Below are 72,089 nucleotides of genomic sequence, written 5' to 3' on the forward strand. Positions count from 1 at the left end.
ATTGTACTGGGTATCTGCTCTAGATCAGGAAGCAGTAGATAAGGCCTTCTTTACACAACTGGAAGAAGCTTCACATTCACAGGCCCTGGTCCTCAAGAGTGATTTTAGCTACTTCAATACCTGCAGGTATCTGAACACCGTCCCCTCCCTCTTTTTTCTGTGAGAGTGCTCAAACGCTGGAACAGGTTGCTCAGGGAGGGTCTCGAGTCTCTATCCTTGCAGATAATCAAAACCAGACTGAAAATGGTCCAGGGCAACCTAGGTGGCACTGTTTGAGCAAGAGGATTGGACTAGTTAATCTCAAGAGCTGCTTTCCCACCTCAGCCACTCTGTGGTCTTGAAATGTTTAGTTCTATTTAATTTGATTCCTTATACATCTAAAATACAAATATAAGGCCTCACCAGTGAACATATGCATTGCAGCTTTATTCTTGACACACAGGCCCAGTGCAAACCCATTTTCTCCAACTGATTGGTCTCACTGAGATCAAATTAAGCAAAGCATATTTAGGACTCTGGCTCAGCACAGTCATTTTCCTAAACAAGCATTTTATTTCACCTTTGTTTATTGAAAAGATCTCATTTGTATTAAAAGAACTTCCATTTCATATAGGTCAACGGTTCACTGATCTGTTATTCCAATGGCAAAGTTTCTCCCAAACTGAAGGTATACTGAAAATTTAAGCAATGTAGATGAAAATAATAGGCAGTATATATCAAGTTAGAAATCTTAACAATGCTTTTTTTCTTTAAATTTCCCAGTGTGGTAACACTGGCCAACAGACATCTAGTAAATTGCTAATAAAATGTCCTGTATCACAGCTAATGCATATAAATATATATCACTGCAGAATGGTAAAATGGTAGAATTTCTATTTATATAGGATGCTCAACAGAGGCTATGTAGACAGAACAATATTTTAACATGTCTTTCAAAATGGGGAGTGTCTGTTGTTTACCATCTCTGGTGAATTTTAACATAAAAACCACTCCTTGTTATTCCTATCTTTCTGAAACATTTCACCTCTCCACTACTTATCAAAAAATTACCCTACACCTGACACCACAAGACATAAAAAACTACCTTCAACCACAGCGTTCAATTGAGAGTGTTTGGCACAAGGGGCTAGGAAAGCACTGACAGTTCACAAGCTGTGGTAAAAACAGTAATGGTTAAACACCTACTGTAGGAAAAGAGATTTCAGTAGCACAGTTTCTCATTTTCTTTGCTGGTTGGCAGAAGGCAATACACACAGAGCAGTCTGGATAGAATCACCACGGAATCATAGAGTTGTTTAGATTGGAAAAGATCAGAGATGCAAATATAACTTTGAGAGGAAAAACACTGCAGAGCACTGCATATTAAGATACCTTTAAGTAACACTTAATTTTGAGTTCGGTGCTTGCCAACAGAAAATGCCTGGTTACATGACAGTTTCACAAAAAAGATGAAGAGTCTGTGTTGCAAAACAGGATGAGAAGGCACAGTGTGGAAAACAAGACACTTTAAGCAGTCACAAAGCATAATTGACAATAAAGGTGAAATATAAAAACAAGGAGAAGGTAGTAGCAATTCCAACCCACCTATTACATTTAAGTTCTATATTGAAATTTCAGCAGTAATTTCTCAGCTGTGGCAAACAAACACAACACATAGCAAATTGGTCAGCATATTATGTTTTCATCTCATTCCTGACCATGAAAACATGCACCTTTGTGTCACACAAAATTCATTGGAGGATCAAGATCTCTTGTCATAAACTGACTGAGATGACAAACTTCTCCCAGCAGGAAGCTAGGGTTCTGGGCAAAAAGGGGATGAAAGAAGCACAAAAGGGCACAGAGGACTTCACTCTTTCTTAGGTGAGAAAATGCTAAAAAATGTATGTATGGTAATAATGGAAAAATATTCATAACTTTCTTTTATTATTCTCTGATGCATTTCTCAAAGCAAAACTATACTGTTCTTCAAAAGAGTTGCCCTAACTACTCTAGGTTACCCACCTTGTATGCTACAGACACACTTCTCAGGAAAATGAAAACTCAGGAAGTGCACTAACAGTCTATTACTGTACAACCTAAAGCATATATTGTTCCTGGGGGAAACCTATCAATGACCCCATTTGAAGACAAGATTTTCTTCCTTTCACTGCTATCTAGCATGAATACATAACTTCCTCAGAAAAAAAACCACCAAAACTCCTAGGTAGATTATTAAATCGCTTTCCAGGCACTTGCCATGGTAAAACAAATTTCCAACACTTAATATAATTGCAGCTTCTGAACTTAGACCAAATCTGGCTAGTATTTTAGAAACAAATGTCAGTTTTATTTGTTTTGGAAGATGAAAGATTAATTAGAACAACATCTATGGAATGGCAAATCTCCCTTCCTACTTATCTCTGTAATGATCCATATAGTGCCTTGGTTTTCTTCCTTTCAATTGTATATTCCTCAGCAACACTCAGAATGCACAAACATATCTAGTCATAAACTTTTATTAGAATTCTGTTGAAATACCAGAATTGCAAATAAATTATGCTAAATAATGAGGAAGTTAAATGATTCTACACTGAGCTACTGACTTCTTGGCAGCTATTTGTTTAAGTGCCTGAAGGAGTAATTATATTGCCTCTGGAAGTTTAGTTTAAACCAACCAAAACCCTAAGCCCTAAATTTTAAGAAAATAGCAAGAACTATATGCAAACTCCCAGGAAAAGGATGATAAGTAAAGCTACTGATCCATTAAGAGAATGTAATAACCATGTTTTAAATATAGTTAGAAGACTTTCAGGACTAGCAATTACAGCAACAACTTTTGTTCTTTTAGATTGTCCTCATCTCCCTGCGCCACACATTGTGTTTTTCTCTAAAAATTAAGATAATTTTAAGAGTGTGACAACCAACATTCCACAACAGGGACACACTACGTGAATATCAAGGAACAAAAATGTATGTAAGCAGGCAAAAAGTTTTTCAGGGGAACAATAAAATGCAATTATCATTGTTTTAGCATTTATAACTCATAGAGTCCAAGTGGCCTGGGAGAATACTTAATGAAAAACAGCAATAATATTAATTAATAATAAATTAACAATTAACAATAAATTAACAATTATGGAATGCAGACAATGCATTCCCAGATTACTTTTCAGTATGAAAAGTCCTGTCACAAATCCATTTTAGGACTCAATACAGAAGGATAAAAAACAAGGAGAGCAATCTCTGTACACTGACCAATTTCAGTCTCAGGTGAACATGAAATAAATAGACATATATTCTAATTAATGATAGTTCAGGTATTTCAGAGTGAAACGTGAAGAGAAAACAGAAATCACAGCTTAAAGACTAAGCTTTTCAATAGACAGATTACCAGATTTACCAGATTTCTTAGTTAATATTTTTACTCTTTTGCAAAGTACTTTTGTAGCAGATAAATAACATCAACTGAAAAATAAATCCTACCTGTTTCCTCTTTTCAGGTGGAAGCGATGGATCCCCATCCTACAAATAAATGGACATATTCTATTGGCAACTTATTTCTCAAACCAGCAACCATATTAACTCTGTGGATCAAATTTTAAAACACGTATTTTAACTAAAATGCTATCAAAATTGTTTCTAAAATACTACTGATGAATACCAGCAATACTAACTTCAACTCCAAAAGATTTCTAAGGTTGAGGATTTGTTTACATTTCTAGAACAGCAGGCCATTACAAACTGATGTTGAACTATTTTTCATAATGGTACATTAAGTTGCTGTGAAATAATAATACTGCAGTCAGTTTTTAAATAGAATTATGACTGAAAGTAATTTCTTCAGAGCATGCACTGTCTTTCTGTGTCTTATATAATAAGCACTACCTCATCAATGCAGAACAAATGAGTAATAATATGATCAGGGCTGTACAGCTGCAGGACTACTGTAAACAAGTACCTAAACATTTTTTCAGCAGTTATTATGGACTTCTTTCCATTTTTTTGAGGTTCAACTTTGTCCCCCAATTATACAGTGTTCATAAAGAACAACCTACAATCAGCTCCCGATACTTCTTTTTCAGGGACTGGTGTCGTTCCCGCAACTGGTTGGCCATAAGCTTGTACTGGTCCCTTTCCTGTTGACAGGTGTCCAGCTCTTTGGAAAGGATTAGCAAAGCCTCCTTTTTACTTTCAAGCTTCCTTTTGCACACCAGATACTGCAAAAGAGAAAAAAACCATAAATGTAACAAGCCATTTCTACCCTAGCCAGTACTGCATACAAGAGGCTCAAGTTCTCTTAAAAGAATGGAGGAAGACCCTGCACAAGATCAAAGTCTGTCTGCCACAAGTCGTCTTAGCTTATTAACAATAATCACGGGAAAGATATCTGTTGTATTGGAAGCCTGAAATAATTTGTAAGGCTACACATTCACCTGACGACTGTGAGTTAGAAAAACTTTGCAATTCGAGTTTCTCCTCTTTTTCCTCACATGCAGTAGTATGAGGAACCTTGCAATTTGACCAGCAGCCCTGGGAAGGCTGCCAGAAGGAAGAAGCACTTGCAAACTCCTTTTTCTACTTGTGTTCACAATACCCAGCTCTCAGGCAGGAACCAGCCCTTCCCACTTCATTTCCCACTGCCCTCCTCTTCCTCACTACCAGCAGTGTCCTTTGGGCTCTGAACACTGAAATGGGACCATGTTACAGGAGAAGGGGTAGCTTGAGCATTAATCAAATTTACCTTGAATCTGAAACGATTACAGTGTGACACCCTATTGACACAGGTAAAAGAAACTTAATTGCTGTGTGATACTACAGGTATGTGCTTGTTGAGGCAAAAGAATAGGAAATAATGGAAGAATGCTGCAAACACCTAAATGGGGAGGGAAGGGAGAGGTGAACCTTCCCCTCCAGCCACCGCCTTTCATGTGCAGGGCTCATGCACAAAGCAGAGCAGAACTTGCAAATCTAAGGTGTTCTGCATTAGTCTGATGTGCTTTGCTGCCTTTCCCCATTGAGAGGAAGAGAGTAACGTGTATGTCATCCTCAGTGTTACCTATCAGAATTTTCAGGTAACTTCTTTCCCTTAACGTGATGTTCAATCAGCAGATTATTCTCACCCATCACTGGACACTGTTCACGCTAAAGCATTTATTTCTATTTCTGATGTTACTGACATACAACGTGGCACTAAATACTTTCTCAATGTGCTCTGCAAGAGACCAAATACCATGGTAGTCATGAAAACAATTTATAGTTTCATTATATCCTCTGACAAGAATACTTTGTCAATATGGGCTCTTGCACAAAGCAAGAGCATCAGCACTTCCATACTTTCAAGTCAGTGCTGTTCTTTGGGACAGAAATCATTATTTGTATGTACTACTTGCTTGGAATTAACTTTGTTAACCTCAATTTCAAGTCAAAGAGAAAGGGAAAAGTGAGTTTGGTATATTAGTACAGCCAACCTTTTCCAAAAATGGTAAATGCTTAGTTGCAAAAAAGTGGGAAGGGAATGAGAAAAGCAATTCCAAGAAGGATTTGAACTCTCAAAAAGGACACTTCCACCTTGGCTTAAGTTTATTTCTGGCAATACTGAAGTTGAAATCCTGCCATAAATTTTCTGGATTATGATGCCTTGGCATCAACAAAGGCAACTGTACCTATGTACTTATGTCCTTACTGATACCTTACACAAATGTCAAATCCCCTGATAAAGCACTGAAAGGTATCAGAAGCTAAACTTTAATATTGTCAGCAAGTGAATATAGTGACATGGTAAACTGCTTCAAACTTGATAAAATAATTCCTTCCCTTACAGTGAAATAGTTACCTCTGACAATCTCTCTTCTTCTATTTCCAGTTTCATCCAATGTCTTAGTAATTCTAAAATATGCCTTCACTTCATTGTTTTCAAATACTAACAATCTGATAGAGTAATTGCAAATAAAAATAAGTAAAAGCAAACCTCACAATCACTTCAAAAAACCCCAACAGCTTAAAGCCCTGAACCAAGTAGCCTGTCCTGTTCCTTTAACCAGCAGGAAGAATGCAGCTGGCCTATCAGCCAACACCTACGCAATGTACACAGTGGGAGTGGAAAGAAGCCAAACATCTCACCTTAATACACCCACAGCGCCAGCAGGTGCCTCCGAGCATTGCCTCCATTGCTGGTGTATGAAGGAGTGTATGACAGTCAGAAGTGAACTAGAGCATATGGATAAGACTACAAAACCCAGTACTTATGAGGTAAGAAAAACAGACCTAGCAGCAAACAAATCTTGCTTCTTCCATGAGTCACAGCCCCCCACAGCAGACACATTCAGAGCATAAAAGAACGCTTCACCTTTCGCAGCAGCACTGGTGGGGCCAAGGGAATTCTCCATTATCTACTAGGCTGTGGATAACAAACTATAAACAGATTGTGAGGGCAATTGCATTCAGGGTCTAAATGAAAAGGAATAATTATGTCCTCCTTGTTCAAATTATATTTTAACTTGATGAATTATATACTGATATGTGCTATACAGACAGAAGGGGTTTGGCATCTCCCATCAATGTACTGTTTGCATTTTACTATAAAAACGACCACGTAGAAGACTTTTGGAAGCCATTTTTGCCTTTTGCATATACTGATTTTCTCAAAGAAATGCAGTAATATTGTAATCATTTTTTTCCATAGGCTTATGGTACGTAAAACAACAAAGCCAATGCATGTCTGTGGAACTTGGTTATTCAACAGAGCTATGTTTGCAGTTCCCCTTACCATTTTTGAAGGAAACCCAAATTTTACAAAGACAGACCTCGAAGAGGTTATTCAATATGTATGTTTCTAAGTATTAAAAAAAAAAAGTAGCAATAATGGCCATAAACCAACCTAATGACTGTACACCAGAAATGGAAAACAACTGAGTCCCATACACAATTTCCTTTATATGGACAACTAAGTGCAACACAATTGGTATGCTGTCAAAAGGAACGCAGGAGTGTGACAGTCTTTTTGGAGCAATGCAAGGAATAAGGCAAATTTTCTCAAATAGTCTGAAAAAAGTATTCAGTAGATGCTGCTGGCATTCATTCATACAGAGATTTCTTCTTCTGCAACTGAAGGAAAGCCTACATCTCACGTGCTGTCTATCAGTCAGACAAACTAATGAATCCTGTTATGCACTATAGTTACTATGAAGCATTCTAATGGTCTTTTATTTCTTTTTAACTAATGTTACAAAATAATCTATGAATTTAAAAAGCAAGGTTAAACAAGAACCAGCTGCTATGCTTTCTATCTAAAAGCTACAATAGACAACTTTTCATATCTATCTAGTGACTTTCACCTACCAATTTGCTGTTATCTGCAATAAAGCAAATTATAATTGCTACGAGGAAGAACATAATAATTAAAGGAATATATATGACATCCTACATTACTGCCTGGACTGCTTTACAGCCTACTTTAGTGAAATTGAGTAAAAAGAGACTGACATTACAGGAGAGTGTAACTGCTCCAAGGTGACCCTCTACACTGAACACTTACTATTTGTCCATTGCTATTTTTAGTGACAAATCTGGGTAGATCTCATTAATGACGTTGTAGACATGGTCTAATAATCTGATGAGGCTGGAACACTGTCAAGGTTTTAGACTTTCTTTTTTTAAACCAACAAACAGACTGAATACCTATCAGAATTTTGTTTTTTAATTTGTACAAATTACTGTCCTATACTTTGGTATTTAATGGCAATTAATGTCAAGGAAAATATCTAATTTTCTGAGACTAAAAGTATCACTGTGGATCATATTCTGTGTTCTCTTGATGCTCCAGGGCCTTGTGTCCTCCTAAATGATGAAGGGCTACCACACTGGGCCTTGAAACCTATCATCCACCATGCTGAGAAACCAGGAAAACTCTACTCACCACCTTTTGGACAAGAGATCCAACTGCTACCGAATTGTCTGAAGTTTTATCAAATTTCTCCTCATTATACTCTTGGAGGCAATTTTGTTGTGGAAACTGAAAAGTCTCAAAATGTATTGCAATCTCATTATTTGGGATGTTTCTTGATTGTGTTTCAGTAATGTTGCTCCCCTTGACTTCTGATTAAACTGTTCAACTCATCTGAAAGTCAAGCACTCAAACCCAGAGAAATACACAATTGCTGGCCATTTGCCTGCCATCTTATGTCCCCATCTCTGATAAAACCTGAGAAAAATGCAGTGACCTTGGTTCTATCCCACCATATCAACTCCGCTTTTCCTGCTGCTCAGCTCTTGCTTCACTAGCTGCCTCCCAGCTGCTCAAACACAAAGCAGGATGGTATCATTCACTGATGATATAAGCAGCTCCTCAGAACACCATGTCTTACCCTGATGACAATATTACACCACATCATCTTCACTGGTCATGTAGGAATCACTGTAATTTACTGGTTAAAATAACACTACTTTCTGATGTGGCCCCGCCCTTAAAAGTTTTGTATGCTGTGCATTGGATTACAATAATCTCTGTGTTTGTTCCACAACGTCCCTGTGGGTATCTTAGTCCAAACTGAAACATGGCAACATGAAAAGCAAGCACTTGTTTCTTTTGCCCAAAAACCCAGCATGCAGGTCTTCACAGCACCTCTCTCACAGCTACTGAGAGTTCTGGAGTGCAGTAAGTCACAGCGTCAACTCTTTTAGCATTTCCATTTCCTTTTCCAAATGCTACGACTCAAGTTTCTTTGATGTCAAACAAGCAGTTATTGACCAGGTCTTCATCCTACAGCTTTACACCACCTTTTAAATACCCTAAGCACGGGTCATTCAGTGACATAAATGTTACATAAAAACCCAGAGTCCAAGCAAAAAATTACCTGGTGTCCCAAGAGAGTACTTCACATTTTATATATATCCATCCATCACCAATACATGAACTCACCTAAAGAATGGGTAAAATTTATGTGGGTTCTTGCTCTTAAAGCCTGTTCTTTTGCACCCAGTTTGTGAAATGATCAGTGGAAACAATGACTCTTTCTGGTCCTTCAGTATTTGCTAAGTTGGCTTTGTCCCAGTATTCCTTCCTACGCCATCCTATTCAGAGTTAGCTTAAAGAATGTTCAAGGTACATGTGGTACAAAGATTTTTCAGAGTACCAGGTGCACACTAGGCCTGATATGTGTGTGGCTGTACAGTAAGTGGAAAAATACAGAAACATGGAGGCAAAAGAACAAGCAAGAAGATAGTGGTGAGCATAATAAAAGCAGAGAAAGACATATGAAAGGGTACAGATCAAAAAGCATTGAAATGGAACAAAACTCAAAAGGAAGAGTAAGTATAGAAAAAGACTGCAACAGACCAAAAAAAAGGTATTCTTTTTATCAAATGAAAAATGAAAAGACAATCTACAAAAATATATGCTGTGTGTATAAGTGTTTGTGCAAGTAGATATAAGTACCAAAACCACATCCTACCATTTTTCTTAACACCTGCAATACCAGACTTTTAAAAATTACAGTTGTTTCGACAAGTATTTAAATTACTCCTACCTTTCAAACTTGGAGGACTGGGCTTGTGTAAATGAAAAAGAATGTGACCACAGATCTGAACCCACCAGCTGCTGGTCTTTTACACCAAGATTTTTAACCCCATCTTATGTTTTAGTTGTCCAGCATCAGCAATGGAAGAGGGTTTGTTTCGAGATACCATGTCTTTTCTTGTCTGTGTTATCTTGTATTTTGAAAGCATTTCAATATGTTTATGAAATGCACAGGGAAAAAGCCTTAAAATTACCTAGCAGACACTGAAGCTAAGAGGTCTTAAGAAGCTCTGTACCGCTCAGGGATATGGAAAATTCGAAAAACTCATTCCAAGTTACTTCAGAAGTTTGAGCCACAGACCCATCAGGATGTTGGAGTTAATGGGTAAATTGCATGGAGTGAATCACTAACAGTCAAGGGAAGAGGAAGGTAAAAGAGAGAAGCCTGTATCTGACAGTGGCAGAAAAACAGGCTGTAAACCTGCTGTGGGAACAGAGACAAAGGGCAGAAAAATGGAATATAAAACACTAGGCCTCTAATTGTTCCAGATGAAAAGAAATTATATGTATGCTTAAGTATCTGAGAGAAAACTGTAGCTTAGCACAATCATCTAACTTTGCTACAATTAGGAAGCCCTAAACTGAAGTGTTCAATTTCAGGATGAAGTTTTTAGGTTGAACTATATAAAAAGTCTTTTATCTCTTACCCTTCACTGCCATGTGAAACCACCCCCACATAAAACTCCATTTGAGAAATGAGACATCAGATGCAACACTGCACAATCAGGATAGGGCTAAGAGTGCACCTTTCACTTTCTTCTGAATCATTTTGTGTGTTTGCATAAGCAGCCTCCAGTTCTAGATGCAGTGTATTAGCACAGATCTGGGCCTACACAAACTCCCACTGAAATCATCGGGACAGGTGACAGATTCAAGACCCTAAACTCAAACATCTTTCTGACTGGTCAGGGCCTTAAGCCTTATGCTCACATAATATAAGGGAGGCAAAGCCCTCCTGAAAACAGGAATTCACCTGCGTCTCTAGGACAGCAGACAGGTTTATCTAGGCCCATGCTGTTGGCACAAAAGTTTTGTTTGCTAATGTAAACACAAAACTACTATTTTTATAGTAATGTAAAATTAATGAAATGCAACATGCCATGTAAAAATCAGCACACCAACCTACTTCATGAGTTTTCCTACTAAATAGACTTGACTTTGATGACACTCCTTTAAATTATACTTGATCTCAAACGGTTTTGAGTTTGGTAACTCATCCTACATGAAAATGTGTACCCGTTAAACACCTGGTAATCTTTATTACCTTTCAACAATAAAGTTTCTATTCTTGTAATTTGAAAATCCTCCACCTGTTGAAGCTCATGGCCACTGTACTATCACATTCTTTTGTCCCGTTTTATAAACGTCACCCGTGGCTCTCAGAGCCCTTCCACACGCGATTCAAGTGAAGGACGAGCACACGGCACTGGGCACAGCCCGGTCACCCAGCCTGGCTGCCGCACCGGGGCTGCGCTGCTCCCCCGGGCTGGCGGCAGCAAGGGCCCGAGGCCTCGGTCAGTGAATCCTCGGCGCTTTCAAGCCAGCAGCAGCCTCAGCGCCTGAAACCTGCTCTCCGCAGAGCCAGGGCTGGGAACACACGGAGAGGTTCCGAGGCCCTTTCTCCCGGCGCTCACAGCCGTGCGGGGCGGGGACGGCAGCAGGGCAGGGCCAGCGGCAGCCGTGCCCGGCACAGCCCAGCGCCTCCCGCCCGCCGCTCTCCCCGTCACCGCCCCTGGGCCCGGGCCGGTCCCCTCCCGGCCGCTGAGCCCCGAGGCCCGGCAGTTCCCCCGAGGCGCGGGGAGCAACGGGGCCCTGCCGCCGCTCTGCCCCGGCCCGCGGCCGCCCCGCCGCCTCACCTCGCTCAGCAGCCCCTGCCAGTCGCTCTCGCTGCGCTGGGAGCTCATGGCTCCGGCGGCCCGCGGCGGCGACCGGCTCCGCCCGCCCGGCCTTCCCGAGCAGCCCGCGGGAGAGGCGGGGCCTGCGGCCGCCCGTGCGACCGGCCCTGCCCGCCGGGACCCGCCGGGACCGAGCTCCGCACGGCCGAGCGCCGGCAGCGCCGGACCCTGGTGCCCGGGCAGGGAGGCCGGTCCGCGGGGCAGAGCGGCGGGGCCTGAGCGGCACCTGCCGAGGGCTGTGCGGGAATGTCCGGGTGCGTGTCCCAGAGAAGGGCCCTCCTCTCCTGACGTGCTCCTCCAGTGTAACAGCTGGGCACTGCTGCTGTCCCAGGCTCTGGACAGCCAGGCCACCGTCAGGACTGGTCGATGAGGCGGCGGACATCAGGGAGACTTTATTCCTATATATGTGTAACAAAACCCTTGCAAGTTATGTACACGCGTATGTTGCGTGTGTAAGGTAAGACACAGCAGCAGGACAGGGAGATAGAAAACCATTTTCCCAAAATATAATGGTGGAACCCTGCCCACGTTGGGCACAGGTCTTTGTTCTCACTTCGCGGAGGTGTAAATAACGTAATGACCCAGGACTTGATCTAGCTTCTTCTTCACCCCACTACCACAGACATTCACTCCCCATCAGCACTAAAACCGAAGCACGGCGCCCAAAGGGCTCCTCCCCCTTCCTGATCCCTCTGCTCGAGCCATACCCTCTGCAGTCAGAGCTGAGGGAACGTCCATCCCTAGATCTACCCTGAGGCACATAACAGGTGATCTTTATTGTACTCCTAACACCGCGAGTGTCCCCAGGACTTACGTTTTCCAAGCAGAGTGCAAGTGTAATTGCATGGAGCATTTGAGCAGTTTAACCCACAAGTACTCTTTGTTTAAAATAACAGCACAAACAGCACAAGACAACATGTTAAAATATGCATGCCTCGTTGCTCACCACAATTTACCCACTGTTAAGATTTGTTTGTGCTCTGGTATCTAGGCACAGTGTCATTTTGTTTTCTAAACTGGCTTCGAGAGCCTCCTTTGACAACATCGCATCCCTTTGAACAAGGGATGTTGGCCTAGCCACTGACAACTTTTCTGTTCCCGGTGCTTGCTTGACGGCTTATTTGGGAAGAAACATAGGTCACATCTGAACTCAGCAGGAGGTCTCTTTGAATGGAAGATTATCATGTTTAATAAATGCCTGTGGTTATCTCCATATTAAAAAAACAAACAAACAAACAAAAAAACCCAACAAAAAAAACCAAAACCCACACCAAAAAAAAAGTCCAAGAGAGCAGCTAGCTTTAGTATGGAACTTCAGTTTGATAATTAGAAAGTTTATACATTTTATCTGCAAATTGTAAATCAAGCATAGGCATTTTCTCCAGTTTGTAGCCTATATCCTCCTATATTAGCTGTTCCTCATCTCTAGGCATTCTGTAACTTTCATGCTCTAAAGAGTACATTTGTCTTTCCTCTTTGTTCATATTTTTTGTGGTTTATGTTGTCACATGTGTGATATATCACAATCCTGCATGTCCTCACAGAAAACCATTTCTGAAAACGGCATCATGTTTGCAGAGGTAAATAGCAAATAATTAAAATTAAATTAACCAGAACTAGAATTTAAACCATTGATTAAAAGAATTTTTAGTGATCCTAGAAACTCAGTCATTTTCTTAGTGTTGTTAATAGTTAGAGCTATACAACTGCTAGTGTAGATGAACCAAACAGAATCTTTTTCCCAGTTCTGTTTCTCATTTGCAGAATTTCTCTTCTCTGTATTTTTTGTCGTGTAGCACTCTGGACTCAGAATGCTCTTGCAGAAACAGCTCCTATTTTTGAGGCATGTCAGTCATTTTAATCCCAAATCTGCTTGCTCTCCTCACAAACATAAGGTTTTAATTTTTATTGATGATAAGTATTCAAATGAGAAGTAAATATTCATGAAAGAGAGGTTATTAAAACAAAAGGAACTCTCAATGTTTCCAGCTCTTATGATTTTATCAAAAGGTTGATAAGAGCTGGTGTTTTTCAGAAAGCCCAAGCTGTTGGATGAGAATAACCACTTTCTTTTGAAGTAAAAGAAAGATTCAAGGGAATAAATAAAAAATAAGCTGAAATGTGCCTTGAGTGCACTTGATATGATCAGAAAGGAAACAAAAGGACCCAAATATGTATTTTTAAGTAATCACTTCTAGTGCCTGATATCAAGACTTTTGGCAGCTTCATCATCTTTCCTGATCCTCTCTGCCTCACCAGTGGTTCCTGAGATGCTCCTGTGTAAGGATCCCAGTCCAGACCAGGTTACTCTGTCAGCCTCTAGGAAGGAATGTATTGAGATACAGTTACTGTCATAACTCAGACAAACAAGTAAAGAAGATGACAGAAAAGAAGTACTATCACCCGAGTTTATAGATAGGAAACTGAAGAAAGAAATAATTGCCTTGCCTAGGAAAACTGAAGTTACAAACATAACCAGGGAGCGAAATTGCAGGTTTCAGGACTACGAGTTAACTGTTTTAATTGCAAAACTAACAGGATGTCTTGGCTCTGTTCCTACCTGCTGCAGTAACTTCTTTTGCACCATCACCTTGCCAACATCAGAAGAGTACAGTATTGTCATTGAACATCTGAGACAAAAAAATCTCAACGTTCCTCTTCAGCTACCATCCCGTTCTCTTTGTCTCTAGATCTGTTATCTTTGCTTTCTTCCTCTATATGTTCACTAGATAAAGTTATCTACTTCTAGTGTTTCATCTTCCTTCTCTGCAATTCTGCTTTGTGATCAATCTTTTCCTTGGTATCTTGAGTTCATCTGTCTTTTCACCAGACTACCCTCCACTTCTCTAAGCATTTTCTACATTTCATTAAGAAGGATTCAGACTTTCTAAAAAACTTTTTTTTTTGGCCTAGACAATTATGCATTCAGAGTCAGATCCAAGCCACTGTGGCTTGTTGATACAACTACTCAGGTAGATATATATAGGAGATTTAAGCAAACAGTTTTCACTTGCAAGAGATATAATCAATAGTTTTAAAACACAGCTTTTAGAAATCAGTGTCTTTGTCCTACGTTAAGAAAGAAAACAGACTGAGTTTGTATCCATAGGTAAGCCACTGAATGGGTCACTGCAAATTTTGCTCCTTATTTTTGTCAGCATCTGTCTACTACACTAACTTCATAATTACATCCATGTCTAACTCTAAAGAAATGTAAGAGTAAAAAGCCAGTATAAATCCTTAAGATCTGGACAGGCTGTATAATTGAAATATAATGAAAACATGTAATGCCTGTCCACTGAAGGATGATTCAGTCTGACTCTCTACGGATGTTTCGGGGTTCCATTTAATCAAGGAATACCTCTGAATGAGGATATAACCTATCATACATAACACATCCATTTGAGTACTTTTGGTAATTTATATTAGCATTATTCTATTTCATGTTGTTGCTAATCTGATGATAAACGCACATTCAAACCCTCATGCACATATTTTGGAGGAAGTATACTACGCTTATTGAGGATACCATTACTTTTAGCTTTTATCTGTTCCCCTGTTTGTTTTCTATCCTTTGCTTTTGCCTTTCCTTTTTTAGAGGCTGCTTTTTGTCCATTTATATTCCAGCCGCACCTTCTCAATTTTCTCAGGTTCATTGCTGGTTTCACTATCCTGTGTCAGCTCTTCTACTTCACATGCATGATCTGTCAGCAGGACAATATGATCTGCAGATCAGAAGCAGTTTAGCAGTTATTCATTTATGTTGAATCCTTTTGTGGCCAGTCAAGTCCGTGAAGGACACATCTTAGGCAATCAACAAAGATCGTTAAAGTGATGGTGTTTCTCTTTTCCTCTTCAGATGGTTCGGACCTTCAACGTAATGCTTTCCTTTGTGTGTTAGATGCTGCCTGTAACATTAAAATTGGGGACAGTCTTTATTTTCTTTTTCTTTTTTTTTTTAAAGCTATTTTATGACTTGGCTGGTGCAATCGAATACTGGAGTTCAGAGTAGAGTCTCTCTTTATAGAGAGAGAGTGGGAAAAAAGAGAATTTGGGGTAAGAGATCTGCACAAACCAGCTCTGGGATGGAGCTTGGTAGTGAGGTCTGGCCAAAGGAGGTTAAAAACAAAGGAAAGCAGCAGTCAAGAGGAGGGAGTGCAGTGAGTGGGTGGGCGGGACGCTCATGGAAAGCATTGAGGGGAAAGCTGTAAGTTGGTGGGGCAGAGGAGAGACTGCAAGTTTGAAAACAAAATCATTTTTAAATGAGTGAACACATATAACAAAAAAACTCTCTCCTAACTGAGGTTTTCTGAGTGATTGAAAATCCAAAGTCAGGAGTGTTCTGTTGCATGGATTTTCTGGGAGTAATATATTATGCATAACTTTGTATGCAACTGCTTTGAATAATATTGTTTTAAAGCCTGGTTTCTCCAAAATCCTGTGGTGTTGCAGCATCTAACTCTTAGGCATATTTCTGCATAGAGAAATCTTTCGCCTCAGGCAATAGAGAAATCTTCATTGGAAAACAGCTGATTGGGTTCTTCTTAGCTTGCTTAGGGCTGAAATGCTCAAAAAATGGGTTGGATGGAAGATACAGGTGTTAGAGCAGGTAACCAACGCTCAGATATTGCTAGCAAACACCAATTATACAGAACTGTTCAGTTCAAACACTCTCTTTTCTGGACATACTTAGCCTGACACCGAGCATGGTCTTCAGTGAAGTCCCCCAGGGACACCAGGCTGGATGAGGCTCCAGAAGATGCTGGAGGCAGTTCAAATCCAACTTGCATAAGAAGTCTTTAAGTTCTCTAAAAGCATCTATAAAATTAATTGGTTTGATCTAGACTATATTGGAAAAGTTTGGCTCTGTTGTCTCTCATAGAGATAGTAGATAACTGTGTGGGCATTATGAATAATGTTCACCAGCAGAATCTGTGGCTCTTCCCCATAACCTAAGAATAAGAACAACTCCGTAGGAACTAAAAGACAGCAGTAAAGAAAGCAAGTGCAACATCTCACAGACTGTTTTAAGGCCTTGTCATTGCAGTTATATATATAGAATTAGTGTGAATGAATTCTGTTTTCCCAGGGGCATCAAACTCCTCCTGTCAAGATAGTCTCTCAAGACACTGGAAAGCCTCTCACGGCCCTCCTGCATCATTATTATTTTTCTTAAAATTTTCTTGCTATTGATGTAACTAAAAATCCAGTATAAGGTCAGAGAAAATATTTTGTCAAGTGGCTCAGACAGGCACAACTGATGGATATTAAGGAAACATGTACTGCAATTTCTGTTCCTCTGAGTGCACTAGAAAAATATAAAAAATAGTTAATTTTACTAAAAAATCCAGGTGGTGTACTCAGACTACTTTCTGCTACTATGAAATTGAAGAGTGACCTAGTACTGCCATCAGATCTGACATATGAGTGGTTTTTCAGACTTGGAAGTTCATTTTTCAACTGGTGGGGTATGTCAAATCCCCAAAAACTGTCAGACCATTGCAAAGACATTTAATGCTGTGACGATAGCAGACTGTTCAGCACAAAGACCATCACTTTACATATGTGGTCAATACTCAGCAGACTGTAAACAAAGGACTAGATGGGGAACTGTAAAGTACAGCCACCTTGATCCTGTGCTTTCTAGTCAATTTAGAGGGTATAAAGAAAGAAAGCCCACTGATGAAGAGCAAAAAAATGAAATTGAAACAGAACTTGTTGAGAATATCATACGAAAATAATTTTCCATTTGAAAATGTCAGTCTGGAAAAAAACAAAATGGGTTGGATGGTAGATACAAGCAGATACAGCTTTGGTCTGCAGTTTCTCTGGGTTCATGAGGAAATTTCTCATCAAATCTGGAGTGCATGCTTTAGAATGGGCACTGGCACCATACAGAGACATTGAGCTGAAGTTTCTCTGTTTTATGCTCAAATTATGCAGACTTTTGTGCTACAACCTCAGCCTTTTCTAAGTGAAGTTTAGGAGATAAAAGAATGCTCACCTAGAAACTTTTCCAATTGGTAAAAGCAGGTGGATCAAGGAGCTGAAGCTTTACTTCCACATCCCAGATAAGACTGTAGCGGAAAGGACATAACCTCCCGCTCTTCACATAAATGCCGAGTTACAAAAGTACAACAAGAAGAAATTTATGCATCTGTTTCTATGCTTTGGGTTTGAATCAAATGGAAAGAAATTGAACTCTGTAATTATCACAGGAGCCATTGAAGTAGATACTGTCCTAGAGGGACTGTCTCTTTTCTTTTTCTCTGCTGATTTCTTGTATTGGAGACAACACCTGCTTCTTTTCTTGTGTGACTTCTAATCATTCAGTGTTGCATGATCTTATATCTAGTACTACCAGGGTGCTTAGGAACACTTTGCAAATATATTCTTCCACTTAAACTACTTTGGACAAGGTGTAGATATTACAGAATCACAGAATTACACAATATTCTGAGTTGGAAGGGACCCAAAAGGATCACTGAGTCCACCTCTTAAGTGAATAGCCTGTATGGGGATCAAACCCACAACTCTGTCATTATTACCATTGTCAGGTTATTCCAGAATTTCACTTGGCTTATACATATTAAACTGATTAGATTATGATCTTTTAAGTTAGTATTCCAGTGAAAGTAGATTTATACCTTTAATTTATTAGTTGCTGCTTGTTTTACCTTTGAATTTCATACCTTTTTATTTTATTTTTGGTTCATTACTGTTTATTTTTAAAATAAGCTCCTTTCACCAAGAAAGGTGTTTTTTCTTCATGATTATTGGTCACTGAATCAATTTAAAATATAATCTCCTGCTCCTAGTGAGAGGTCATATGAGGATAGTAAGTTTATTTATTTGCTCTAACAAATGGTGGAAGCACCAAACAGTCAGTACCAAGCACAATTCCATAAAACTAGATCAAATACGAGCTGGGGGCTCTGACTTGTATTCAGCACTGGGCAGAAATCACAGGCTGAAGTGTGTACTCTCCCTGGCCCTTGCCTTGTCCTCTAGAGGCAGCTGGTAGGGACAAATAAAAATTATGAAACAGCTTCTGAATCACAATTTTAAGCCAACAGTACTGAAATGAAAGAAAATGGATTTCAATTAATTTGTATATGCTATGTGTACCTATGGTACTTTCTTTAGCCACCTGTTTTACATCTACTTGCTTTTGCAAGTTAGATTCCTGAAACCTACCAGCAGAGCACAGGGTGTAGTTTTGAGGGTGTGCACTAGTAATTTGGTGTGGTTAACTGTATCCAAAGATAAGGAGCCAAAACCACTCAGATCTCAGCTGAATAGGTGAGACTGTTTTTGTCAGAATTACTTCCTCCATGAAGGATTATCTCCATTGTGGACTGAAAGGTTTTATATCATGATTCTTGTTAAGAAGGAGCATCTTTGCTTTACAGAAATACATACATTTAAAGACTGGAATAAATAAAATTAACTGGTGCTTTCATCGCTGGAGGTGGAGTCCAAAAGGATCACTTGCTTTAAGCAGCTTCAGTGCTAGAAGATGATGGTGGAACTTTAAATGCTATGAGGAGCCCAATTCCCATCAAGACTTTAATATGTCTAGCCTTTCTGCTTTAAAAGAAGCAATAACACAATCATCTATCGGAGTATTATGAGTAATGTGGCCTCTTGCTTTTTCGTGTTTGAGCCAATTTGTGTACACAAATAATGAGATTTTGGTGGAACATTGATAGTTTTTAGGACCTTTCTATGAGCTTGCTGTGCTCAGTCATATTTGTGCTCAGTTCTACCCTGTTTCTCAGTCTGTTCCAGAAACAAAAAGTCCACACAGTAAGAACAAAGAAGTCAAAGCCTGGTTATTAAGTACTTCCTTGGACATTCTGCTGATGGAGAGTGTGCTCTCCAGCCCCGGAACACTAGTGCACTTTGCATGGGTTTTACTAACAGCACAATGTCATTTTTTTCAACTTTAGTGGTTGGGCAGATTCTGACACACCAGGAAAATATATCTGTTTCAATTTGATTTTTAACAAGGTGCACAGATGGTGTTAAAAAGCAGGTAGAAGTGGTTAATCACCTGTGAATTTTAGGCATTTTTCTGCTGTCCATAGAGGACTTCAGAAGTGCATTTACTGCATGTGTTTCTCCACGATGATTTGCATTTTCACGGTTGTTTTCAATCAATCACCCCAGAGAGGTTTGCAAATCTCTTCATTGCAAAGCATTGAAGACCTGCCCATGCCCACATTCCTAGTGCAACAAATGATTTGGGACCTGAATCATGTGGTATTCAGCATTCAGGCATATCCGTACCTCATCGCACCCTCAATTGTTTCATTTTACTGACACCATCTGTTTCTTGTGCCTCAACCAATTTGTATTCCATTGTCCCCTATGCTCAGCTTTCTGACCTTGTAAATCGATCTCCTGTACAGTCTGTAACAAATACTTTCCCGAAATCTGGATGAATTATGTCAACTATTTCATATTTATCAATTCAGCGATGCTTTGAAATGACCCTAATACATTTGTCATACATGATCTTCTTTAGTAGAACCATGCAGCTTTCCCTTTACTAAATCACATTTCTAACTGAATTGTAATCTCCCTTATAAATGTTTCCATTATCTTGCTCACTACTACAGTCAGTCTTACAAGTCTGTATTTCGTTGAGTCTTTCCAGTGCCTCTTTTTGACAGCTACAGAAGACACTGAACAACGAAGTGCATCTCAGGTAAATATTAAGTGCTCCTTAAAAGAAGAATAAAAAAATTAAAACCTAGTAAGATACACTCCTGGTATTCAGTAGTAGTATTAGAGAGCCACTTAAATGAATGGAGAATAAAGGAGGATTTCTTTATTGCTGGCAGTTAGTGTCAGTGATGGATCATGACATAGACATTCTCAGTATGGCCAAACAATTTCACTATATAGAATTTTATATAGCTACAGCTAAAATTCAATGAACTGATTCAGAAGGTTCAGGACAAACTATAACAATAAGTTAAAACCTTAAATCGATTTGGTGTTTTAAAAGGATAGGCAGCAGCAAGATGTCATCTTCCTTCACAGATCTAACTTTAACTGGAACTGTAAATCCAAAGCAGAGTATTGGTGGATAAGGGTATATAATGTGTGATTTAAGACCCATCCTGGAAATCAGTGAGGATTTGAGTACACCAACTCTAAAACATTATCAGAGCATTATAAGAGTCCATCCAGAAAGTTAGGAGGATTTTTTTTTTTGAAGAATAAAGATAAATTTCATATCTTAAAGAGGCTATTTTTGAAGAGTGCCAGGCTAGATGAGAAAAGAAAATGACTGTGAAAGAAGCAGAGTAGCAGAGGCATAGATAACCACTCATCCTACTATCCTTTCAAGATACGAGCTGAGGATGATTTCTATCAATGACTTCCAAATATAACATTATTCAGCTTTCATTATGTTGTCAATCTAATTTGAATGTAAGTTATTCAGAGCACATGGCTGTTTTGCCTTTGTGTTTGTCTGTAAAGCACTGTGCACCCCAAGCCAGGAAAAAAGAGAGAATTCTCGGATTAGAGGAGATAATGTCCTCATTGAAAGTCCTGTATACAAATGCTTGTTTTCTAATCACTTTTGTGAAACCTGCCCCTGCTACACCACACAGAGAAATTCTTCTTCAAAGTAAAAAGAATTGCAGCTTATTTTATACTAACCCTGGAGCAGCCTCTCTACTTATAAGAAATGGGAGAAACTCCTGCCAACTTACATTAGTTTCTAGGGAAAAAACACCTGAATCCCAAGATTTGGCTTTGGTGATGACCTGAGGTTCACAGAGCTCTCAGTATTGAACAAACTCCATGTCTGAGATGAAATCCTGAATTCTCACTGAAGTGAAATAGAGTTTTTTCATTGACCTTAGAAAGGCCAAGGTTTCAATCCTTCCTTTTGAAACAGGAGTTATTAAAGATTTTGCATGCTGTGGCATAGCTACATCAGAATTGAGTGCTATAGAGATAGCCCAGAAGTAATACAGAAATATTATCCCTAGGGCTGCAAGATCTAAGGAAGTCACTGTGATCCAAAAAGGTAGCTTGTTATGTACCGGCAAGTCCACCTTCCTTCTCTTAACTCTAAATGGAATCATAAAAGTTTAACTGAAGGACAACTAGAACCTGAGAACATACTATTTATTAGCCTACTGAGTAATTTTCCCTTTCACCTTCCCTTTCCCTTCCCCTCCCTCTTTACAATGAATCTACTCTAATTTTTCCAATTTTTTTTGCATTGTATCTTTCTCCTTCTCTTTATATTTTATTTTTCTTTCTGCCTTTTGACTCTAGGTGGGCCCTTTTTCTATCTGACTTTATTTTGTGCATCTGCCTTTGAGCAGGGCCCAATTGATGGACTAGTTCACAATGATAAAAATCCAGATTGGAGAGGCTTTCCTCTCCTGAATCCCCAGATCTGTCGCTGGCCCATCCATGGCTCCCATTTCATAAATAAGGCCAGTGAGGACTGCTGTCTCTGCTCTTCATCTGGCAGCTACTTTTGGGCATGAGCTACATTTGCAGTTGGATCAGAAGCCATTGCAGAGCTCTTGCAAGGAACTACAGCACACCCAACATGAGCCGCCAGTAACACAAGCCAAGGGTAAAGTCAGACCACAAGAGTAACAACCAGCAGCAGACTGAGCCACACAGTCAGACTAGGGTATAAGCAGAGGCTGGGTGTGACAAACATGGATCTGTCAGTGTGACATTGCCTTTCCCAGGAGCGATAGAGCTGGGTCCAGCAGATCAGTCCATGGCTCTCCCAGAGAATTCACCCCAGGAGTGTGGGTTGGGTATGTGAGGCAGGATTTTGAAAAATGCCAGCTAATGCCGGGACAAGAATTGACCAAACAAGATAAATACCAACCATATAAAGTCAGGGATGTAGAAGGTGTAGGCTTGAGCTAAGCCAAGTGCATTGAACATCCATCTGAGAATATAATGGGAACAGTTTAACATATGAGGACAATACTGGTTCCACCTCAACAGACAAAAAGAGAAAAGGAAAATGAAAACAAAAAAGGAAGCTGTTACTTTGGAAAAAGCCAGAGGATGGTTCTTGCCTTCATATACCGGAATGAACTACTGGTGGTGCATTATATCCTGATTCTGGGAACTGGGCTACCCTCTATTCACAGTGGCAAGAGGTGTGTTAAAGCACGTGATGCAAAGCTTGGCAAGTCCAAGCACATGGAGCAGGTCAGGTAGTGGTGCTACTCTGCAGCTGCAGAATTCAGAAAGGCTCATGGGGAATCCCTCCTTGCCAAGCAGCACATGGGATAAAGGACAGACACAATATAGAGGAAGAGGATGAGTGATGGTGGATTTAATTCTTTCAAACACTAAAAGGCAGCCAATCAGAGTTAGAAGAACCAGCTCCTGAAAAACTCACAAAGGGCGCACGAGCAACTTGAGAAACACCAAGCTGAGCTGAAAGTGTATTCCCAAGCAGAGTTGAAGAAATGGGGCATTACATGCCAGCGAGGGAGTCTGAGTGCAGGCACTAAACACCTCCAAAGCAGCAGGAGAAAGCAGTACAGGAGAGGAGAGGCAGATTCTCAGGAAAGCAATGGAGACCAAGCTGCTCAGCCCATGTGGAGGGGTCCTGGCATGGAAGAGCAAGCTGCACACTGTGCAAACTACATACAAAATCAGGAGTGTTACCTCATCCTATGTGTAAGTGAAAAATGACAGGATTTTGTGACTTTTCTGGGGTCTGACTCACAATTTTTGGGCTCCAGGTGAGCAGCAGCGGTATTGGCAGTTCTGTTAAGCATTCCCCACTCAAGGATCTGTTCAACACATGCCATACTTTTACTGAATTTTACAATAACTAAGCATATTAGCAAATGATACTGGTAAAAGTAATTTGTGATAAAAAGAAGGAAAAACTTCATGAAGTTGAGGAGTCCACAGGATAACATTTACCCTATGGCTTCTCATAAGTGGCAAAGAGCTGTCCCATGCAGGTTCCACCTGAGATGTTCTTCCACAGCCATCTTGTTGGCAGCAGGGCTGTATTGGTGTGACCACACCAGCAAGAGGCAATGTGGGAGTGAATCCCTCTATTGCATCCCCTGTTGGGTTCATATCTGCCAGTACAGCTACCATTTTCCTTTTTTTTAAGAGAAGGTTTTGAATCAGCTCCCAAGTTTTACACTGTCATAATGTTAGGATGAAAGGAGTTAGCAACCAGTGGGGAAAAAAACATTGCCACAAAAAATAAATAGAAATGAGGTGTTCTATTAGAGTATTGGGGCATTTCAAGCCTCAGGGGTTATTCATGTAAATGAATCTTTTGCTTATTCTGTAAGGGAACACAAATCAATAGCACAAGAATAAGAACTAACAGTCTTAAAACCTCAGATGAAATCAAACCACACAAATCAGATCCCATTATAGATTTCAAGACCATGCTCTCGATCAGAGAGAATTTTGCTTCCGTAAATAAAGTTGTTAAAGGTGACCCCACATTAGGGTGAGAGTTTTGAACTTACCTTCCAGAACGTCTAAGGTTCTTTTGGATCGTACCCAAAAGATCTGTACATATGGTTTATTTGGTCAGCATGATTGATCCCAGAGCTCTGTTGGCATGAAGAGTTATTAAAGTGTGCTTTCAGGAAAACATAGTTGACTGTCCAGTGACTGTCCAGTCCATAAGGAATAGATTCCTCATAAAAACTAGCAGCACTTCTGCTTAGCTATGACTCTAAACAACGTGTGAAGTTGAACTATGAGAAGGAATGTTCCCCATAATTCCATTGCTGAATCTATGTGTCTAATACTGAAAAAATACCAAAATTTAGACTAGTGCAGAAGTAAAGAATAAAATATAAAAAAAGTTTCAATTATATGACAAGTGATTGCAATAAAGAGAAATCAGTCTTGATATCAACACCACTGGCAATCAAATTATCTGGAATTTACCTGTTGCCCTGTCATCTACTCAGCAGAGTCACAATATTCAGGGGTTTTTTTCCACCTTGTCTCTGAATGATGAGTTTCCACTAGCTCACGTTTTCTGACTGTTTAGAGGTAATATGAAAGCAAGGTGGCGGAAAGAAGAAAGTATTTTCCTTGCTCACTTGAACTTGGGATTTGGAGATCTAAATTACCTAAAACTAATCTAAATTACCTAACTTACTTTTAATGAGAATGGGTTACAATGTTTAGTCTGAACCAGAATGGGTTTCAGTCTATGAAAGGCATGCTTTGCACCTCATGGGGGATGCGTAGTTCCATAGCAGAGAAATGCAGATTCAATCCCTATCTGCACTAGACATATTGGTACCCAGGTACCTCACCTTATTTATCTGTGCTTAGAGGTCTTTGTTCAGCAAAAGAGCATAACTTTAGTTTTTCCACAGCTTGTTACGTTGTTTACAATCTTACTCAGGCCGCTGTTGAAAATGCTTTTTTCCTTTTCCCAGTATGAAGTTACAACATGCTGTTACTGTTTACAGCAAATAAGCTGGCATGACTGTGCAAGCTAAGGAGGAGCACACATGCAGTGGTATATTTGCTGTAATGTTTTCACAGAAGCTCGAATATAGACAATTTTTAAATAGTTTTGGTATCAAAATAGGTCATTTTGTAAAGGAAAAGAAAAAACTCAAAATTAATTCGTGGAAAATATTATGATACAAATAATTTGAAAATGTGACCTGCCGCTAATAACCTCTTAAGAACTGGCCTAATTTTAGTGACCTCTTAGAGGAACATAATACTACCTAGTCTATTTGGAGGTAGTATATACTTTCCAGAGGAAAAAAAAAAGCTCTCCAAATTAGTGCAGGCAGAAATCCTGAAAATGTAATTTTGAAAACTTACTTCCAATTTCACTTGTACCTATACAACTCAGTCTATGAGACACTTTACAAAGATGTGGTCTAACCTCTAGGGAATAGCTACACTCATGACCCAGAGCAGGAGGCTGCTCTCTGAAATTGTGAAATTGCATGTAGATATTTGAAGCCTATATGGTGTTTTGTCTGCCTTTAGACCTTCAACATATGTGTGTATTCATGTCCATGAATTAAAATATATTGCTCCCTCTTGTTAATATAAAAACTTGTCAATTAATGCGCCAAAAGCACTTCTGTGTCTATCATAACATCATAGAATAATTGAGGCTAAAGAGACCTCTGGAGGTAATTTAGTCCAACACCTTGCTCAAAGCATGGCAAATGTCAAAGTTAGGTCAGGTTACCAGGGCTTTGTGAGGTCTAGTTCTGAGTGTCTCTAAGGATGGAGATCCCACAACCTCCTTGGGCAACACAGTGCAGTGTGTCCCCACACTGAATGGATTTACTTTCTTCTGTCTGTTGAGAGAAGAAAATGATGACCCATTGTGGTCCCTTCCAGCCTTACCCAATCTGTGATTCTATCTAACCAGAATGTCCATTACACAAATTTGTGTCTGTTGCCTCTTGTTCTTTTGCTGTGCAGTATTTAAACAGAGAAAAATTATTCTCTGCCCACCTAACCCTACACAGACCTACCCATATTATAAGGTAAGGAGAATTAAGGTATTTTCTGGCTATTACAGCCTCTTTTTGCAGGCTGCCCTAAATTAAATTATACAGTCAATTCTCCATTATCAAAAGTAATGGCTGAATTCGATGGATTTTATTGATGCATCACGTTGGTGTTCAGATACAGGATTTCCCACATCTTGAGGCTTTATGACTCCTCCTTTACAAGGATTAACAAGTCTTCATTCCTGTGGTAGAAATATACTAGATTTTTCATGTTTATGAGAAATATGAGAAACTAGTGATAGTCACTCTTTTTTACTTTGTCCTTAAAACGTATGTGGCAGACCTGTAACCACTGAAGTAGCTAGTTAACAGTTATAAATGCACTAGTGAGCATATAGGTAGAGTGTGTGGAAGGCAGACTACTGCATTATCTTGCTCTAGACTGACTTACTTAATTTTTGTTTAACTGAATTACAAAGAGAGTCTGAATTATGATCTTTTCTTTAAAAATTAGGAATTAGGTCACATAGCATAAAAATGGCAGCAGTCTAGATGTTCCCTTAAACATCACCCTGACCAGGAGCAGAGTGCAGTGCTAAAATGTTCAGATATCTTGAGAGTGAGGGTCCAAATCCTATTTACAGAGCGGTGCAATGAGGATGTGACCTCGTCCCCCAGTTCCTGTGTCAGGGTGGACAGAAGGGAAGAGTTCAGCTCACTAGTGGGGGTACGGATCCACAGTGCAAAGCAATTAGGATAGACTTCAACCAGTGGTACCACTAATACAGTGTACATTTCAAAGGATTACAAAAAATGTGACATGGCCTTGCTTTTCTTCTCTTCTTTGTTCCACTGTGCACTGCTGCTGTACCTTCTTCGGCATCTAAGGGAGCAAACCCAGATCTGCTGCAATGCAGGGAGATGGGCAAGAGTTGGGAAGCCCTGCAGTGAGGCATTCTGTTAACTAGAAGGAAGGGCAGGGAATAGGTACCCTGACATGGACCACAGCAGAGGTGGCTTGAGCATCATGGGATCCCAGAAGAAAGGATGTACCCCAGTTGCATGGATCAAACATGCAAGAACATAACAAATCATAGGTTCCTTGAGGGCTCGGACTTGCCAGTACTGCATAAGCCTACCATTAGTTCCATTAACCCTGAGTTTCACTCATGTACTAGGGCTCTTCTATACTTCCCTCTCCTGTTTGCAGAGTCTTGTTTAATTTTGCTAACGACTCTGAATGAAGATAAGGCCCCTGTGTGTGTAATAACAGACTAAAATTAAACTTCAAACAAATTATCTGTTAGGGTTTAGGAAAATCTTATCTGGGGAGGAATTAATCCTTGCTGCTTGTTGGAGGTTTAACAGGCCACCGGGGATTTGAAAGAGAACAATTTTTCAGTCTGGTGTATACACGGCAACTGCAACAATGTGCATAATTCCGTGGATATGATTAAAAAAAAAAAAGGAAGAAGACAAAAAATCTCTAAAAGACATATAAACATCTGAAGTGTAGCATGAACTGACTGCAAACCAAATGCAGTTGCTGTAGATCATCAGCTGTTGCTGTCAAAGCCCTGGTCTGCTTGTGACTAATGTCCCTGCTTCCTTTGTCATTGTGTATCAGGACGATTCTGTAAGTTGGCTGTTATGCCCTAGTGCTCCATGCTGCATGGCTTGGAAACTAGCCATTGCACCCTCCCAGTGATGTGAGGCTGCTCTGAGAAGATGATGTTGCTCAATCCAGCCTGTTAATCAAATCATTAGAGAGGGGGCAAGAAGTGCCAGTGGGGGTTAGTTTGCTGAAAAACACTCATGTGGCTCAGACAGCTGTTGGAATGGGACTAGAGGTGGGGCTGGCAGAGATTGAGCAAAGTCAGCCCCATTTGAATGCTACCACCCCATGAAGGTTATAGTCTCAGGAAAAATTTCAGACTAACACTATAATTCTGCTTCACTCATCTGGAAGTAATACCTATGACAGACAATAAAGATAAAGACAGGAAGACTTCTTGAAACACCTTCTTACCCTCATACCATAGAGATACCTCAAATTTCTTTCAACCAGAAATTCCTGGTGAAAGTCTTCCATCTTTTTTCTCTTCCATCCATTTTTTCTGTCTTTCATCTTAGCTCTCCACACCAATTGTAGGGTGAAAGAGCTGTAGGAAAAGGGAACAAGAGAGAAAAGGAGCTTTAACAGCCAGGAGGAGATAAATGGGTGGTCTTTGGAAGCATAAACTAGACCAGTAGTCAGGAAAATCAGACGTGACGATGTCCAATGTTTACTGTTTTGCGGTTTTCTTAAGCACATTTTTCTTGCAATTCTAGGGGCATAGATAATGTGGGATTCAGAGTGAAAAGCCCTCTCAGAACTGCGCAGCAGTACTAGAAGAGAAACTGCCAGAAAACACTGTCTCAAACTTCCATTATCCTCAACCACACAACGGAGTAAGGCGCAACGGAGTATTCAACGCCTGAACTCTGCAAAGGTTTTTACTGAATCCGCTGTGTATTCCACTACTGTCTTGGGAATATTTGGCTACATTGCCATGCTATCAGGTGGTTATGGTTCAGAGTACTTAGAGCAACCAAACAAGTAATAGAATGGACTAAACCTGCATCCTGAAATCCCAGAAGACTGAATGCAACTACTGTGTGTCCAGAACATCTGACTGCATTCCCTGAGGTTGTTTACAAAGAGGGATATCTTCCCTGAGGGAAGTGAATGCAGTCAGAAGCTCAGAACACAGCAGGAAAGCACATATAAATAAAGAGAAAACCATCCTTTCCCCTAATTTGATAGTTGGTTTAGATTCCTTCCCATCCATGTAGAGAATAGCTCTTTGGCCACTTTTCCTCCCCATTCACTCTTCCCTCCTCGCAATCTGCAGCAGTAGTCTTTGGTATTTGCAGGTCTGTTTCCTACCCACAGGGCGCCAAGTCCCTGCTTGTCCCACCATGATGAAACAATTTATTAGCAAGTTAAACAGGTGAGAACTCACTGAAGTCCAGCTCTGCTCCTCTCACAGCCAGCACCATCTCTTACTGCAGAGGTACAGATCTGCATCATTGCTCCATCCTATCTCTGGGCATGGATTGCATCACGGAGAGGAGCTGACAGGGCTCAGCACAATGTGTGGTCTTTCTGGTCAGAAACCACCTCTCTTGTCAGGACGGGGTTATTTTCACTCCCTGAGCTGCTCATGACCCCATGTGTCTCATCATAAATCTCAGGTGTCAACAGAGGAATTGAGAACTAAGCAAGGAAAGATCCTCAAAATAACCTTTTCATCACAAAGAGTCAGAAGCAAAAAGGAGGAGTTCTTCTTTACTTTGAAGCTTCTGCCAAGGACACCAAATTTACAGCCACTGAAGCACAGTGGCACACCTTCAGCAGTGCATGGTGCAATGATGCCCAGCCCAAAAAACCCATGCATACTGTGGAAACCTGAGGATCAACCAGCCCAGAAGTGCTGTGTTGATGCAGTACTTTGCCTCAGCCATCCACCCCTGTCAGATGGACAAATTCCCCTGCTGTCTCATTCCTCCTGTTCCCCAGCAGTGCTGCAATCCCACGGATCAATTATGTTGCTCTTGGTGTTTCTCCTACCTACGTAGGCATCTGCCTGGAAGTAAATCAAATACAGTTTGCACCAGCTGAAGTTGTTCTTTCGTGCTATTTCTTAAAAGGCATCTAACAACCTCTTGGTAATCACTTCCTGTATGGTGTTTCTTAGTAGGCAGCCAAGTAGGACGAGGTAGAAATCCCTAGCAACATGCAGTCATTTTTCAGTCCAGGCTGTAACTGGGCAGAGAGGTCACTACTGAGCAATCTCTAGTCCATGCAAAAGGAGTATGTTATCTTGGCAGCACTTCAGATGCATGCTGACCTGAAGAGTAGACTAGAGACAAGAGGTTAAACAGTTTGTAGTTTGGTGTGCTGAACACATGGTATAATAAACCAGCTATTTTTTACCTTCCTTGAATTTCTATCTCTATCTCCTTTACAGGTCTTGACAATAAGTGTCATATATTTTACTGTAATAGATATTACTCACAAAAGGCAAATATGTTTCTAAAGGATTGAATTTGTTGCCATGGGAGGCAACACAAATAATTTGAGGTTAAATACAAAGATACAAAAGAAAGCTCTCTTGTTAAAGTAAGTATAATCTTACTGCTTTGCATTCCATTTTAGAAGGTTCATGAATATCTTTGTTTTCCGTAACCTTGCATGTTATTGAAAAAGATCTTTCATTTGCTTCACTCTCCGCAATTTCCTTAGATATTCTGTTTCCCTGCATCTGCAGAAACAGAGCTGTTTTTTGTGTGCTTGACAAACCATCAACATCTGCATGTGAAAGATTTCAAAGAGAGAAGCAACAGTAAAAAAATGAGAAGATAGGAGCCTTTTGTAATCATTTTTCCTTTGATTTTCAGACATTTGTGTAATAGGATGTATCCAACAGTGAATTTTTCTGAAAATATATTTAAACTGAGCAAATTCAGATTTGATTTGTTGACACAAGAGAACAAAGTCAGTGAAAGAAGTAGTCTGTCTTTCTCAGAAGCTGCCTCAGACTGAAGCTGTGTGCTCCTCACAGGTGTATATTTGGATCTTCACAGGGGAATCAGGTGGGAGATTGGTCTTGATCTGAGAGCACGAAACAAAGGTACAGATTTGTGCAGGATTGATACCTAGTGGAGGACATGCCTGTAACTGGAGGGTTGCCAACATACTGAGTTACTGGTGCATTCCAGTAACTACTCAAGGTCATCCTGCAAAGAGTGGGGAGTGCTGAAAGGAACTGTGAGCATCCAGGCATCCTTTCTGCTTTCCCACACGAAACAGTCTGTAAGTCTGTTCTGTGTCTTCGTTTCTTGATGACAATAAGTGCCAGGTTTTACCAAATAAAGGAAGGGAAGGCCTAAACCCCATCCTTATGAACTGAAACAAACTTTCTCCCAGTTTCTCTTGCTGAATTGTTCATGTAAAGCAGGTGCTTCTGACTGAAATTTGCTTTGTACAAAATAAATGACAGGAGCACTTGACACATGCTGGTGCCTTCCCTAGGTGGGAGGAGTTGCTCCCCAAGGAGCTCCTATTCCAATTTTCTGTTGCTCAGAGGAATTAAAACCCACTGCTTATAATACCCTGTCTGTCTTTTTCCCAAAGACCTGGTCACCTTTGGATGTTGTCTGTGCCAAATAACCAGCATCACTTCCAAGAAACAAAGGGCGTTGCTTATCTATTCTCATTTCCAAGTGTGGGATCTGGGGAGCCCTAGGACTGGGATACCAGACCCTGTGTCCCCTCAGAATTGAGGAGGGTTGAGCTTTCCTACCACTCAGGCTCTTACAAATAAAAAGAGGACCCAATAAGCATTCTTCTTAGCCCATCCATGGAGAGACAACTGTCAGCAACTCATGACCTACTTCAGATCACAGGGTTTGTGAAATACCATTTTGCCACTGTTGTTATGACTCTAGATAATTTCTACAATGTTTACCTCAGTGTCAGTGTTTGTGTATAACTACAGATAGTTGGTCTTCTTCAGTGGAAGGTGTAGATCCTGAGCTAGCTGTCAGTGTAGACAAGTGAGGGTGAAGCACAGCAGGGAAGAAACACATAGTTGAGCCTGAGATGTTCTTAGTGAAGACAAACTCCATGTCTTGGGCTGCACTTGGGAGAGGTAGGAGTGACTCACTCTCTTCCCTAAATTATACCACAACGTGGGGCATGCAGCAGACATTAGCAAGCTCCCAGTTATTCCAGAAGTTAGTGTGCTGTGCCAACTCATTACTTCCTAAATAGCTCCAGTGTCAGTGCTAAGTGGTGACTTAACTGACTGTCGACATTCACTACAAGGTCACTAAGCTAAGTCTATACTTAGGAACACTTTGGTGCTGCAAATGACATGGAAGTGATTTCATCTACACAAATTTTTGTGAGGATAAGAGGAACAGAGAATAGCTGGATTTTCTATGAAAGTGGTTATAAGCAGTATATTTCTTCTTTGCTCTCCTTCCCTAGGGAGGACTTGAGTGGAAGTCAAAAAACGAACAAATGGAAAAACTTTTTCACTATGAGGGTGGCCAAGCACTGGCATAGGTTGCCCAGAGAGGTTGTGGAGTCTCCATCCTTGGAGATCAAAACCTGGTCCTTCTGAACGTGGTCCTGAGCAACGATCTCTTCAGCAGGGGGTTTGGACCAGATGACCTCCAGAGGTCCCTTCCCACCTCAGCCATTCTGTGATTTTATGACTTTTTCTGGTTTGGCTCCAGTCATGACAGACATTCCAATACTTGAATGCCTTGTTTCTGACAATCCTTCCTATTGCAGGTCTGATGGACAACGAAGGTAGAAAACACAATTAATATTCAGCTCACTAACTAAAACCTGGAGAGGAGTCTCAGGAAAGCAAACACTAAAGACAACAACACTAAAGACAATTCCAGAAAGGAATTGAATAACAACTGTAAAAGTGAATATTCCTGCACTTTTTCCCCAAGGAATCCAGCATGTCTCTACTGATGACTGCAGTGAATGTGTGGCATTTCTCACTGCACAGAACTCTTTTTGGCTTGCACAGCTCTCTCTACAGTCCACATACTGCAAATGGATTCTTCCCTCCCAGCGCTCACTGAAGTCGACCTCCCCGAAGAGGCCCAGTGCCTATGATCAGATGACAAAAATGTGTACAGCTCCACTTGGCAGCCTTGAGCTTTCAGCATCTTCATCTTGAACTCCCAAATTCAAAACCTAATTCTCATCCCCCCACACCTACAGTGCTAGCACATCAGCAAGTAACTTATTCCTAACTTCATCTCCCTCGCCTCTTGCTACTATAAATCTCTGTCTTTCTAAAGCACTAGGCATTTTAGAAATACTTCCTGCAACCCCTGTGTACCAAGCAAAATCACAGAGGCTACCAGTACCATATTCAAAGCCGTGGTCACATTTGCCAAAATATTTCAGAGTAGAGCAGGACACTGAAATCAGTATCTTTTTAAAAAAGGTTTTAGTTAATTACTTTCATGGATAAGCAGTTTTAGCATTTTCTTCCACACCTTCCATGGGGCAGCTGGTCTCTTTACTGAGGACAAGAGTCCTGGAGCTGCCTGGTGCCAAGCTACAAGAACCTCTTTGTTCTCCTCTGTCCATGACACCAAAGGGCCATGATTGGCTCCAGCCAGCTCGCATTGATAGTCTATCAAAAATATCAGAAGACAAATTATCCTCAGCTGACCTGCAGATGTGGATAGGAGACTCCCTATAACAATAAAGATAAATATCTCATCTGTCATTTAAGGGGAAATGGCATATGGTTCTTCAAGTCTGATGATTCAGACATAATAATCTCCCAGCGATTAGGAAGACAGAGGCAAATAAATTGGGGGCAAAGGGGAAAGAAAGAAAATTGAAAGCAGATAAACTCTCTATTACCTTCCATTTTACCCCCAAATCTGTCTTGATCCATGTCTAAGAAAAGTAAAGGAACCAATCACTATTTGTTACTAGCAAGGCAGCACGGGATTGGCAAGTGTGTCTGCACACATGTACACTCCATTTTAAGCAAAGGTGGCAAGAAGCCATTAAAGTGTCAGTTTGTTCCATATTTCACTTTATTCTTCTGGCTTAGGTCAGGTACATCCTTAATGCACAGTGGGACAAACCACAGAGTAGCCATGGATCTCCTGCAATGCTGGAGTGGGCTGGCTCAGGCACACCGGCTGCCTGCACCTGCATACTTGCTCTGTCATAAAGTGTGGGACTGGGATTCAGCATGGAAGGGAGCATAGGCCTCCCCACACAGTTGTTGTCCAAGATTTCCTTATCATTTTCCAGCCCAAAAAGCATTGAATTTTGTTGTTTGGGGTTTTTTTCTTTGACCTACACCCATCTTCAGTCAATAGCAAGCTCATCCAGTCTGTATTATGACAGAGAAGGTGAGCTGCTCCAGCTTTCACAGTCCCAGCTGTGTGGGGTTATATAGAACAAGCTCCAAATATGAGGTTTCACTATTTAAAAATCATAAAAATTGAGTGGTAGCTATGCCTCTGATAGAGGTAGCTGCAGTAAGTTTGTGGGGAGTAACTGCAGGACTCTGTAGTTACTCACTTCATTAAGTCTTAATTGTAACGATTGCAAGGTGCAACCCCAGCACCATAATCAGATCCCGAGGTGACAGAGGCACGGATAATTGTAATGAGCCTTCCTCTGAAATGAAAGGCCTGCAGTTTTCTCCCCAGATGCTAATGGCACAAAGCAAAGTCAGAAAATGCTGTCAGCAGGAACCAGGAGAAGCTGGGGATTCAAGGAGACCCCTGGGCTTCAGAGTTTGCAAACAAATAGTAGGCAGATGCCATTAACCAGGGTTGCTGATTGAAATTCTGTTTCCTCTTTCTATTTCTAGCTTGCCATCAGAAGCATCCCAAGTAAACCTGGCCTCATCAGTACTTTGCTTTCCATAAAACTCTGGCAAAACCTACTTCTGTACAGGCAAAATCAGAAAGAAAGAATGGAAGGCAGTGATTGATCAATGCGCAGAGAGCAGTGCTGTTCCCTCCTTCCATGTGCCAGCCCAGGCTCTATCCACACTGACCCCATCAGCACTGGGTGGTGAGTACTTTCTTGACCCACTGGCCTTTCATTCACGGGACCAAAATGGAGGATTAACTGTCAGGGCACACCTACAGCTGAAGGATGAGTCAGTCCCAAGGGGCTGCTGAGTCAGAACTGAAACAGCCCCTGAAGTTGGAAAATGAGCATTCTTGTACAACCCAGTGCTAATGTCCAAGCAGGAAATAGAAATGAACTTTGGAATAGAAGTCAACAATTGCAAATGAATAAAGATGGGAGCAATGCTACCAGAAGCCCTTCATTCTGGTGATGTCATGGTTCCCAAATGCCCTTCAGAAATGCAAATTGCCTACAATGTAATAAAAAGGGCATTTTCTAGAGTGTGCAGAGCTTGCATAGTTTAATTAAGCATAAACTAGGGTGACTCTTGAAAGGAAAATGATGTGGATTGCATTCTCTAAGTGACCTTGGAAAGGCACTTACATACTTTCTCTACACAGCAATTAAGTAAACTCACACTTCATATGCTGTCACTCCTATTCCTTTCCTTTATTTAGAAAGATATTTTTTGTTCTCTCTGATTCCCTGATCTCGCCCTGATTTATCTCCATGCTTAGAAAATGTGATTTGTTTCCCTCAAGGTAACTAAACATTTGTCTACAGCCTCACCATCTCTGGTTTTCTAATCTCTACTTCAATATTACTTATATTAAACTTCTGGTGCGTGCTTTCCTTGCTTTCCACCAAATTCCACCTAGGCTACCTCACTGACATAGCAAAACTGGAAAAAGGAGATGCCTATAGAAATTTCTCATCCAATCTTCCCAAAACCAACCTAGCAGCCTTCTGTGATGGAGTGATTGTACCAATGGACAAGGGAAGGGCTACAGATGTCATCTGTCTGGACTTCTGTAAAGCCTTTGATGTGGTCCCCCACACCATCCTTGTCTAAATTAGAGAAAGATGGATTCGATGAGTGGATTTTTTGGTGGATGAGGAATTGGTTCGATGATCGCATCCAGAGGGTAGTGGTCAACGACTCAGTGTCTGGATGAAGATCAGTGACAAATGGTGTCCCCCAGGAATCTATATTGGGACCAGTGGCATTTAATATCTTCACCAATGACATAGACAAAGCCATCAACTGCACCCTCAGCAAATTTGCTGATGACATCAAGGCGAGTTGTGCACTTGACACACCTGAAGGATGGGATTTCATCTGTAGGGACCTGAACAAGCTCAAGAAGTGGGCCCATGGGAATCCCATGGGGTTCAACAAGACCAAGTGCAAGGTGCTTCACCTGGGTCACGGCAACCCCCAGAATCAGTACAGGCTGTGGGATGAAGAGATTGAGAGCAGTCTTGCAGAGAAAGACTTGGGGACACTGGAGGATAAAAAGCTGGACATGAGCCAACAGTGTGTGCTTGCAACCCAATTGTATTCTTGGCTGCGTCAAAAGAAATGTGACCAGCAGGTTGGAGAAGCTGATACTCTGCTCTGGTGAGACCCCACCAGCTCTGTGGTCCCCAGCACAGGAAGGACACTGACCTGTTGGAGTGAGTCCAAAGGAGGGCCACAAAAATTATCAAAGGGCTAGAGCACTTTTCCTATGAAGACAGGGAGAGAGTTGGGGTTGTTCAGTCTGGAGAAGGCTCCAGGGAGACCTCATTACGTTCTTTCAGTACTTTGAGGGAGCCTATAAGAAAGATGGGGACATCTTATTAGGGCCTGTAGCAACAGGACAAGGGGTAATGGTCTTAAACTAAAGGAGGTTAAATTCAGAGTAGATGGAAGAAATTTTTTAAGAGAAGGGTGGTGAAACACCAGACCAGGTTGCCCAGAGAGGTGGTGGATGTCCCATCCCTGGAAACATTCAAGGTCAGATTAAAGAGGGTTCTGAGCAACTTGATGTAGTTGAAGATGTCCCTTCTCATGGTAGGGGTGTTGGACACCTCATCACACAGCTAGGGCAAGAATGGTAAAGGCTTATGCGCAAATTAGCACTGGGAGATAGATTAGGGTTTTGTAGCTGTCATTTGAAATGCTTTCACAGTATCAGTTTCTCATTTTGTGGAGGATTTAATATCATGTAGCCAGCTGGTTTTTGTCAGATTTTGAAGATCAGTTTTGAAGCCCATTAGATCATCAAGGCTGCAGTTTCTCAAAAAGGAAGCTGACTGTATGGAGAGAAAGAGTTGTTAAGAGGCTGATTCCAGATACTAGGAAGAAAAAACAAAAAACCCCAACCACTGTTAGCAGCTTAACTCCCTTTCTTCTGGGTTAGGGTGTGAAAAAGAAGTCTCAGTAATTCCTGGCTGTGAGTATTGCTGCCAGGAAGGAATGGTGATAGCAGCTCATCTCCGGAGGCCAGCAGTGAATGGGACTTAAGAGGAGCCGAGCAGAATTCTTAGAGCTGTTTTTTACACATATGCCTTTAGCCTGACCTTTCAAATAGATCCTGCTCTCTCTTCCCCTTGAAATTTGCAGAGGAGTGACCATCCCCACATTGCTCTTTGGGAATGCTTTTCTCTTGGTATCTTGCTATGACTTTCAAGGAGTAATAGAAACTTTCCAAAGAAGATTTGAAGAATGTGGTAATGGGTGGAAAAAACCTGGTCACTTAGCAAGGGCAAAGAAACCAGGGGATGGTAGATGGGGAAATGGTGCTGATTTGCAACTGATGTTTGAGCTATGACGGAGTTTCAGTGAACCACACCACAAGGGCTGCTGACCCATAAAAAGGTGAAATACCCGAAAGGAAAGCAATGATCCCAGCAACTGCATCCCATTATGGTATGTCAGACATGTCTTTGATTGCACAAACCTATAATTAGTTATAGAGAATTGTTGAAGAACTAGGAGGAAACCAAAGAATTATTCCCTGCACTAGTGACTAGCAGGATCAGTGGATAACACTTAAGTATTGCTTTAAATAAAATGTATTCACATTTGATAGATTTATTTTTTTCAATTTTAGAGTAAATGTCAATGATTCAGTAAAAATTTAACAAATTTTAAGAGACCCCAGAGCAAAGATCAGAAAGTCTCAGGATTAATTTTAGGACTTGGTTTCTATTCATTCATGTAAGAAACCAAGCATGTAAGAAACCCACTTAAGTATCTTAAAAATTTTTAAAAGTTATTTTGAAAATTAAGATCTCGGTTTTGTGGTAAGAAAGAAAGGAACCGAGCTTATTATGAACCCAGAATCTCAGCAATAGCCGCATTACATACTTGCTAACACTAGATGGGGTATAAGGAAAGAGTGAAGGGGAAAGTTGGTGAACAGCAAAACCTTGGAGGTCTGAACTACTTCAGGCAGAGAAGCAGAAGCTTGCACCTTGTCCACTCCTCTGGCACTGTGGATCTTCACAACGTGGATATTTTAACACGCATGACACGCCAAAATTAGTCTCATTAACTACATTTTATTCATATACTGAAAGAGTACATACATGTGTCAGCGGCACAGATTGCACCAGCTCCTCTTTACTAAAAAAAGCTCAGTGTATATACAGCCTTAAAATGCTCCCGCTGTAGCTAGCACATATTAAATTGATGCTTATATAAACTACTGTTCTTTACATAGATTAATGTATTTTAGAATATATTAAAAATTGTCAGTTGGCATGTTCTGTTTTCTTTTCTCACTGTCTTGATGGTCTAACAGTTGCAACAAATTATGGATATGTATATTTTATTTACTATTCAAACCAATTTCTATTACAGAATATAGGTCATGGAGACAATCCTGCTGTTGCATTTGGAAAGGCAGAAAGTATTTTCGATGATTAGTGATTTCTGTTGTTATGGCTGCATCCTGCAGCTTTTCCTTGGGAGCAGGAAGAGCAGACCAAGGCTCTTTTTGAGATCCTGCCTTTGTTTAATCCTGTGCAAAGTACTGTAACCTTTTCTTTATCAACTGGTGCTTTTTGTCCTCCCTCTTAGCTTCTTTGACCTCCTGTACATGAACTCAGCAGAGCAGGCAGGCCAGTGTCTGACTCCAGGCTCTTCCTTGGGCCATGAGGGATGCTGAGCTGGGCTTTCTGACCAATCAACAGAGCCACTCAGCAGAAGCAGCAACCTGCCAGCAGAATTTATTTCCCTCACTCTCTTCTCCTGGTCCCGTGTGAATGAGCTACACTCCTGTGGATCACTTTATCCTCTTTATTAAGCCAGTCTCTGCAGAGACCATTTTAATTTAATTCAACTTGATAGCCAAGTCTCAAAATCCCCTTGGCTCTTGAAAGAGTACAATCTACTGGTGTTCAATACACAAGCCCTTTTCCACCATCCTCTTGCTACCCTTCAAGTTAAAAATGCCAGGATCCAATTTCTCTAAACCAGCCTTCCACTCTGATGCCCTTTGCTGACTGACTGGTACTCATAGTGAGCCCTAAAAGCAAATGCTGGTGCACTGAGAAATGCCCGCCTTGTCAGAATATCTAATTCTATTTAAACTTGCATGCTCAACAGAAAAGCAACACGAAATGCTTTCCCACAACACAGGTTAAATAAACACTGCTTGCCAGCCATATCCACTTTAAAATGTAAACTGGTAACATGGTAAGAAGTTGCATTCCCTGGCAGGGAATCTCTTTGTTTTGTTTCTTAATCCTAGGAGAAGTATTGCTAAAACATACTGCAAATGGTTTGTTTGCATCTACTGGTCTGATTGAACCACTGGGACTGACACTGCATTGGGATTTGGAGGGCAGCGCTCGATACTTCAGAGGGCTGGATGGGCTAGGATGCCAGTGTAGTTAAAAACAAAACCAGGTTGAGCACCTCTGTAGGAAAAAAAAATAGCAGGTAATTTAGGAACAGAATGAGTTATGTCTCTGACATAATAACTCACTAATAACTTTATTTCATAGCAGAGAGGCAAAAGTTGGGGAGGACTGTAATATCCCAGGTCACTTGTAGGTTATGACTCCTCACGGGAGCCCTTACACATAATCTCCTTCTGCAGCATACTTCATGCCTTGGATATCAGAAAGCCTATGAGAACATCTCTATTTGTGATAATAGGCCATGTTTCACATGTCCAGGGGGAAAATGTGAAGCTCATTCAGCAGAGGGACAGTAAAATAGTCCTGAGTATGAAGGAATAAAGGACAGTTTCTTTTGCTCCACCTGCTATAAGCAAAGCCTCCCTATAATCCAAGGCAGCAGCGCAGCAGCGAGACACAATGAAACAACCCAGAATGCTAAGTGGTATGAAAACTTAAAGAAACATATTTGTAATTGAACAGACAAGATCTCCAATACACAATTTTGTTGGACCAGGATGGTGAAGGGCCTTTCCAGGACAACAGCCCCTTCTGTTATCCTGAGAGAGACTCTGTGTGCCAGGACTGCCCTATTTAGGATGACTGAATGCCTTGGTCTGCAACCACCCAAACCACTAAAGAAGCACAGTCTGTCCACATCCTCCTGTTTAACCTTCAATGAATTGGCAATCTGGCAAAAAGCTGGACCCACCAAGTGGAAATCCTTCTCGGAGGCAGGGTCAGCTCTAGCCTGAAACAGCTCCAACTGCCTTGGTTTCAAATGACTTGGTAATACTGAAGTCACAGTTAGAGTTGAGACAGAAGGAGGATTCCCCAAATACAGCTTGTGATGACCCAAACCTGAATTTATTGCTTGTGAGCTGTGCTGGGGGGGAGAACACTAGAGAATAAATCATCTCACTGCGCACAGATGAGCTACAACATGGAGTGCGTAAATGTACATATGTGTTTCAGGCTAAGCTTAAGGTTTGCCTTCTGGAATGAGAGGTCACAACAGAATAACATGTTAAAACACCCAGAATCTATTGGGATCATCAGGAAAAGTATAAATTAGGGCAGAGTGAATTAGGATGGATTTCTGGAATACCTATTAAAACAGAGAGTGGATTCGTTCATGGCATCATGCAGACCTCTGGTATTTTCTGTCTGTATTAACTGGTTAAGACCTTGTAGTCTGAAAGTGACACACTCTTCTTTTCCTGGCTACCCAGTTACTGTGGGCTGGGCTACCTGTTATGCACATTTTAATGCTGAAAAAGTGAATAATGGAAGAAAAATGGCAATTGATTTTGACTTACTCTTCAGTCTACAATGAATTAAAATGATGCTTCAGATTTACTACAAACCACAAAGGCAGACCTCAAGAAACCAAAATAAAATGTATTCTGGAATGTTCCTGTTTGTTTTTACAATTCATCAATAACCATGAAGAACTGGCTCTAGTATTAAAATCATTACTAACATGTTAGTTTAGGAGTCAAGATAATTTCTATGCTTCGTATGGCTTACTCTTCACTTTCTTTTAGGAGATGTTCAATTCAAGGTAGTTTTCTGAACAAAATTTAGATCATTCTCTTAGATGTCAATATTAATCCTAATGCACTGCACTGCTCTTTGAATGAGTGCAGATTGCAAAATGTCTTGGAAAAAGGATAAAATGGACATGTCATGCAGTAAACAAGTAAAGGCAGTCCCTGATTAATATGCAAGTTTGAAAAGTTCAGAAAATGTCATCATAGTCCACAGGTGCACCCTGATTTTGGAAAGGTCTCTTTTTGTTTATTTTGTGTATAAATGTCATTCTACATAAATTTCACTCCAGCAGCTTTTCATGAACTCAAGTCAATGGTGATATGCTCAAATATTTGAGTGTTTCCTTTAAAACTAGAGGCAAAGAAAAAATCTCTTCGATCTGTTGACACAGCTGTGAAAGATCGTGGTGCTTGCACATAGATTTCTTTAAATAATCTGAATATCTTCTTTTCACCATCCCACTGGTAAATCTGGGAGAAGGTATAGTCACTTCCCAAGGCTAGGTAGTAATTGTTCTTGAAGGAGAAAGGCTGCAGTGTCATGGCTCCTCGGGATGGAAGAGCCTGTATCTCCACAAACTGTTTGCTATTCCATTTCATAACTCTGGAGTCACCAATGAATCTCGTGAGTGTGATGTACAGGTTATCTTGCATCCTGAAACTCTTCACAGCCAGGACGTCTTCCATGTTGGGGATTTCACTGTGTGGGACAAACTTTTTGGAGACTTTGTTCCATTGGAGTATAATGGGAACCTGGGCACGGCTTGAGAGAATTAAATGTGATTTCCCATCTATATCGAGAAACTCAGCATCAGTGTCCCTGAACCACTCATGAAGGGACTGATACGAATAAAATCCTTTGTTATTCCACTTGTACACTGTTGACAAACCTGCTTTAGAGCTATCTGCTATGACAAAAAACATTTCACTGTCTATCTCAAAAAGCTCTATGTCATTTGGCTTGGAAATTCGAGATACTTCAATATCCTGGAATTTGACAAACTTTGTCCAGCTTTCATCATACTTGTAAATGTGTGAGCCACCAAAGAGCTGTGCCACCACCACAAAGACTTGGTCGCCAACAAGAATGGCTTTACATCCCACTATAGACTGACCTATTGACCAAAGGAAAAAAAAAAGGCATGTATATTATCACAGTACAAAGCACCCTTTAAGCCCCAGAGAGATTATCAAATCAGCCCTCCCCTTTTTTAAACTTTCACCATCTCATAATTTGGTCTTCTGTTACATGCCATCACAGTTTCTTTTCGTGCATTTTTCTTCCCAATAACTGGAGAGATGACTTCAAATGTCACACCCTGCAAAGTATGCAAGTATTATATATCGTAAAATGCTAATTCCTTTTTATCCACAATACTTTTTACTTCTCTGTTTGTTCAAACACACAGCCCCTAATATCCAAAATAACTATTTAAGATAAATTTTATTATTTCAAAATAACAAAGAGTTGTTGCCTTGCTGCCAATCAGAAATCCAAAATTCTCTTATTCTTGGAATGTCTGTCTTTCCAGCTTAACTAGAAGAATGAAATATCGCATATTTTTCTTGCTCCAGAAGAGTTGGAGTCAGCTTTTTTCCTACTGTAAATAGAAATATTGATGCATCTTGTGGGTATATCATCTGACAGCAGGATGAAAAAGATAAATCTAACTCTGTTGTTTCTGTTAGGTATTCCTGATATTATGTTAAAATAGAAATATTTAGGAATATTGCAGTTGCCAGATTAGATCAGATCAGGTTATGGTCTGTTTTGAGAATGTCAAGTTACACTATACAAGAATCATATCAAAAAAAGTAACCACCAGACTATTATGACAGATTTTGTTGGAAGAAGAGAGGAATTCCTCTCTGAAGCACACAGTTTAAGTAGAACTGTAGCTGCACAAGTTCCTGATGTTTGCCTGGTCAGTCACAACAGGAGACTTGTCCTGATTCCTCTCCTGTGCCTTTACTTAAGGCTTTCACAGCTGGCCTAGAATGACCAGCTACCCACTCACTGTGGGAGCACTGTGAGTCCCTTCATCTCAAATACCACAAGGTATCTGTGGTGCAGGCGTGAATGCTTGAGCTGATCATCCAGGCTCCTTCTGGTCTACCCTAGTCAAAATTAACTCTAGAAGAGCTTTCAGCTGTCTCCTGTCTCCTCTTGCAGAGGACAGCAACGTCTTTCTCTGCATGTTCACTATAAAGGCAACCTTGACAACTAGCTCAGCTCCATAAGCCCATGTTGTAAATGCCTAAATTTAGATATCCGAATGCCAAGCATACAGATAGTAATGGAATTCCCTGTGGAGCACATAGCTGGCTCCAGAGCTCTACAAACATTCTTCAGGCTCTGCAAGAGGCTCCTCATGGACCTGTGTCCATCTCTTGCTCATGTACATTTCAGAGCTCAGGCCTTCCAGGAACATGGGATGGTTGTTTGAAAAACAAGCCTGAGCACACACTCTGGGTGTGGAGCTAGGACTCGAGTCCCTGGCAGAAATGTCTCATGATCAAGTGATTCACAGGAAGGTGAAATATGCCTGGACGGCAGCTGTCTTTGCAAATGACTCAAACTTTCAAGCTCAATTCCAGAGTTTTTTAGACTCAGCTAGCTATCTCTGGGCTGTTGACTTCTCAATTTATATCCACTGGTACATATTTCACGCTAATCTACCAAAACACGACAAAACCCAAAAGTGCAACATTTTTCATTTCCAACATTTCCTGGCAGAGGGGTAGGATCTCGAAAACTTTTGTTAGTGACACTCACAGCTGATCTGAGGAGGTAAGTGTTTGTTGCCTTTGTAGAATTCAACACCAGATAAGGACACAGCATACTCCTTGTTTCCCAAAATGTAAGGTAAATAATAATCTATCACACATAACAAGGAACAGGAGGGAAGGATGCTCCATGACAAATTTAACTCCCAAGCCTTCAGAACCACTAGCTTGAAGCAGCTGGGAAATCAGGCAGTGGATAACAGCTCTAAAGACTCTGTCCCTGCTGTCATGGTGTGACTGAGCACAATGAGTGTTGGTTAGGGACAGAACAGTTGTTAGAAAATCAGCTTTAGAACATCACCTGGCATTCACATGAGCTTTTTCTTTGATCAGTAGTCTGTCCAGGATGCTAATTGAGCATGTTTTTAAATTGAAAGTAAACATGGAAGCTTTACAGCACATCTCTTTGGGTAACAAGCACAGCTGAAATATTTCTATGCCCTCTTCAGCTGGGTTCCTGGCCAACCCACCCTAAAAGCATCCTTCAGACCTATTTTTTTCTACATGCAATAGAGTATTTTTATATTCTGTTTTACAGGCACTTTGGCAAGAGTGAGTGCTCCTTCAGCTTCTACTTTGACTTGCTGTGTGATTGAGGCAGTGAGTGCTAAGCTGGGCCACGCTGTAACATTCACAGCAAGTGTTTGTGCCTTCAGAACAATTTACAAGATCAGACAAAAAAAGCCCAGTTTATGTGCTACAGTGAAGTTAAATGTGCATGTATTAACAAGATACAATGCTCCGTGGACTCACTCATGTCCAGACATCCCACACTTTGATTGGCCAAATTCAACAGGGATTCAGGACAAAACCTAATAAACTGGTCCCACCTATGAATCTCATCCTTGTGAAATGCCAACAGTTCATCAATGACTGGAATTCCAGTGTTCATATACCTGTGATATTGTCGTAACTCCTGAAATTCATTTCAATGTGATCCCACTCCAGCACCATGCAGTTCTCCATGCTGGGCTGTGCAATGGCTACAAACACATCATTCTTTGAGTTGAACGTATCCACTGAAACGGACTGGTAGGGCAAAATCTGATGAACAACAAAATCTAGAAATATACATTTACAACAGTTAGGTTACATCCTTGCTGGACACACAGAGTAAGTGGTAGCTGATTATAATGATTTACACTGAAAAATGACTGAAATACTCTGGATTTTGTATAACACTAGAATGGAAGTGTCAATGCTTATATTAGGCATGCAGCAACAGGGGAAAGTGTCTCCTGCTTCAGGTATCATAAACTGTCCTAGGAAAATATAGTTGCCAAGGAGATCAAATAGGTAAATAGTGAAAGAAATCAGATTTTCCCGCTAGGCTGGCTACTATCAATGCAATCAGGATATCGAGAGAAAAGCCTCTTTTCCTACAGCTGGAAGTGGCTTTCTTACCAAGCAAAATGGCCTTGCCAGAATCATTTTGATGCTGAGAGATGAAAACTACCAGCTGAAGTCCAATAACTTCTTAAGTCATGCAAATTTAATCACTAGCAATTTGTGATATGCTAAATCAGACAGAAAGTGAAATGATATCTGAAGTTTGTCTGGGGATAACCCCATTTCATCTAGACCATAGACAAAGTGGTGTAATCAAAATTCAGTTAACACAAAGTTTTATGGGGCATTGTAATGTAGTTTAGGCATCAAATACAACCAACCTGAGAATTACTATCCAGTGGAAAACTTATCCTAGACTGAGCAATTGGAGCAAAAAAAGTCACCCTGGTGTAAGTCAGCAGTCAGCACAGAGCCAATCTGGGTCAAAGCAAGGAGACTGGGGTCTGAATTTGATCTTTGATCTGACAGCTGGGCAATGTCATCGTCATTAGGAAAAAACCCACGGTATAGCAGACCTGGCAAAGAAAAGCCAGCACTTGAGACTAGAATGGGGCGAGATGCCTGTGTTGAAGTAATGTATGCACAGAGATACATAGAAAAAGAAAGGCATCTTCTGCTATGATGGCATTTCTCTGCAGAACCACACACTACTCTGTTTTAAGCTCTATTTGCTACATGCCTTCATCACACACTCCTATGCTGGAAGGGCCTGAGCATCTAGGGATTTTGGTGAAATGGTAATTAAGTCCTCACTCGACTCCCTTATTTTGGTGCATTATGAAATAATTGCTTCTGAATGAAGAACCCTCTGTTTCTGCATGCTTGAAAGCCTTGCCCTTGAGGAGTTACACTTCTGGAGAATAAAGATAGATGACTACCATTAAACAAACAGAGCAGATTCTACAGCTGCGAAAGAAATGACAGTCCTCATTCTTCGAGGGACTGTTATAAATAGAGCTTGGGCTTGGTTCATAAATGCTGTTAGGCAAACAGGAAAGTTATCTTCATTCCCACTGAGAAACTAAAAGGACTGGAGAAAACTGACACCAAAGTATGTAGAAAGTAAAATTAACTGACCAATCATGAAAGATAGATAAAGGATAGAACAATAGCAGATAGAGTCACAGAAAATAAAAAAAAATCTTTAAATCTTGAGAAAAAAAAACCAAAACAATAAAAAACTAATCCTGAAAAAGACATGTCTTGAAGTCTGAACAGTTGTGAAACACTTCGGAGAACTCTGTGAATTGAAACAAACCAATCTGTATGTAAAAATAGCTAGCAAAATCAGTTATAATCAGTAAAAACCACTATTTTTAGCACCTTCTGGAAATACCAGACTCTAATGTAGAACAGGGTTACACCGTAAAAAGATGCTGCCACATCAGGCTTGCCAAAAATTTAGGCTTTCGGGGCTTGCTTTAGTTCTACATGCCTTGCTTTAATGCTAGACAGAGCTAGTACAGTAAATACATGATTGAGGGGGCTCTTTTCCAACATTTTTCTCTTTTAAGCTGGATCCCCTGCATGGGAGAGGGAAGAGGATGCAGCCCCCACTTTCCCCATGTGCTGCAGTCCTTCTCTCCCACTCCATACATAGTTTTGCTCTCCCTGTCTCAAGACGTGGTTTTCATGCTGGTTTTTGCTGGCTGAGGCTGGGGTGGTCCCCTTGTCCTCCAGTCACTCACTCTGCCTCTGCTCCCTCTGCAGTTGAACTGGCATGAGGAGTTCATGGATGAGGGACCCAACACTTATATTGGGCTGATTTCTCTTCCGGCAGACCCTGCTCTAGCTGATCCCAGCACACAGGAGCATGGATGCTGGCAGAGGAGAGAATGCAGGTAGGACGCTGGAGGACACTAAGGAAAAGTGGCAGTGATGATATGTTTGGGCAGCAGCTTCTAAACTGCATCCTGTGAATTGGTCACACTCTCCTCACATCCCTTCTTCCCTGCAGTGGAAACTTCTACTCCAGGTGAGGCTACCCACGACCTGGGTGTGCACCAGGGAGCATTAACTATCCCTTCCATTCTCCCAGCACAGGAGATTTCCAGCACAGGAGCACTTACGGAGCAGGTACCTATTAATTTGCAACCTACCTCCCTTCTAGCCAGTGGGGAAAGACAGGACCACCTCCAGAAGGCAGTCCCAGTTAGTTAAAGAAAGGAGAAAACAAGCTTCCAAAGCTCAGTGAGATGATCCCTGCCTGCAGGTCTGGGCAAAGGGGTGCTTACAGCCACAGCACAGCCCCCTAACACACTGTTGTGGGAGAAAGACAAGAAACGAAGTGAAATGGCTTAACCTGCTTCCATGATGCAAGCACTGAGAAATGGAGAAGACAGATGTTATCACAAAAAGAGTTAAATGTGCAGATCACCAACACTGAATCACTTTCTCTGTGAAGAAGCAACAGGACCATTTTGTTCTTTGTCTTTCTTTCTGTTTAAATTTGGCAGTACCTCTTTTCATCTCTCCTCCTGTTACCATTGTAGCAGTTCAGCTGATGCAATGAACTGACTGAGCCGACAAGATGCACAATTTATCAAGCAAACTGCTTTGTTACCACATCCTACATCCAGTCTTACTTGACAGAGAGTACTGGAGACCAGAAATGATGGAAAGTCTGATCCCACCTGGCAAAGGAGGGAAACACTAAAGTCTAACACGAATGAAAGAGGTTTGTAGAGCCCTTCCTGTCACTGACTGGGAAAGGAAAATACACCTACAGCATATGTTGTTTTACTTCAGAATATGGTATAAGCCTGAGCCTCTGACTAATCAATCCTCAAGCACTGAATATGGGATCCCTTTGGAGCTGGGGGAGGCAATGGCAGAGAAGGAAAAAGCAGCAGTGGCTTGATATCGCAGAGCATGAGGGTCATACACAACAGTGTGTGACAGCTCTGTGCTGTGCTGTGGAAGCACTTCTCCAGTGGCATTTGAACAAATATTCAGCTGGGCAATTCTAGCCCCATAGAACACTTTCAGACCCCAAAAACTCTACAGCACATGAAATTAGATTTGTGCTTGGTGTAATTTCCCTTAGAGCACACGAAGTGACAAATGTTAAGGGTGAAATTTGCCTGTAACAACTTCATAGTTTCTAGGTAGGAAAAGGTGAAAGAGGGGAGGTAGGTCAGTATAGGTCTGAGGATCAGTATGGCTTGTTCTTGCACATTGTTGGTGCTTTTAAACCAGACTGCAACGAAATAAAGCCTGCTTTTACTTTGTACTGTTGCCTCTCAGTGATTTGGCAGACATGGGAATGTAACTGTGGTACCATTCTAAGCTTCATTGCTCTCCTGTGCTTGACATCCTTATATGCAGCAGATTATTGCACTTTACCTCTGCTGCTGTTCTGTCATAATTTTGAATTCTGAGTTCATTCTCTTTTCCTTCACACATTGCCATGGAATTACCTTTCATACCTTTTCCTGAAACTTTGTTTCACATTACTAGTAATCAACTTTTCTGTTATCTTTTAATAATGATGACTGACTCGATGACAGATGAGAACTCAAACATCTCTGATATTACGGTGTAGAAAAAAGGCAGAGTGCTGACATTCTATACATAAAAGGTGAAAAACAATACTCGCAGCTGATATTTTCAGTTATATGATGTGACTACATTTAAAGATAGGTAACTGCAGCTATTTGGTCATAAAATATAAGCATAATCACATGCAACTTTCTCTTCATTTCCTTCAGCATGCTTTACATTACCTAAAAAAAATGAAGATCCTAAACAGACAGTAGTCAGAGTATTATTGGACATTTCTCTCCAACTTAATGGAGTTCCATGAAGATCTGCTGGCACTATTGCCACCACATTTGATGCTAATAAGTCGTGGCTTATTAAATAAATAGAACAGATATAGCCACATTTTTGAACTTATTTTTATTGCTTTCTGTGAAATACTGAGATTTTGTGAAGCTCATCTGCCATAACTATATGGCTTTATTCCAGATAATAGAAAGCATTCTGTGATGAAAATTAAGCCACAAAGTGAGTCATAATCAAGTCTTTTGGAATACAAATTGTCAGAGCTCTTTTCCTATTATCACTTAATCCAAATAAAAACTCAGTACTTACTTCGGCTTTGAAATGTAATTTTCCCATTTTATACTTGTTCTAGTACTTGGATGTACTTTATATGTAACCCTTTCCTCCCCCCAGGTCATGCTCACAGAACGAAAGGGTATAGTCTAAATGTCTGATATTTAACCATTTGTAGTGTGCTTAGAAATATACATTCTGAATACCTGTAGTGATGCATTCATAATCAAAACTTGTCACATCATTTAACTTCTTATCCTGATATTCTGCTGGACCAATACACAGGACATCAGAAACAGTGGAATTTGTCATCTTTAACCACAAAAACAACCACTTGGCTTTGCAGTCACACTCAAATTTATTTCCCCTTAAATCTCTAAAAAACACACAGAAATAAACATATTTGAAAAGGTTGATAGCAATATGAGTACTACAGAACTGTTATCACCTTGACATGCTGAATTTCAAAATATCTGAGTATCCTTGAATTGTTCTGAACTGAGAACAGGGAAGTCTCTTAAGTTTTATTTGGACTCTTAATATGGGCTCTCCTTCACTGAGTTTTTTTGAAAAATTGCTACAGTCTACTCTCACTTATAACCATAGTAATAGAACACTGTGATTCATGTGTAAAGTTAATTTTTGGTAAACTTCTATAGGATTAGGACTGTAATGTAAATAAATCCTGACAGTCAGGCTGTCTGCTGCAAGCCTCCTTCACACCACCTACCACTGACACGGATAAACCCATTCCTTCACTAAGCTGTTCCAGTACTGCTGGTTGACTGAGTGGTCTTGCCAGCACCATTTCTGAGTTACATTAAAATGCAGATGTAAGGCTTGTATTGTTTAAGTTGCTACCGATGTAGAGTCAATTTAACCTCCCTCTACTAATGTATGTGCAATTTCAACATTGTACTTGTTCTTTGATCCCTTGGTAAATTTTGTGGCTTACAATTATACTTTGCTGTTGGGGAAAGCCAGGCCAAAAACAGGGGAAGCTCAGTTGTACAAGGAAACGCTGACAGTATATTAGCAATGTGCTACAACTGCACAAAACCAAGGAAAAACAGCTTTTTTTTTTTTAATTAATGCTTTTAATTAAAATAATCTCAGGGAATGCGTGCAATATTAACAGGGAAAACTGTTCAGAGAAACTGTAGCTTTAAAATTCATTGTCTCCCTTTCCCTAAAAAACAATTTACATGAAATATCAGAAGGAAGTACAATGACACAAGCTATATACGGCATCGTGAGGAGCAACAGTGATATAAGAAAAAGGAGTTACTTCAGAGGATTCTATCAAGTAAATAATTATGAAATGAAAAAAGGTAGAACAAAAAAATACACTTTCTTTTCTTCTGTGTAGTTACCAGATACAGCACCACACCCCCAGAAACCTAGAACAGAGAACAGCAGAGTGACAAAAGCAGGCATTCAATAGAAAGATTGTCATTACTTACAGTTCAATTAGAGAATCTAAATAACTGAAGACATCCTTTGGCAGGGCTTTGAGGTGGTTATTGGCCAAAGAACTGGAAAAGAAAGTTAGAGCTTAGTATCATTGCTAACTTTTTTCTGGTGGCTCTTACCAAATCTGAGCTCACTCACAGGTTGTTAATTATCTGATACTGTCCTGCCACTGGCATTGTTAGTAGTTATCAGGAACAGGTGTTAGTTATTCCCATTCAAGAATGGGGATTGCTCGAAGATCACAGAAAAGTAAAATATTTAAAGCTTTTTTATTGCCGCAATGCAAATGTAGCACACAGAGCAATAAGTGAGATGCTGAAAAGAAGCAGCAATGTTAGTCACGGTGTGGCGGCCGTACCGGTGCAGCACTGGGGGTACCAGCTGCACCCCACCCCAACGTGCTGCAGTGCTGCCTGAGCAGGAACTGCTTTAAGGCCAGTTCTTAATTTATGAAAGGCACATTGTTGACAGAAGGAGGAAGCAGACACACAGAGGGAAGAGAAGGTTTCAGTGTAGTGGTTCCCCAGAGGAGTTTCATTCAAGTAGGAATTACTCTATCAAGTCTTAAACAACTTACAGGTGAGTCAGGTCTCGAAGGCCACGAAATGCATTTCTTGAAATGGTTTCAATTTTGTTTCCTTCAATGAATCTAGGGGGGGAAAAAGTATTTTAAAATACTTTAATTAACATTATTATTAGCATCACTAGTGCTTTAAGCTATGGTTGCCAAACTCAGCAGGTTCCTGGGCAGCTCCTTTAGACTGAAAGGTAGGAAGTCTCAGTGGAGCTGCTCACTTTCCCTTATCCTCTTTCCTTGGGCAGACTGCAAGGAACGATGTAAGTACCAGGCAGCACAAGGGACAACACATAACAAAAAACATCCAGCAGAAAAAGAACAAAGTGAACAAGGCAAAAAAAAATATTCCTCCTGGTAATCCTCTTGGGATGTGTTGTGTGAGGCAAGAGAACTGCACAGAAGGGACTCCTGAGATGGGCTTTAGAAGCTGAAGTCCTACCTTCCCCTCACAAATCACCTGCCTTTTAAAACCATGGGGCAGCACAGAGGTGCTAGGGCTGCTCGGGCTGCAGACCAACACTGATTGGGAGCTCCCGTGGCTGCATGCACAGTGCCACCTCCACACCCACACAGCTGTGACTGGAGCTGCAGACATTCAATGCCTGCATAAACGGCACGACCACTGCCTTGGTTTTGTTCCGGCTGCCGCAGTTCAGCTCTCTCCAGCTGGGACATCACCTCTGCAGGGTGCCCAGCTGCACACCAGTCATGGCCCCGTGGGCTGGGGGAATAATGACAGGCACATATCGATTCCAGAAGCACGCTGCTCCTCCTGACTGCATGTCAGCATTTAAAGAAAGAGCTGATATTTGAGCATCTTGACCCCTAAGCACTTAAGGACGCATCCCTAAATACACCATCAGCCCAGCAAAGCGATTGCAGCCAGGTGGTCATCAAGATATTGCTTGGTACAGCTGTACCTGGATGAAGACAACTGCACGCTGACTTTATAAAAGGTTTGATGAGATAAAAGCGCCTCCCTTCCTCCTATGCATCCTTTTTTTGCCTTCCAGAGAAGTTACAAGAAAAATGTGAGACAAGATCTCCTCTCTCAAGAGTCAAGATGGGAATGCAGGAGATGGCAAGTGCTCTTGGCTCGGCAGTTTAGATGTAGCCAAGATCCTTCACAAAGTTACTGGGACCCTGACTGGATGAGAAGGTGCTGTGTCTAGGTAGAAAGTGTCAGAAGAGGGTCGGCCATTACAAGGCTGTCTGGGGACATGAATTCAGTCTGCAGAGCAGAAAGCCACACTGCTTCCTGACACCTTCACTGGCATCTGGCATCTCTGCACAGCGCCAGCTCACCAGTCTGTGCAAATACATAAGGCTTCACTGCAAATAGCACAGCAAGATGATGCAAATTTGGGCTCAGTAATTTGCCGGATTCATGAGTCACCAAAGTTGGTCTCCAAGAGGTGCTACTCTGGGAACACCACTCTGTTCACCAGCAAAGCTCCTGTCTTTATCAGACCTGTTTTACCCAGACTCTGAACACAGAGTCAATTAGTTTAAGAGTGCATTGAATGTCATTATCAGTGCCGCAAGTGCAGCAGGACACAGCTGGTGCTCCCCAGCTGCTCTTCATCCAGAGACTTTGCTTTGTACACAAAGACATTTCTCATTCTTGTTTGTCAGTGAGGTTTCCTTGTTCTCCATAAAGTCTGATCCCTGGTAACTAAGACACATGAGTTATGGAAGCTGTAATAGTCTTCCTGGCTGCGAGGCCAAAAAAACGAACCACAGAGAAAGGCTACTCACGGCCAGTTCCCAAAATGTGTAGGGTAGATTTGCTAGGAAGAGGAAGAGCTCTATGGACTTGGCTGGAAGGGCAACCACAACCAGTACCCAAGACCACTCATCCAGCTGCTAAAGTAATTTGAAACCATAAAGCTTTACCAATCTTCATGCTGCTCCCTGGCTTGCAGCTGGTGACTGGGGACAGCTGAGGAGAGTAGGATGTTTCTTTTGGACAGGGATCTGGCTGCAGTCACCAGTGCAATGGCCACAACTGCAGGAACAAGCTCATCAGCACTTGAAAGTAAGTAATTAATGATATAACATAAAAATGTTATTCTTCCTTTTCACAAACATACAGTAAATAATTCTTTTTCCTATAGACACAAGGAAAAGAGAATACTTAGATAACTTCCTATCTGAAAAATCCAGATGTAGCTGAATCATGGATTTTAGCATACACCATTTGCCATTATCCTCTATTTCTTGGTCTGCAAAATTCCATTGGTGGCTGCTCCACATGTATCAGACTATTAACCCTGAATATTTCTAACTTTAATACCTATTTGTCTGCAAGACTTTAGCAATAGTCAGTTTTATCAGCATTGGCCTGTCTTTAGAAAAGGACAAATGCTTTCCACAGCTACCTTTCAGAATGGAAAGGGGGGTGGAAAGAGGAATTTTTTTGAGGTTGTATTCATAGTTTCAAACACACCAGCTCATATCCAGTAACACAGAGAAATGCCAGTCCTTTGGAGTACAAAGGGAAGACAACCTTGTAGCAGGGTTAATACTTTTTTTTAAAAGAAAGTATTTAAAAGAACTAAAAATAAACAAAAAATAAGGATCAGGAAATGAAAGTAATGTAGGAAATTAAAGCAATGTAAAAAATGTAAGTGAACTATGTAAACTAAAGGAGATTCAAATAAATTTAAATAATAATATAAACAATCACAATAATTTATGTTGTATGACATATATTTATCTGTTTATGTATTTATAATTAATATACAAACATAAATGACATGGGCATTAAATGGGATATCAGAAAAAAGGAGAAGTTGGAGAAGAAAGCTGGGGGAAGAGAAAGAGGATGGTAATCAAGGTTGCTCTGGGCAGTACACGAATACTCTGCAATTCCTCTTCAGGCTGCCTGCAGGTCAGGACAGGCTTTCCCACCTCTTGTCTGAGGTTCAAATCCCCTTGGCAGTGATGACACTGTTCTGGAAAGCCAAGACAAGCTCTTGCTAACAATGCCTTTTTGATGTGCTGTAATTGCACAGAGACACCTTGCATTCATGGCATCTTTTAACAATGCACTGTAACCTTTGAAAGATCATGAGCCACCGTAAAGAACATTCGCACAGGAGTGAAACATAAATCCTTCATCTCCCCTGCTCTTGGGAATCACCGTAAAGACCAAGACTCCACAGCAGGAGCCTTGGCAACTTATCAAAATATCTTTATTTATAGGGGACATAAAGTACCAAACTTACAGGTATTCTAGATGGAAGAGACCAGCAAAGGCATCATCTCGTATAATAGTGAAGGAGTTGGAGTTCAGCAAGCTGAAAATGGAGAGCAGGCATTAGGAAAGCACATTAAAACCTGACACACTGGATTACGCCTATTGTGTTTATTGCCCATGACCAAACTAATCTTACTGACTTGAGCCCATATTGCCCCACCAATGCAGCACACATAAAATATTGTGGAATGGTCTATTAAAAAAAAAAAATCAAAGGCATAATGTGATGGCAGTTAATGTCCACTACTCTCCAGGAAAATACTTGTTGTGCCACTGACCTTGACTAAATGCAACCTGGTCCTCAATTCTGTGGTCCCCTGAGCAGGACAAGCCATTATGAGATGGCAGGTCTGCTGAGTGTGGACGCCAGTTGTTTACCACCCCTCCTGCCCCAGCAACAACTTTTAAGATCATCTCAGCACCAATCATAAGCTCAAAAGCACCAGCACCAGCTCTCATCTATGCAGTTGCAGTGGGTCAGTGCTCACTTATTCTGTGCTCCCAGGGAGATGCTCCAAGCCTGACCTGCAGATGGGGTACAGCCCACGGTATGGGAGGACAGCACCCAGTTTCTCAGCTGGAAACAGAGACATACCCAAACCACCAGAGATGGAGAGTCCTGCTATCCTGATAAAGCAAAGCCCTGTGTTCGCAGGTGGTGTGGAGGAGCAGTGGTGCTGCCTCCTCCAGGTACTGCCTTGCCCTCCTCCTGTGTGAAATTCAGGGGCAAAACATATTAGAGCTGCACCAGAGTGGCTGTCACCTGAGCCAGGACAAGGTAATCGGGGAGAAGGATGCTACAGGAGCTTTGTCAGCAAAGTTCCTTCCTTGTTGTATCAAAGTACAACAGTGGACTATTTCCAGTGTTGGTGTTCAAAGGCATAGAGAGTAATTTCCTTTCAAGAAAATAGCAAAACTTCTTATTCAGTATAAAAAATGAACACTACTCAAAAGAAATAATTTTTGGAAAATCTAAGAATTTTTTGCTATGAATGAACATGTCTGCACTAATCGCTTTATTAGAGCAACTTATTAATCCTCTTTCTCTATGGTTTTAGGCATTTCACTAAAATTAATTTAGAAGACTAATGAACATGAAATGCAAACTTTCCCTGTGGTCCTTGGATAGTATGCTAATGCTAGACAAATGCTCCTTAAATTATCCCAAAGAAATCTGACAAAGATGCAGACTGCCATCAAAAATAAATCCTTGCGTTACTATTTTACCATGACTACTGCCACAGAAGACATTGTCCTGAGGTGCCCAAGTCCTCAATTATGCATGCAGCTCTTTTGCCATTTAATCATTATTTTTTCTCATGTTTAAGGAAATAGTCACAAATTACACTAACTGACAGAATTTGTCAGGGCCCAAGGCAGTCACAACGGTGACAAAACCCTCTCACTGCCACATCTGACTTACCACATAAAGTGACATGACTTCTGACTTCCTCAACAACTGACCTCTGTCCACCATTCCCCTCACTCCAACATCTCCTCCTGGAAATCTACTACAGCTAAGGAAAAGGGACAACTTTCTTCTGCTCTTCCTGCCTCTTCCTAATACCACCATCCAAAAAAAGCCGGATTTCCCCCATTTCTTATTTTCCACCCACAGTTTCTCTTTACTTACCCTAGGATTCCTCCCTTTCTTTCCCAGATGGCACAGCTGTTTGTTTGCCCCCATTCACCCACGGGCAAAGTCCTCCTGCCCTCTGCTCAGGGCTCTGTACTGATCCCCAAATCTCACAAAACCTTGGGTTTGGGACTGATGTCACAATAAAGGAGGTGACAGTTTCCACCCCTTGCTTTGCCCACTTCTCCCCAGCATTTTGCAAGGGATGCTGCTGCCCCTAGTAGTGAGATAGGCCTTTGAGTCAAACGAGTTGGGGTGCCCAAGGAGAGGAGGCTGGCCATCATGCTACCAGATGCCTTTAGGCACCTCTTGCTAAGACCAGTTTTAACATCTAACTCTGTGGAAAGCACTCAGCCTAGGTTTCTGGCAGGCTTCAGATCTTTTTGCTGAATTTTTCCTCGCAGTGTGTCTTTGCCTGGGGGGTAACCCAGTCTTTATGGGGTGGAGGGGGAGGCACAGAGAGTCTGCTTGGTATCCAGGCGTTCCTGGCAGCCTACACTGGGCTAGGCAGGGCACAGGCTGCAGCTCAGCTTCGCCGCAGACTACCAGAGAAACGAGTACCCAGGCTCCCCAGGGGGGTTGTACCGCAGTCTGTGTCTGTACCTTCCCTGCTACTGCCTCCCAGGACAGCTAAATTAAGCAAGCTTGGGTAAGCTCCTTGAGCTTCAGGCACGCACCTAACTACAACCTGAGCACTGCGAAGCAACTTGCCCGAGGACATGAACGAGGGAAGGTTGCAGAGTGCTGGAAGCAGGACCACTGTTTCCTGGGACAGTGGACCACTAGGTCAGAAGGCATCCAAGGGGCCACCCTCCAAACTGGATACTGAGGCAGAGTCATGCTGCAGACAACACCAGCACTTCACACACAGAGGCTTCCCTCTGAAGTGTGTCCCGGCAGCCTCTGCTTGCACCATCCTGCCTGCAACATCCGAAAGCCACTGTCAAACTCCCTGGCATAAAGTGAACAGGAGTTAGAGCCACCACATGACTCCAGAGAGGAAAACTCAGCCCTAAACTAATTAAAGCTGAAGATAAAAAAAGAGAAACTTAGGGCATCAGAAAACATTCTGCCCTACTTCAGTAGCTAAATACACATTTTACAAAGTAGTTTATGAGCGGAAAATGCATCCCTGTTATGAAACGGCGGCTACATCGGGGGGCTGCGCAAGCTGGGGATTTAGCTGTTACCTCTCTTTTTACAAGGGAAAAGGACTCTGTTTAGGAGGAACGGGGGGGCTCTATGCTTAAAGGGACTCTAGGAGAAACGGGCGAAGTGCTACTTGGCCGTAGTCCTTTCCAATGCCATACTTACAGCAGCTGCAGGGAGGGCAGGTGGGAAAACATCCTGTCCTTGACTTCGGAGAAGGTCCCGTTGACCAGGCTCCTGGAAAAAAGAGATGCTACCCATCAGGCGGGACCGCCCCGCACCCCTCCATCATCTCTCCTCCTCCTCCCGCGCCCCGCGTACCCCCGCACTCACAGGGAGCCCAGGCCGGCGGGCAGGCTGCGCGGCGCCCCCGCGGCCCCCACGCACAGCGCGGACTCCCGCCAGCAGCTGCAGGGCGGCCCGCAGCGCGGGGCCCTGCGCGGGGCGGCGGGCGGCGGCAGGACGAGCGCGGCGGTGCAGAGCGCGGACAGCAACCGCAGCGGCACCGCCATCCCGCACGGCCGCTGCCCGCCCGCCGCCTCCCGCCCGCGCCCTGACATCAGCGCGGCGCCGCCCCCGCTGCGGCGCCGGGACGCGGAGGGGGGGTCCCGGCGGGCGGGGCGAGGCGCGGCCGGGGACACCTTCGCCCTCCGCCTCCCGGCAAAGCGAGGGTGGCCCCCCGCTGGTGGCTCCCGAGTGATGCTACGCCAAAAAATGGGGGTGGAGAGCGCTGAGGTGCTGGAGGGTGTCCAGAGGAGGGCAACGAAGCTGGTGAAGGGTTTTGAGCACAAGCCTGCTGGGCAGCGGCTGAGGGACCTGGGGGGGTGTTTAGCCTGGGGAAAAGGAGACTCGGGAGGGATTCATCTCTCTCTACAACTTCCTGAAAGGAGGTTGTAGTGAGATGGGTGTAGTCTCTTCTCCCAGTTACCAAGTGACAGGACGAGAGGAAATGGCCTCAAGTTGCACCAGGGGAGGTTAACACTGGATATTAGGAAAAATTTCTTCACTGAAAGGGTGGTCAGGCTTTGGAACAGGTTGCCCAGGAAAGTGGTGGACTCCCTGTATGTGTTCAAAAAATCATGGAATCATAGAATCATGGAATGGCCTGGGTTGGAAGCGACCTTAAATATCATCTAGTTCCAAGTCCCCTGATAGTGACAGGGATACCTTTCGCTAGACCAGATGGCTCAGAGCTCCATCCAGCCTGACCTTAAACACTTCTGGGGATGGGGCATCCATAACTTCACTGTGCAGCCTAATGTGTTGGTGTGGTGCTTGAGGACATGATTTAGTGGTGGACCTGGCAGTGCTGGGTTAATGACTGGACTTGATGCTCTTAGAGGTCTTTTCCAACTTTAGTGATTCTGTGGTTCTAAGATCAACTCCAGGGATGTCTAGGTCATGAAAGATGCAGATGGATGATGGCACCACACAATTACATTTGCTTTGTGGTAATATGTGTGTGTTAAGTACTGATTAATTGAATCTTGTTGTATCTGAATGCTCGAAAGGTTTCAGAACTGTGTGTAAAACCACATTTGGGGGGCCCTAACTTGAATTGGGCACATCATTCACATCAGTAAAAGAATTACTCTTGTAGCTTTGTGGTACAAGTTACTTGTGTTTTAACATCAAAGAATTACTCTTTGTAACTCTAGTAACTTTCTCTATTCTCCAAGTCTCACTCCTTGCTTTGCACAGCCCAGTTGCAAGAATCTCGTGACAATTTCCACAGTTGCAGCTTGTGCCTGCTGCCCCTCACCATTGCCCACACAGCTCCAGTAAAGCCTCCCGTTAGGTGACTGAAAACATCAGAGGGACTCCTTCTCTTCATGCTGAGCAGATCCAGGTCTTTTCATCTCCACTTATACACAATCCCTCCAGCAGGCAAAAATTCAGAAAGCATGAGCAACACCTGAGTTAATGGGTTAAATAATTTATCACCTGATTAGGCAGAAACAAAGGAGAGAAATTGTCTGAGATCAGTGTTAGTCCCAGTTTTGTTTGCCTTGTTTTATCTTTCCAGTGATTTAAATTATTTGTGTAATACACCTCTTTGCAGGAGCTATTATGCACCACATCTGCATCTTAATTCTACAACCACAATAATCTAAGTATGTTTATTTCATTGGCAAGCAGACAGAAATTGTTGTGAACCATGAATGCTGCTGGATTTTCCTGTCATTCTCTTCCATCTGGGTCACTGGTGCTTTATCCTGAGGTCACTGTAAGCAGCAGAAAAAAAAATCAGAAGAACACTACCAGAAATCAAAAAGTTTTTATACTGTCTCTCGCAGCATGATTCTGGACAAAATATCCAGCACACAGCTAGACAAGTACATAATACACTGAGTAAGCAACTGACTGACGGGTTGGGCTCAAAGGATATAAAGCTATTAGACTGTGTCCAGAGGAGGGCAATCAAGATGGTGAAAGATCTTGAGGGCAAGACTTATGAGGAATGGCTACAGTTCATGGGTTCGTTCAGCTTGGAGAAGGCTGAAGAGTGACTTCATTGCAATCTACAACTTCCTCAAAGTGTCAGCAAAGGGGCAGATGCTGATCTTCTCTTTCTAATGTCCAGTGATAAGATGCAAGAAAATGGAAAGAAGCTGCATCAAGGGAAGTTCAGGTTGGCCATTAGGAAAAGGTTCTTCACTGAGAGGGTGGTCAGTCACTGAAACAGTCTCCCCAGGGAAGTGGTAATGGCTCCAAGTCTGACAGAGTTCAAGGAGAATCTGAATGTGACTTAGTCATATGGTTTTGTGTTAGGTAGTCCTGTGAGGAACAGGGAGTCAGGCTTGATGATCCCTATGGGTTCCTTCCAGCTTGAGTTATTTTATGATTCTATGAAATAGAAAAGGCCCAACAATAATTTCCCAAAACTTCAGTGAAGTCATGATGTTCACATGAACCAAACAAGACATTTTTCCATAAAGCGTGACTGCTGTGGCCATCCAGGGATGCCACTTTGGGAAGCCTTTTACGCATTCAGCCTTTGCAAGTGACTCTCAACATGCTGTCAGAAACACAGTTCCAGGGTTCAGTATTGCTACGAGGTTTTAAATGTCTCCAAATGCCTCTTTGGCAGGTAAGGCATCTTCTCTAAAAGATACACAGCTATTTCACCTCAAAGAATTTAGGCCTCTGCTTCCACAACTCGGTTCTTCAATTTGCACTCATGCTAAAGTGTTTCATGCAGACATCAAAAAATCTCAGGGCGCTTCAAAAGGGAAAACTATTTACCTGCTAGCACTGCCCACAATTCATTTTGCAGACAAGGTGTTTTCTTATTTAACTGATTTAAATGCAATTTATCAGATGATCACCTCCACCTCCCCATGGAAGAGGAAGAAGGATTCTCTCTTGCTCTCCCCACCTGAGTGTTCTGTGCAGCTTAGTCTGCAGCATCCATGCTGCTCTCAGTGAGGGGCTGCCAGGCACAGACCACCCTCTCCAGAGGACTTGAAAGTGTTGAGGAGCCTTCCTCATGAGTCAGAGGAGGAATGAAAGGCAGATGCAGCAGGGTTGGGGTACTGGGCAGGAAGGAGCAGGTGCGAAGAGTGAGAGCTTCATCAGAGGCTGAGGAGAGAGCCTGGAGTGCCAGCAGGATGCAGCAGACGGTCCTGTCTTGCTGATATTAAAAATGAGTGATTGTTTTGGAAAACTCACATGACAGAAAACAGGTGTTTGGGGGGTTGGAAATATAAATATGCGTATAGATGAGCACATGTAAATTTTCTTAAAAGAACATTAAAAAATTGCTTGTTTGAAAAAGTGGTGCCTATTGTATCCATACAGTAGCCTTTTATAAAAAAAAACCACCTCTCTCTTTCCAGAGAAGAAAAAAGGTGTTGATATAGAGCATCAGAGAATGAGAAATAACATTGAAATGTGCATTTTGTAGCTTTCCTTCAAATTCCAGTTCATAGGTTCAGGTGATTTTTTATGTAGACTTGCAGGTGCATCCATTCAAGTCATGCCACAAATAAATGCAGTCAGCAGCATATGAAGGATTGTGCTATCCAATACCCATAGATAAAATGGCATTTTAGATAGGTAACACAAGCAAAGAAGCACTTAGACAGTGTGTCAATGGACATGATATAAAAACCTGAACAGATATGAGAGATGCCAAGACTGTGCCACAGCTTTCAACAGTCCCCATAACTGAGTGTGCAGAGGAACATGGGTGTCCCCGGGGACACAACATGTACCCCAGTGCAGATGGGTGCAGTGGTGCACATGATCTTCCAAGTGGATCTTAAATGGAAAATATTCTGATTCCCAGGTGAGTACAGCTGAGACATCTCACCACTGTGATCTATGATGTTATCACTGACATTTCTGCTAACACAACGACCCTATCTCTTTTCTGAAATCTTGGATATTTATCTTGAATTGCAAAGAGAAATGGAATCAGATGAACGTATAGGAGCACAAAAATATTAAATATCCTGATGAGAAAGTTGTCTGCTCCGTTTCTTCAAGACCAGGAAGGCCTTTCTCATATGTTCTCATTTTTGCTTCTCAATCCCTGTTTCATAAACCCCTGCTTTGTTGAATAAATATTAATGTATAGGTTTTGACTATATTTTTTCCTGTAACTTGACAGAAGTGGACAGTAGTAGATAGAAAGCTGCTGATCAGCTCACTCTATACCAAGCAAGAAGTATGGAAGGGAAGAATATTTCAACCTTCTGTCTGAGAAAATTTAATTTCTAGGTTAATTTGCAAATAAAAATGAGTTTTGTTGGATCACGCCCCACCACCTGCCCAAAGTAAGAGATTTGAAAAAAATTGTGGGTGAGAGGAAAGTGTGTCAGTGGAAGTGTTCCCACTATGAGGACTCTTAATTGCTTGTGACCCTGCTGGGGAAGAAAGTGTGGGAAAATTAATGCTCTGAGCAATATTCATCTTGCTGAGTGTTTTCCTTTCTTTCTTCACTCATGGTTGGTGTGACCTTTTTGGACTCCAACTGCTAGAGGAGATGTACTGCAACATGCAGAGCACGTTATTATTATCTTGAATGTACTCCAGCTTTTTTACCAAATGTTTAGTCTGCTTGGTCAGGATTAAATGTCCTTTGATTTTGACTCCTGAAGGTTTCTGGTCCAGATCACACACCTGGTATGTTACTGCAGTTTTCCCTTAAGCAAGTGCAGAAGCAATTTTCTTTGCTGAAATGTAGTACTACAAGATAGGCTTTCATGAAAACTATTTAAAAAAAATATTCTCAGAAATCAAACAAAAATACAGCTTGCCAAATCCTACTTTGTGGGAGCTAGCATGTCCTCTGTAGTGACACCATGCCCCCCAGCCCTGGTCTCTTACACCAGTGGTGTGCTGCATTCCATGTGTGGTGAAGGTGATTATTCACATTACACCAGAAAAAGAGGACTTGCTCACACGTACTCTCCTTGCTTTCATGTTTTACAAAGGCCCCTTTAACAGGGATTCCAAATCTCCAGACCTGGAGAGGAGTCACTGCAGAAAGAGGAACAGGTGGAACAGGTTGAGGTGCTCCAGAGATTTTCACACATAGCCTTACCTATAGTCCTACCCTGCAATAAGGCTTCTTGAGAAGAGGTATTTGTACTATATTAGCAGCATGTAAGGAATAAAAAAATCAATAAACATAACAACACACATCTTTCTCTTTCTTCACTTGTGAATGCCTGAGACACCAAAGGACCTGCAAGTTGTTCCTTGAAGAGCAAAATTAATGGAATCTGACTGAAGGCTGTGTATCCACATCCGTCTGCACCTTCCCTCTCTGCAGCATTCTCACCCACCTGGGATCTGTGCTTCCTCACTACCCCAGTTTCAGTGACCTCAGGCAATGGCTGCCCTCCTTCAAACAGTACCCCATCTTTGTGCTTTTCAAGTGGGCAAGAAATTGGAAGTACCTCAAGCTAGTTTGGTACTCTGGGTGTATTTTTTCCATGTTTGGACAAAGTCTGATAATCTGCAGCCCCTCAAAACCAGAGGCACTTGAAAATAAATCCTTAGATATCCCATAATTTCAGATAACCCACAAACAGAGACAGGAAGGCCATAGGAGAAGGAAAGCAGGTTTTGTGGGAATCATGGCAGGGGACTATTAAGATAGAAAGCTAGATTTTTCCTTGTATATATTTGTTTATAGACAAATTATACAATCAGATAAAAAATTTTATCAACTGCCATTTGATCAACTGCGGTTCCTTGACCATTTCACCCGTTCTGCTTGTTGATTTCATGTGCACTGAGCTCCTTCCAACCTTGCCATTCAAACCAGGATTCCTGCGTACAACACTCTTATGGAATAGACAGTCACTATGTTTTAGAAGAGCATCAATTCTCTGCAGTCCAAATTTCCCTGAAAATGACCCCAAATTGGTTTCTGCATGTTTGAGATGAAGCTTAAGATAATGTCCATCACTGGGCAGACATTGCTCAGCTTGTAGGTTGTACACATCAGTCAGACTTAATCTGACACATCTTTAGTGATGCTAAAAAGTGTTGCAATATTTTCTGAATTTCAGAAAAGTCAAGCTCTATTTTCTCAGCAAAGGACAACAGACAGAACAAACTAAGATTACCCAAAGAGATGCAGAGCAGCTTGGGTGTTGTCAGTATAGCATTTGGTACTATCTTTGTTAGATACTTCTTATCTTCCTCCTAATTTCTGTGTGGTTTCAGTGTGTTGTGCAGCCTGGGCATGCTAAATGCTTCTGGAAGTGTGAAGGGGCAGTGGCAGTGCTGACCAAACGGTGAGGGCTCTTAGAGCTTAGTCAAGCTCTGCCTGCTCCTTTCTCCCCTATCCTGCTCCGTTTCCACCACAGTATTTATATACTGACATACTTGTAGAAGTTTCTGCTCTCTTGCCAGCTCTTTCTTCATAATGCAACTGCCTGAAGGTGGGTTGCTCATTGTTGGATGCTCTCCCACTTGTCTTGTTTGGCATGGAGAGCATCAGGATGGAAGCAGACTCCTCTGTTGCTGCTTATACTCATTTCCATGTGAGAGTCCCTCCCTTCACTTTCTCTTACCCCCGTCCCATGAAAACTGTGTGGGGTAACCACTGTGCTACAAGGGGCAAGTAGTATTTTCACTAATTATGTTCTAGTTAACTAATTCATTTTCACTAAGTATATTCTGTGTTCGATAATGTTACATTATGCTACATTATGCTAGAATATGTTTTATATTTATAAAATATATTTCTATTTTACTACAACATACAACCTAATCCAGTGCACTGAAAAACTTATCCCAATGTATGGTAGCAAAGGTTTAAAACCCCAGGTATTAAGTAGATGGAAATCATGATACAGAGACCATGAACTTACAGTAATCATAACATCATTGTGCCCAACTTGGCAAACTATGTCACTGACTAGATTTTAATTTGAGCAAAGGAAAAAATTGCCAAGTGCATCTGTATTACATTTGTCAACCAGTTGAACAAGGCTCATTTAAATTGATTTGAGACACCACAAATGCTCTAGTGTAACAAGATCAGGCATATACATGCGTGCATTTTAGCAATCAAAGAAGTGGCACATGTATGGGAAGGGCTGAGGCAACCTTAGCACTTGCACTGCCATTCCCCTCCAAAAGCAACACAACATCCTTGCTCAGGCTTTGAGTGAGGAAAAGCTAAAACTGACTTGGATGATGACTTTAAGTGTGTAACTCCGAGTGCACTTTTCCATTCCTCCTCTGCCCATGGCTAGTTACCCAGTTTGGGGAAAGCCTTCCGATATTTTTCAAAAAGTCTTGTAAAAGCTGTTCACTGTTTTGCACCTAAAATGTTCTGGACAAAATTTATATTTTTCTTCTTGGATCTACTAGGCTGTTCTGTCCCCAGCAAAGAGGGCCTGCCGTCTTGTTTCACCCCACTGCCAAAATGCATCAGGAGTGCAGAGGGTAGGAGAAGGAGGAAACCGGCAGTGGATGAGGACTGAGTCAGGAATCTCAAGAGAACTTGGCCATAGGTGTCCATGGGACCTGATGGGTTGCATCCAAGGCTGCTCACTATGCTGGCTGCTGCCCTTGTAAGGTCACTCTCTGTCACCTTTGAAAGTTCTTGGGGAGCAGGAGAGATCCCCAAGAACTGGAGGAGGTCAAATTTTGCACCTGTCTTCAGAAAAGACCAAAAGCATAACCAGGGGAACACAAACCAGTTAGCCTAACTTTGGTTACTGGTAAAATCATGGAGTGAGTTTTCCAGGAACACCTGTCTTCAATGGATGGTATTTATCTGAACTTTATTGAGGCTTTTGACACTACCTCCTGTAAAATTCTTTCATCAAAGTGAGGATATTATGGTGTGGATGGGTGGACAACTGGTCTGTAAAACTGCTTGGATGGCTGGGCTCAAAGGGTAGCAGTAAATGGACCATCCTATGTCTGGAGGTCAGTAACAGGTGGAGCGCAGCAGGCATGTGTTCTGGGACCTGTCCAGTTTAACATCATCAATGACACCATGAGTGCACTGTCCTCAAGTTTAGACCAAACGAGGGGACCATTCAATAAATGGGAGGACAGGTCTGCTATCCAGAGGGACCTGGACATGCTGAAGGAATGGGCCAGCAGCAATCTCCTGAAATTCAACACAGATGAATGCCATATCCTGCACTTGGGAAAGAGGAATCCCCTGTGAGAACACAACTGGTGCTCAACTGGTTGGGAAGCAGCTCTCCCAAGATGGACCTTGGGAAGTTGGTGGGTACAAGGTGGGCATGATCTAGCAGTGTGCCCTGGCAGCAAAAGTGGCCAGAGGTAACCATGGCTGTACTAATGAGAGCGTGGCCAGAGGGTCAGGGGGGTAACTAAATCCCTTTACTCGGCAGTAGTAAGACCATGTCTGCAGTCCTGTGCCCAGTTTTGCCCCTTTCAAATAAAAGGAAGAGGATGATGAACTGGAGTGAGTTCAGTGAGGGCCTCCAGGCTGACTGGGGCCTAGAGAATTTCCCTCTGAGGACAGGCTAAGGAAACTGGGCTTGTACAGCCCGGAGAAGAGATGGCTTTGGAGGCACCTAAAATTAGTCCTCCAGCAACTATGGGGAAGTCATCAGGGAGGCAGGGCTAGGGTTTTAACTCACAGAGGTGCATGGTAGGAGAATGAGAGACAACAGATGATGAAACAAGAGAGGTTCAGATTGTGGATATGTGGAAAAAGATTTTCCCCAGGAAGACGATCAGACAGTGGGACAGCTGCTCTGAGAGGCTGTGCAGTCTCTATGCTCAGGGGTTTCAAGGGACAACTGTATCAAGCCCTGACAAACCTGGTCCGACCTCAGAGCTGGCCCTGCTCGGAGTAGGACTAGTCATCTGAGGTTCCTTCAAGTGTGAATCATCCTGTGATCATATGAGTCTGTGGTAATGGAGCCTTGTTTATGGACTTCATAAACAAGGAGCCTGGATGTAGGTGGTATCACTGAGAATAAGAAATGCAACTTTGAGAGGGTTTGCCTTTCCTGTATTTAAATTGTCAATAAAATGATGGATTACTTCAGAGGGTTTTTTTTGCATCTCTCAATTATATCCATGTACACACATGTCCATATACATAGAAACAGAGATTGTCTGTGCATTTTCCTCTGTGTATTTATCCACTAAATGCATGTTTTATAATCCTCAGTGTTTTGCAAGGCTACAGGGTAATCTGCTTCATTCAGTAGTTACCCTTGCTCAGGAAATGCACAACAGCCACAAATGCTCCACAGCTTGGTTGCTGGGTAAACTGTAGCTCATTTGTATTCAGCACCCTGCGTAAAAGTGATAAGAAGCCAAATACTCCTAGGAAACAGCACAAATGAAATACAGCACGCAGGAGGCGAAGTATTTATAGAAACAAAATATCAGCATTTTCCACACATTTACACAAAGCAATTTCAGTCTTTTCATAGGAAAAAAAGAACATCTCTGGCACTCATTTACTCATTTCCCTGCAGTCATATATTTTGGCCAAAAAGCACTGACTACATGGAAAACCTTCAGGTCATAGCAAATTAAAGATCAATGACAACCTAAAATAGATGCTGTCATATTTTCACTCCTAACATGTCTTTGCAATAAGAGTGTTGTTTTAGTAAGTAAATAACATGACATTTCTGCTGGAATGGAAGTTTAGCATTGTGGCTGAACCCTGTCCGCAGATCCCCAGCCTGCTATGAGGAAAGGAATTATATCTGTGTTTAACTCCTTGGGACCTCTGGTTTCGTTAGCTGAAGCCCATAAAGTACAGAGGCTACAGATCAGAAAACCAGATGACTACATCTGCCTTCGTGTGCACCTATCAGCTGTGGGCTCTGTTCAGGATGGTGAAGCCTTGCTGTATCCAGATGTGATGCCAACCACAGCCCTGGGGACAAGGGCTGCCCCAGCTAAGGGCGCTCCTGGCAATTGGGTCAAAATGCTTCAGCTGTGCTTAAGGGAAGTGAGGGCAGGGTTCATCCCACTTTTGTCAAATGGGCTACACTGGCAAAGGGAGAAGCAGGTCAGGTCAAACCCCCATTGCCCACCAGTGCCTGGTGTTGCTGAACCAACCCTAAAGCCACCGAGTGCAGCACCTGTGACACTGCCTCCGTCACCTTGTGACAGAACAGCTTGTCTTCTGCCTTTGAATGAATAGGTAGGAATAGAAAACTGTTAAAAGTGTAGGTGGTTGATTTTTGAGTCTATCAGTGAGGTTTTAAGACTCTGATTGTTATGTGTCATCAGCCCTCCTGTGTCTCATACAGTCTTATGAGTAGCATTAAGCCTATGCAATAGCCCTGGAACAAAAATACAGCTGTTTAGTCATTCCACAATAAAGTAATAGAATAGGCAACAATTTCTGCAGGAAGCTTAGAAAATAAGCATCTATGCAGATAATTCCAAGTATTATTCCCATTTGGCTAAGATGTGAGTGAAGTTTGGGAGACATCTTCAGCTGTATCTTCTGCTATGTTCCCTAGGCTTTAATCCCAATTTCCTCTTTGTAGATTTTGGGGGTAGGAATTTGGGAATGCATGAAAAATATATGATAAAATCCCATCTGAAGTGTGAATTTACCTTTTATTGATCTTTTATTGCTGCAGTTTTCATTAGGAACACTGAGAAGCAGGAAAGACAAGAAAATGTTGGAACTGTCTAATATGAAGTAAAGAAAATAAAATAGTGGAAAAAAGCATCTGAACTTGGAAACAGCAGAAAGACCTAAAAATATCCTTTTGTTGCCATAGCATACAGCTGAGTCAAAAATATTTTAGACAGAAATTGTCTTACCTATTAGTAGAAAAGACAATAAATTTAATGGTACTAAGTAATCATTTGCACATCTCTATTTTAACCTTTGTTCTCTTCAGTCTTTACCAACATTAAATAAGCAACTAAACACATAGCGGTCAGTACATGCCAGTGATTTATAAACAGAAAAATAAGGCTTGGACAGCACTGGAGGCTGTGCAGCAGGAGCCATGAGGTGCTGTTGATGGCTTATAGTTCAACAGGGTATTTTCTTGAATCTATTTTTATCTGTATCCTCACACACAGTGTCTGCAGGTAAAGCAAAGACATTTTAAAAATGTACTCCTGCAGCACAGGTTTCTTGCTCTGCAGGACACCAGCCTGCAAAGCTTCAAATCTGTTCCTACCTGGCAGAGGAGTGACAATATGTACCAGCTCTAGACAAGCCTGATAAAATGGAATAAACTGGAGAAAAAAAGGTTGCAATTATGAACTGTTTAAAAAGCTGATCCTGAAGCAACTGCAAAGCAGCAAATCCAAGACTTTCCGGCAAAAAATATGGAGGCTTTGCAAGTTATTCTGTTTAGGAGAAATTGATGCAATGCTGTTTCTTACAAAATTTCTGAGCCTGTTCCTTTGGGCATTAGAGGGATTAAGAAAACAAAGACAGTCTCGGTGCTTCTAGCAAGTCTCTTCCAGGCAGACTATTTCCAAATCTGCCTCTCTTGTCTTTTTTTCAGGATCGCACTTATTTAAAGTAGGTCTGACTTGCTGCTCAGTTCTATGTTCTACTCTTCCTTTACATCTGTAGTCAAAGATCAGAAAAGTTCCTCTTCCCAGATGATTCCGTTTCTTCAGTGAATTTATATATGTCGTATATTGTCTCTGGCGCTGATACTAAGTTGAAGACAGTTGCTTCACCAACTTCTATAACACAGCTAGGTTAATATGAAGCTTATCAGAGATAAAGATGTATATTCATGTTCAGGACATTTGTTTCACCCTTCAGGACACTTATTGATTTACTGAGGTCTTTAAAATTAATGTGGAGGCTCTATTATGTTTTGGATCATATGGCTAAACTGATCCGGTTTCTCCAGAGCTGTAACAAGGATGTCAATGTTTCTCAATGTGTACCCAAACAATATCTCTTTTCCTCATATCAGATTTCTATTTCCTGTGCTAGTTTTCAATACTCATAAATCATACTCTTGCAACAAAATAATTCCTTTTATTGTGAAGTGTCCTACATGGTCAGCAAGATCTTATCTAGAGCAATGCACATTAGAAATTGCAGTTTAGGAATTGTACTTTTCAATTGAAATAAAAAAGACAGGCTGGGAAAGTAAGCTAATACCTCTCTGTACACAGTCTGGGTGCAGAGCACTGAAACCTCAGTAAAGTATCAGATGAACCTTGAAGCCCACGAGTGAGGGCACAAGACACTTCCTTCCCACGGGCAGGAGGACAGATCAATAATGACAACTAGCTCAGGGTAGGCTGGAGACAAAAAAAAGAAAACCCAACGTATAGGTCCAAGATTAAGGCATTCTTTCTTGTGCTTTGTCTAGAGTCAAACAGGCTGCATAGCTTGGGAATTTGGGCATCACATACAGAACACAGTTTTTAATAGTGAGATGGCCTCCTCTCAAGAGTTTGTTTGGTGCCCAGCTCTGGTGGGTCCTAAGTTCAAAAGATGCCCATGCCCCAAACTGCCCAAGACTTAGGGTCCCAAATCAGGCATGCTTAAATTCAAAGGAGACACAGAAACAGGATGTTTATTTGCCTCTGTCCCCATGAAAGCCTTGAGCCACTATATTCTTAAAGCACCTTAACATAACAAGGGATCAAGGCCTTCATGAAATGCAGTTATGCAGTTCCAGCCACTATTCTTAAAATATTGTTGTAAGCACCACCTTCCACCCTCACACAACAGTTTTCTGATCATCATTTATTAAGAAAAGGATAAATCTATTCTCAGTGTTGCCCCAAGAGATTCCCTAAGCCTTGAGGGAAGAGTCTTAGCCTGAGGCTTAGAGTATCCTCTCTCCTCTAGAGGAGGAGAGATGTACTTCATCTTTCCAGGTGTGTCAAACAGAAAAAAAAATCCTCTCAACATTCATTAAGCTGAGCAGAAGGAACAAATAGCTTGGCAACCTGTGGCCTCATAACCTGGGGAAGGAAAGGGCAGCACTCCAAGGATGCTGCTGCTCCCCAGTGAGTGGTGTAGGTGTTCCAGCTGAGGCCCAGCTAGGGAGCTCCCATGGCTGCCCACACCGCCAAGCAGACCACTCCAGTCCTTTTGATATGTTATAGGGCTCAGAGTGACCTACTTTTTAGGTCAAAAGGACTTCAGGCAGCTTCCTTATATACACTGTAGGGACTATGGATGCCATTCAAAGGGGTCACAGAGCACGGCACCACATGAAAGACTTGGAGGTGATGGTTGATGAAAAACTCACTATGACCCAGCAATGTGCACTCACAGCCCAGAAAGCCAACCAAAGCCTGGGCTGCACCAAAAGGAGCATGGCCAGCAAATTGAAGGAAGTGATTCTCCTCCTCTACTCTACTCTACTCTTGTTAGACCTCACATAGAGCACTGCATCCAATTTTTTATATCCCCAACATATAAAGGGCATGGAACTGGTGGAGCAAGTCCAGAGGAGGGCCACAAAGTTGGTAAGAGGACTGGAGCACCTCCCTTACGAAGACAGGCTAAGAAACTTGGGGCTGTTCAGCCTGGAGAAGAAAATATTGCATGGAGAGCCCATTGCAACCTTCCAGTATCTGAAGGGGGCTTACAGGGAAGCAAGAGAGGGACTCTTTTTCAGGAACTGTAATGATAGTAATGGGTACAAATTGAAATTTAAGTTACATATTAGGAAGAAATTTTTTACTGTGAGGGTGGAGAGATACTGGAAGGGGCTGTCTGGGGAGGTTGTGGATGGCCCAACCCTGGCAGTGTTCAAGGCCAGATTGGATAAGGCCTTGAGCAACCTGGTCTAGTGGGAGGTGTTCCTGCCCCTGTGTCATGGTTTGAGATAGCCCCAAAATCCAATTCCCTAGCTCCATTCCCCCTCCCACATCTCAACCCAATGTGAGATGGGTTTTTCCAGACAAAACACAACCAGACTCCAAGTGGGGGAAAAGGGAATATATTACAATGACTGTACAAATAAATACTATAACACATTATACACACGATCACAGCTATCTCTACCATGACATATAGTATTTACAATGGATCAGATCTCTTCTCCCCTCCAAATAAAAGTCCAGGAGGGAAAGAAGGACAGATCCCTTCCAGTCTCTCAGGGCAGCAGCTTCTTCAGAGTAGCAGAAGCAGTCTATCTCTCTCTCTCATGCATGCAGCTGCTGCTGGATCTCTGCCAGCACTCACGAGGGAGGTATCCAAGCTCCCTCGGCCCCGTCGCCAACCAACCGAGGGGTCTTCCGTGGGCTTTGTAACCCCAGACAAGGCCGTTCCACCACGTCGTATCACGAAGATGCAGGGGGTCTTCGTGACGGTCTGGTATCTCCAGGAGATTCAAGCTCCTTGCAGGGCCTCTGTGCCCTGCCTCAGGCTGCCACCTTGGCAGCAGTGCGAGGGGGAAGCCAAGGTCACCCCCTCTGCATTCCTCTCCGTCCCAGTCCAGCTTCCCAGGACGCTCTGAGCTTCTCAACTCTTCTCTGCAGTGCATGTTGCACTTCAAG

General features: G+C 41.8%; 2 protein-coding genes across 5 annotated transcripts in view; both read right to left on the reverse strand.

The window, feature by feature from the left end:
* The window catches only part of CCDC149 (coiled-coil domain containing 149), a 50,738-nt gene extending 39,149 nt beyond the window's left edge, over positions 1-11,589 (reverse strand). The window contains exons 1-3 of one of the 4 annotated variants that reach the window (XM_027642868.1): positions 11,413-11,589; positions 4,038-4,199; positions 3,466-3,504 (exon numbers count right to left, since the gene is read on the reverse strand). In XM_027642868.1, coding sequence (XP_027498669.1) covers positions 3,466-3,504; positions 4,038-4,199; positions 11,413-11,460 — 249 coding nt within the window. In that variant the 5' untranslated portion in view covers positions 11,461-11,589. Of the gene's footprint in view, positions 1-3,465; positions 3,505-4,037; positions 4,200-10,820; positions 11,115-11,412 lie in introns of those variants that run through there. The other 3 variants (XM_027642869.1, XM_027642870.1, XM_027642871.1) reach the window with 3 other exon arrangements.
* A 26,841-nt stretch (positions 11,590-38,430) lies between these two features.
* LGI2 (leucine rich repeat LGI family member 2) lies at positions 38,431-57,664 on the reverse strand. The gene is made up of 8 exons (XM_027642917.1): positions 57,486-57,664; positions 57,318-57,389; positions 54,336-54,407; positions 51,106-51,177; positions 50,519-50,590; positions 49,262-49,431; positions 44,543-44,707; positions 38,431-41,974 (listed from the first exon to the last, which is right to left on the reverse strand). Exons 1-8 carry the CDS (start codon positions 57,662-57,664, stop codon positions 41,157-41,159), a joined length of 1,620 nt encoding a protein of 539 aa, XP_027498718.1. The 3' UTR covers positions 38,431-41,156.
* Positions 57,665-72,089: the final 14,425 nt, after the last annotated feature.

The sequence above is a fragment of the Corapipo altera genome, unplaced genomic scaffold, assembly GCF_003945725.1.
Source record: "Corapipo altera isolate COAL_440 unplaced genomic scaffold, ASM394572v1 22, whole genome shotgun sequence".
Classification (NCBI taxonomy): domain Eukaryota; kingdom Metazoa; phylum Chordata; class Aves; order Passeriformes; family Pipridae; genus Corapipo; species Corapipo altera.

What these genes read in the sequence shown, in the direction of transcription:
- LGI2 (XM_027642917.1), bottom strand. Translation starts at nt 57,664, where the DNA reads ATGGCGGTGCCGCTGCGGTTGCTGTCCGCGCTCTGCACCGCCGCGCTC. An exon ending in CTCTTCCATCTAGAATACCT is followed by an intron (nt 51,178 to 54,335) that starts GTAAGTTTGGTA and finishes TTCCCCCCCTAG; the next exon opens with ATTCATTGAAGGAAACAAAA. An exon ending in TTATGAATGCATCACTACAG is followed by an intron (nt 44,708 to 49,261) that starts GTATTCAGAATG and finishes GTATATTTCTAG; the next exon opens with ATTTTGTTGTTCATCAGATT.